Source organism: Schistosoma mansoni, chromosome 4 (assembly GCF_000237925.1).
Source record: "Schistosoma mansoni strain Puerto Rico chromosome 4, complete genome".
Classification (NCBI taxonomy): Eukaryota; Metazoa; Platyhelminthes; class Trematoda; order Strigeidida; family Schistosomatidae; genus Schistosoma; species Schistosoma mansoni.
Window position 1 is genome coordinate 3,507,267 of NC_031498.1, and position 72,089 is coordinate 3,579,355.

At 33.4% G+C, this 72,089-nt stretch overlaps 3 protein-coding genes and 1 non-coding gene across 4 annotated transcripts in view; all 4 read left to right on the top strand.

The window, feature by feature from the left end:
- Positions 1-16,720, top strand: part of Smp_149930 (putative na/ca exchanger) — a gene marked incomplete at both ends in the record, with an annotated part of 70,082 nt that extends 53,362 nt beyond the window's left edge. The window contains 7 exons of the mRNA XM_018796565.1: positions 160-277; positions 2,535-2,918; positions 5,410-5,826; positions 11,467-11,907; positions 12,800-13,099; positions 14,810-14,958; positions 16,502-16,720. Of these exons, the coding sequence (XP_018651694.1) occupies positions 160-277; positions 2,535-2,918; positions 5,410-5,826; positions 11,467-11,907; positions 12,800-13,099; positions 14,810-14,958; positions 16,502-16,720 (2,028 nt within the window). The remainder of the gene's footprint in view (positions 1-159; positions 278-2,534; positions 2,919-5,409; positions 5,827-11,466; positions 11,908-12,799; positions 13,100-14,809; positions 14,959-16,501) is intronic.
- On the top strand, positions 4,416-4,487 carry Smp_tRNA_00841_Pseudo_CGA.1.1. Its single transcript has one exon. It is a non-coding gene (tRNA).
- A 5,483-nt stretch (positions 16,721-22,203) lies between the features above and the next one.
- Smp_211030 (protein phosphatase methylesterase 1 (S33 family)) lies at positions 22,204-50,461 on the top strand (the record flags this gene model as incomplete). The annotated part of the gene is made up of 11 exons (XM_018796566.1): positions 22,204-22,262; positions 22,336-22,417; positions 22,452-22,544; positions 22,578-22,687; positions 22,722-22,790; positions 24,902-24,987; positions 25,926-26,016; positions 28,603-28,679; positions 31,621-31,917; positions 33,592-33,656; positions 49,808-50,461. The coding sequence occupies 11 exons, from the start codon at positions 22,204-22,206 to the stop codon at positions 50,459-50,461; spliced, it is 1,683 nt and encodes a 560-aa protein (XP_018651695.1).
- Positions 50,462-62,383: 11,922 nt separating this feature from the next.
- On the top strand, positions 62,384-67,424 carry Smp_211040 (protein phosphatase methylesterase 1 (S33 family); the record flags this gene model as incomplete). Its single annotated transcript, XM_018796567.1, is given in 4 exon segments — positions 62,384-62,390; positions 62,392-62,800; positions 64,066-64,302; positions 67,079-67,424. Coding segments are annotated over 4 exon segments (999 nt in total).
- Between the last annotated feature and the right edge of the window lie 4,665 nt (positions 67,425-72,089).

The window sequence follows — 72,089 nt, forward strand, 5'->3', positions numbered from 1 at the left end:
TTATATTCCAAAATAGAGTCCTTTTCACTTTTAAGATCATATAATTCATGTCGTTTGATTGCGTCAGAAATGATCGATTTATGTACTACTCATTTTAGACTATTTGTCAAAAATTATGGAAATACACTTTTAAACCTTTTTTATTTAACGGAATTTTAGGGAGTTACACTCTTGGCATTTGGCAACGGGGCTCCAGATGTTTTTAGTGCAGTCACAGCCATTACAACTGGGGATCCTGACGCACCAGATGAAGGACTTGGATTAGGGTTTTTATTAGGTAAGTACATTTTCATAAATACATAAAACATGTTTATTTATTATTGTCTGTTACAAATATTACGTTTTATCATAATTAGCTTTTTAAATTTGTCAAAAATATAGGATTCCATTTTATATCGTATGATTTTCGTTACGTTATGATCCTCATTCTACGATTCAAATTACGAAACCTTCACCACTAAAAATTTAAAATATTTCTATTGAAAACAATGAACAAAAATAAATCTGAATGGGGTTTTGTGGAGATTTTAGTAATTTTATATAGTCGAGATCATGAGTCAATTGAACGACCGTCCAGTGCTTCCAGGTTTCCCGTGGTGGTCTAGCTTCAATTGACTAATGATCTCAACTATATAAAAATAAATCTGTTGAAATGATTTCGTTTAACATTTACAAATATTTTACTAAGTACTCAATACTATACACAGAAGTCTTCAATAAAATGAATTAATTCTATATCTAGGTTTCACATTAGCTGCAAATGGCCTCAAGTTACAAACAGTAATTTGATTTAGAAACAAATACCGGGCATACTTTATTTAGTCAAGTTAAAGTTGGTACATGAAGCAGGACTGAAGATCAGAATAAGTGAAATTAAATTTAAAACATGATATTAAAAAATAGTAAAGACTGCTGCCCATTTATACGTTGGAAAAAACACCATAATACTACTAGTAATGTATAGTAAACATCACCGTCATTATCATCATCATGAATATTGATTTTATTTATTTATTTTAATTTAGGATCTGGTCTTCTGGTAAATACAGTTACAGCTGGATTGGTTATATTTTTAAAGCCGTTTAAAATCAGTCGTAGACCATTTTTAAAAGATACCATATTTTATATGATTGCTGTCAGTTGGGCTGCATCAATTTTGATCCGTCGGAAAATTTATTTCGCAGATGCTATTGGTCAGTTGATTGTGTTTATTCATCTTTATTTAAAAATAATAAAAACACTAGTTTGGAATTTCTCTAACCAAATAAAATGAATAAGTTTCCGAACAAATTAATGAAAATTATGTTTTAATTCTCTTGATTGACAGAAAATAAAAGAGATATTTTGTCGTCAATATACATATATGTAAAGCATATCTGTAAATTGAAGATCTAGACAATCAGTCAGTCAGCTACAACATAGGAACAGGCACACATATGCATCGGTCCAAGTTGCCATAACCTCATTAGCACAAGATGAACACCAAATTCATAGTAGTGAATTTAGTGGTGGTAATATATAAAAGAAAGGTTGTATATAAGGATATAGTACTGGAAGGAAGACAGATATGAAGCAATTTTAATCTCAAGGGTTAAGGGAAGATAAAGAGTGTATACACCTGCACCATTGTGATCGATTCTGAGCCACCTAATATCTATCATGAATAGTCTAGAATTTTCTAATGTTAATGTAAAAAATGTGATAGAGTGTGACTTATTGATATTAAGTTAATCTTTGGAAATATATAGATGACATTAAACTCAATAGTTTGTCATTAGTATCGCCAAAAGTGAATAATTTATCAGATGCATTTTGGAAAACACTGCACATTAATAAAAGTCATTGACATCAGTTACTAGGCTGTAGAATCAATTTACTTATTTTTTGTAAAAATGGTTAAGAATAAAATATGGTCTTATCGCATATTTCCTTGCATAAATCATTTAACATTCTAGTTTTTTTCAGTCAGATAATTATGAGGAACGAGCAGAGGCAAATGGGAGCGTTAATTCAAGACAATTTAGCTATCAAAATCTAAAATAATTCATAGAGTAAAGTTTTAAATATATAACAACATTTATTCCGAAGTGAGAAATTGGCTTCTAAATTTTTGGTTACTTATTCGATACTAAATGAATAATTTAGTTGTACACAACGACTTTAACCACATATAAACATAATAACTTGTTTTCAATCATCACCATACTACTGCAATTCTGTTTCTTATCCGATGGATAAATGATACAATAATTATTCTTTTTTATCACAAACAGATAACAACTATAATGGTATTGAAAACTAGGAATTATCAAACAACTGTTCTAGCAGTGCATACTCACAACCGCACTAGGGATCAAATTTATGACTACAAAATCTACAGAGGAACATAATACCTTTGTACTACTGATTTAGAATAATTCATTTATTTGCTCTCATTCAATGTTAATGATTATTAATTCTTATATTTTCTTTAAAAGGAACATTTCCGATCTTAATATTTATTTTTTGAAAAAATAATTACTTTTCTTGTGTAGGATTTTTAGTATTCTACTTAGTCTATGTATTAACTACATGGGTTAGTAGTACTTACATGCATCGTCAAAGAAGAAATGGAACACATAGTATCCTGCCATTGTTTTTACAAAATACTCTTTCAAAGCCGTTAAACATGTTAAGTCGTAAACGACAAAATTTATCACAAATGTGTGGACGCATTTGTCCTCAATTTATGTTTTTGACAAGAATTCGAAAAAAAATAAACCTTTATCAGTTTAAGAAATCTAAATCATCGCAAAATCATGTAATTATTGAAGATGGAATGAAAAATCTTTATTCGAATGTTGTTTTCGAGCAAGTTTTACCTGAAAAGACAGTTTTGTCAGCAACTGCTAAAGTAAATGGAAATGTTGAATTGAGAGGTAAGTGAAAAAATGCATTTTGTATTGTTGTAACAATGGAACAATGATACAGTTTATTAAGATAAGTCAATTAGTGATTAAAACTTTTGTTTTCAGATGTATTTTGAGTGACAAGGTTTTTGTTTCTAATGGTTTTTATCATGTCAAACAGATAAAATTTTATATGGAAGTGAAATGGATTTATGACGTTATGCAAATTACTCATGAATATAACGTTCCTCTCAACAATCAGGTACTGTAATGGTGACAGAATTTTGGGGAGTTAGTATGTTATATAGTTGATTACTGATCTGTTATAAAATAGATGACAACAATTAACCCATGTTAGGATGATAATTTGATCTATTTTTTAATGGTGGTTGCTTCATTTCTAACGTAAGAATTATTTACATTGTTGGGTACATATTTGGATAACACAGACGATTATTTTGTTTGTATAAAAAGTATATAGAAGGTGTTGAATTCTTTAAGCTTATTAATTTGAGCATAAAGCTGTCATTATCTTTCTAGACACTATCGCTAACTCGAAATACAAAAAGATTGAAATTGATGCCTCTTAGTTCATTGGTGGTGCACGACAGGAAACGTGGGCTTATATTACAAGGTATTCGGGATTTGACGTTCAGAGGATTTGTAATATTGAGGAAGCTGATCTTTTCCACGATACTCGAAGTTGCGCTACACTGTCAGATGTACCATCCAACTCAAGATTGTAGATACCTCTTGTTCATGAGTTTCAAGTAACAGAAAGATCTAGGTACAGAGGTTCTTGACTGTTACCTTTAATCATAGAACATACGTATATAGTGAGCATAGTGTCCAGTTTCATGGATGGATAACCACTGTTCAACTTGATAGCTAGAGTTTGATTATGTTTATAGATCATACTAGGGGTAGCCAGACTATTCTTGGAATTGGATTCCATAGGGTATTCGATATCATGGAGAGGTGTACATAAAACAGACCAGATTCGGTAACCTGAAATTATCTCAGGGAATCATAACACAGAAAAATCTTACAAAGGATTTCATGGAAGATGCTATGCAGTGGTTTGAGTTGTTTCTTATTGGCACTCAGGAATGATTTTTACTACTTTTTTCAATGTCGAATGTTTCCGATAATCTCTGGTTAAGCCATGCTTCAATAAGAAACACTTTTTTTCTAATATTTTATGATATCACTCGACTCGTCCTTTAATGCTTTACATAATACGACTTAAAAGTCATGGGTTTGTCATTAGACCATCGAACTATTATTTTATGCCATAAAGTAATGTGTGCAGGTGATTCAGCTGTTGTAAAACACTCGAAGTTTGGCTAATGAGTCACAGGTTAGAATCCTGCTCTATCTACTTCTGTTTAGAAAACCACTAAAATCTGTATAAAAAGGTACGGTTTCAAGTTGAGTCCATAAACCTGTACTAGATGGATAAATTATCTAGCTAAATTTTTATGATAATAAATTTGTTGAAGTTAGACATTAACACCGTCGAATGCCAGCTCAGTGGTCTATCGGTTAAGAGCTTCGGCTCGAGACTGGTAGGTCCTGGGTTCGAATCTCGCGGGAGCGGGTTCGTGGATGCGCACTGCTGAGGAGTCCCATAATAGGACGAAACGGTCGTCCAGTGTTTCCAGGTTTTCCATGGTGGTCTAGCTTCAATTGACTCACGCTTTCAACTATGAAAATACTAAATCTCCACAAAACCCCTTCTGATAATTAATAAATTTGTAAACTGTTTTATTTTAGAAATAAAAATAATATATTTGTAATATCCCAATAAGTAGAAAAATTAGATTTTCTGACGTTTCGTGACTCAGTGTAAGCCACTTCTTCAAGAAATAAATAACAAAATTGAAGTAAACCCAAGTTTAAGTTTGTTACTTATCCCTTGAAGAAGTGGTTTATATTGAGTCACAAAACGTCGGAAAATCTAATTTTTCTACTCATTAGGACATTATAAATATTTTATTTTTATTTATAACAATTGACCCAATGCTCAATTTATTTGGAATTTTCAAGTCAAACTTTGGTAATGATGCTTGTTTTATTTCATCTCATTTACATTTAAGTTAGATAGTTGTATGCTCACTAATGACCTGTTTAATGGTGCATTCGTCAAACATTTAGTTGGAAACAATAACATACCGAACGAAGCAGGTCGGGTGTAAGATAATTTCTCTGTAATATTAAATATGGGTCACTCAATGTAGTTAACCGATTGATATTAAAAATCTGGATTATTCGGATTTCTAATTATCGATCTGAAACTAACGTACACACTGCAAGACTCGATAGATTTAAGTTTTCTTCCTTATGAGGTTTTGGGTAAGCACTTATGAAGAGCTCATATTCTTAAGTTTTCATGCATTCACCATCTGGTTTGTACTCTTGGGGAATATCACATTGAAAAAATAAAAAGTACATTTCTTTCATAAAAATTCACTAAATTTATTATCCCAACAATACTTTTTGTTGACTACAAAAAATATAGATCGAGAGAAAGTTACAATTCCTAATATTCACGTCAGTGATAAACGAATAAATAATCGACAAATAAATGCACCGAAGATTGAAATCACGTCACCAAAAGATATCGACGACCTCAATTCACATTTAGATCATTCATCATATTTACATGGCGATGAAAATGTTAGCACTGTTAATAATGGAAGTTTACGTTTGTCATCTGATTTTAAAAATTATTTAAATCCACCTGATGGAGTTAAAAAACGAGCATCTTCATTAGTTTCAACTGAGCCAATGTCAAGCGATAGACGATTATCAACTGAACATTCTGGTTTAAGTCGTGGACGTTGTCGCAGAGCACAATCAGTATTTAGACGAAGACCTAGTTCTAGAATGAGTTCAACAGGGTATGAGTTATCTTATATGGTACGATGGATTATAGGTAAATTGATGTTGGTTTTTTTTCCAATTATTTGTATGAAAAAAATTTGTAATAGGTTAGTTTTTTTTTGTACGAGAAAGCATAAACTACGTTTTTCTGTGATCTTGTACAAATTTGAATTGTCCTTGGAACTGATGATTTCATAGGGCAATACTGTATAGTAACAGATTGGAGGTCACGGATAAAATCAATTCACAAAACTGGTGATCTTTTTAAATGACTATTTTGTATACATCTTGACTAAAAGCATAAATTGGTAGGTTTAGATTAATCTTGTAACGATAGGCTGTCAGCAAATAAACCAACTAATTGCCTAAGAAATAAAAAGAGTTCTCAAAGAATATTCAAATAACTATAATTAAAATAGTCATTTTTACCAACCTTCAGGAATAAAAGACTTTATAAGCTCATAACACAGAATGAATTCATTTAATATATATTTAGGTTTATCGTCACTATGCATAAAATTTGGTACAGGTAATTTAATTGGATTACTTTTCGTCAGTATTTTTCTATCATCTGATTGAGTTGTTACTCACTTTTTTATTATTTTTTATAGCACAGTAACAAAGAGTGTATTGTTCAAAGAAACTTGTGATAAACAATATACTTTTTATAACAAATAATATTTGTGAATAAAGCAGAACTTGAAGACATTTAATCTGTATTTGGGACCCCTCAGCAGTTCATAGCCACTACTTTATATAGGATCAAACCCATAACCCTTAGGTAGCGAACTAAGCAAAATACAATTGGTTCATATTTTTAATTTAGATCTGTTGATAATATGCCGCTGTATCCATTTAGTGTCACTTGTGAGTGTCTGGCCAACTTCTAGCATAACTTATGTCTTTGATAATAGATACACATTAGAATATGAGAAAATTCTTTTCCGTAGTTCTCCAGAGAACTTTGTTCTCTGATAGTTGTTTTTTTAAATTAAATAGATTTTCACGAGCTTGACATACATACATACTTTAATACCTAATAATATTTTATAGGAAATTTCACAAGAAATCTCTCTTACATGTTCCTATTTTCTCAGAAATAAAAAAGTCGGGACATAAGTAACTACAAAAATATAACTTGTAGTTAGATCTTCAAAGGTTACGTAAAACCTGATGCAGAAATTTATCTATATTTAGTTTAAATAAAAAGGCGCTAATGTTTGTGAGAATTTACTGAAAAATTCATTTAACAGTGAAGTAAAAAATGATGAAGTTCTAACTTTATAATTCTCTGAACTGATAGAATATAACAATAGTTCAAAACGTTTTCTAGTAAAACTATACTTCAAAGATAAACCTGAGTGGCTGTAATAATGTTTGTGGAAAAGTTTACTACCTCTCTTATTTATCAATCAGGATTTGAGTAAATTTGATGAGTAACTTACAACAGAAACGGAAAAATTTAGAACTTACAAGTATGTGTAAAACAATGAATAAACTCGTCAAGGTCGCCAAATGGTTCTTCCATTTTAAAATCATTACTTTGACATAAAACATCGTTTCGTGTGACCACAAGTCATTTTCCCTTTGTAGCTATTATGCAGAAGTAGACAATTTTTTTGATCATTACCGTATATATTGTTGGTGTATGCACTCGTTGGAGGGTTAACAAAATTACGCTTGTGAATACTAATAAGAATTAATATGGAAGACGTTAGAATGGAAATGTATTGGCAATGTAATTTTGTAGACATTTGCCCCATATACTAAAAACCTATTAGTTCGATGGAAAGAACTTCTTACACATTCTGTTTACACATTTCTTTACTCATTATACTTTAGATTCATAAGTGTACTATAACTATGAAGCCGTTATCTCTAAACTGATTTGTTCGTCGCCGAAGTATGGTTTTATCAACTTTTCTGAACTTACTAAGATTGTAAATAAAGCTATCTCGAAAGCGATAACGAAGAAAACCTCGGTTAACCAATTCTTGACGATCGCCTGACAATCGCATAAAATTAGAGCCATTTTAATTTCCTAAATAGCTGTACGTATATTTGTGACGTATCTTTATCAGAAAAAATGCTCAACATTCAATGGTAAGTGGAATATTTAATTTTATAACTGAACATCTTTTTATATCTCTTTTCAATTGTTCAATTTTCTTTGTAGCAAATCGGGAATTAAAGGAGAAATCTATGGGTTCACGTAAGTTGCATTACTAAGATGTTTATTTATAATTACATAATATGTTTTCTATTGATAAAGTGTATACAATTCATCGAGGATATTAACCCAATGATGGATTAACGGATACTAAATAACCTCAAAATCGAAAGATGTTTATTTGGAAGTATTTTAGGAATTACACTAAATAATCAGGAATTGAAAACTAGATTTGCGTGGGGTTTAAATCTTAATTATATCTTCAGAAGCTTAGTTAATTTCTATCATTAAATAAATTAAAATAAATTCGTATGAAAAAGAAAACAGTACACAACTTGAGCAATGGCAGGTATTAAATACAAGTTACTTGATATTAGTTGGGTTTTCGGAGGTGGTCTTCAAGAAACACTGGATCTGGGTTTTGGGTTAGTAGAGGCTCGTCTACAAGGCGTACCTGTAAAGATAGGGGAATTGATACTAGCTGTAAGATCCGTACACGGGTCACCCAGTTTCGCGATTTTAAAATTTACTATTGAGTTACTCAAGCAGCTACTAACCTGTTGTACGACTAAGATATTTACGATTGATTAGTCTTTAAGTAGTGACTGGTATTATGTTTGTCTATTCCTTTTAGTAATTACCAAATCCTGTCCATCAGGTTGCCGTGTAGCACACCTTTCTGACGAGTGTAAATGGTGCTAAACTTAGGCTCAGAGTTTCCTATCGACAACCTGTAACCATCTAACATCTCAACATTGAACACACGATTTCGAGTTATCCAACGTAGTGACCAGATATCAACTTGATCAGTCGAATTTAGTCGGCATTAAAATGACTAGACAAACATGACATTAGTCACTACTTAGTGATAAATTAATTGTACTTCGTATTATTGGGAATTTTGGAAACGTTCCTTACGAAAACGTTTTAGAATTGACAAATAATTGAAAATAAGCAAGATTTCAATAAATAGCCTAAGCAGATAACCTAAATGATTTAAAGAGTGAGAGTAACAACCATATGTACTTGAAATTAAATTGATATACTAGAATATAATACATTCGTTGAACCAGGGTGAAAAAACTTATCACGGAACGTGAAATTGCCTAAAATTTAGCAAAACGTGGAAGGGTGAATAGAGAACAAATGAATTGTACAAATAATCAACAAATGTAACAATAAAGTATTTGCAGGAATTTTAAAATAAAGGTGATAACAGTAATGAGAAAACATGTTTAATTATGGATTAATTTAATATCATCTTTGATAAAAGAACAGTATTGCTTACCATGTTTACAGCAAATGGTACATACTTCATGCGACCGATTACATTATACATTCTCTTACCTATTTTATCTATCCTTACATAAATTAGAATTTTATTATCATTGAAAGTATTTGTGGAGAATGACAGAATTGAAATGGATTGTTTCATATATATTTATCGTAAATTGTATTTCTATCAGTTTAAATAACCAGTATTAGATACAGTGCTCTGTTTATTTAACAAAAATGACTACAAATAGACTAGTTGGCAATTTTTCTTATTTTATGAACAACGTAGTTTATTACTTTTTATTATCCTTAATGGATATGCTTCAATACAGAAGGAAAAATGTAGTGTTAAAAATTAAAATAAGAATTCAAGAGAAAGCAAAAAGTTTCAGAAATTGATTAAATAAATCAACATGACACAATATCTTGTGATCTATCCGTAATCATAAATGTTTAAGGACGAGATCATTTTCAAAGGATATGTTGCGTTTGCTTATTTTAGTTCTCAGATTACTTATGAATATTGATTTGAAAGACTATAAACAAATAAATTTTCTCTGTATTCTAGGAGATGGAGAAACACGAAGATCACAGAAATCTCCATATGATCCTGAAGAACAAACTAATGAGAATGTAACTTCTGGGAATAGTTAGTTAATTACATGAATATATATATATACTTATTATTAGAACCTTTTTACTGTTCATTTAACTAGTTCATGATGAATAAGTATATCGCTATTGAATATTTTGTATCATACAATAATATTGAAAACAGCCTAAACCTATAGATCCTCTGTGTTTGATAATATGTGTTAGGGAATGTTTCATTCTAAAATGATTTCAACGGCAAATAAATAGTTATTCAATGCTACTTAGTTTTGACAAATCTTCAGTAGATGCCAGTTTGTGTGAAAAGTTATCTTGTAAATTGAATAATTTACCATAACCCAAGTAGATAAATTTATGAACTACTTCTGAGTACTATAAATAGAATTATAAAAATATTGAACGATCGTGTATTTCAAGTTTTATTTGGTGTACAGTCAATAAATAAATTCTACTTTGTTTAAACTAAATTTTTATTTATTATGTTAGTTTGTCAAGGACCAGTATTTGTAGTACTTTGGATGGATTTAAAATAGAGCTCTCCATTTCATAGACTTTGTTCATGAGTTTGAAAGTTGAAATAAATAGATGATCTATTAAATGTTACAAGTCTTTAGATGATTTATGCCATGTTTTAACAAAAATCCAGATTAAAGTTGTTTTTTTGTGACTGAGGAATAAATGTCTACTTGTTCAACGGGATATGACTGATATGGTTTGGTGAGAAGAACAATCCGATGTTGTAGATGAAGATTTATTGATACACCAAACACGGATTTAAACATTGAACCACAACTGAACAATACGATATCAAAATGTACAATGAAAAATATATATCGTTTTAAATATCTGTTTAATAGATAAATCTGGAAATATTGGACTGGTAATAGTTAACAGTAATTAATCAATAGTTCAATGTATGTATATAATCTGTATCAGTAGATTAACTGTTTTAACTAACAAATATAACTAAATTACTGTATTACATATTTTGCTTCTATTCCCTTTTGTTTGAATGTACATGAATAAGCTTATCTGTAGAGAAGGGGTAACTTGAAAATTATTTAACCTTCTTCATTCCTTTTCTGTTTTGTAAGACAAAACGGTCCTTGATCATGTTCACTTGAGCCTCTGACGTTTTCAAATCTCACGTTAATAGAATGAATTAATCAACAGGAGACTGATCTGGGTTTTTTATAGTTGTGCAAAAAAACATATTTAGGGTCTTCGCAATAATTTATTATTGTCTGTTCCAATTCTTCCCTACTATTTTCCTAAGATTTATTTGGTCGTAAAGGATCACATCGCACATCGAATCTAACAAATATGCCAAGTTATATGCAGTCACCGACATTATCTGACTATTCAATTGAAGAGGATACACTGCCTAAATCATCTCTTTCATTAAAAAAGATAAAATTAAATGTTCTACCTTCTGATTGGAAACAGGTAAACAACAAATACCAGGTTTGGGTGAAAATGACATCAAATTTTCGAGTACCTCACCAAAGTTCAATCATCAAGAAGAAAGTTTTAAAGAACATGAAGATGAAAGAGAGACAACATTCAGAGGTGAAGGAGAAGAGGAGAAAGATGAGGGAGATGAAGAGATAGAGGAAGAGGAAATGTCTTGGTTAGAAAAATGGGCGATGAAAGGTGTATGGCATCATTTCGCTTATTATATGATACCAATTGATGTAGAATCATGGCCTCAACAGTCAGTTTTTAGTCGATTCTTACAGATTTTACAAACACCAATTTTTCTGGTCTTTCGATTAACAATACCGACTGTAATAGAAGAACTGGCAGACGATACAGAAACGCAGGGTTTTGCTCAAGAATCAAATATTGAACAGAAAATCAATGAACCATCTCGAGAAATAAGTACAATTCCGGAAGAGAACAAATTTACTTTGAATTCTAGCCAACCTGAATTGAATCATAGTAATGACTTTGTTCCAGAGAACACTGATCGTGAACCTGTCGCAGTAAATTTAGAGTTAATGCATGGATGGTGTAAACCATTAAATGTTTTTCAATGTCTATTAGTGCCAGCTTTATGGCCTATGTTATTGACAGGTAAAGTAAAATAAAGAATCTAGATTTTTGTCACAATTATAATTAACTGAAATAAGCAGATAATCTAAAATGATACTATCAGATTTCAAACTCTACAAAGAATGGATAAACTTAATGCCTAATTTATTAAGCCATCCTGATCAATTTAGTTCAAAGATTATAGTTTAGTCATTTTTCCTATCATTCAGTAAACTTTATTTCCAATAAATAGTTTTTGACTAGTACGTCCGAATCCTCTTATCGCTTAATAATATGTATTTATTTTGTTTTTACCTTAACTGATGGTGAACAACATCTTGACTGTTCACGAGCGTTGACCAGTGTGACTTCCTTCGCATGAGTAGTAGAATTGGTAAATACGAAATGCCTTTGTTACTCTTTATAATTCCTTCTTTAATATATTTGTCACCACCAACGTCTAGAATACATAATTTATAATATTCCAAATAACCTGTACTTTGGTTAGCTTAGCGCTATTGTTAAAATTGACCATATAATTCATGGAGTGACTGAGTTCACGATTGATTCATTGATCTTTTCGTTTTGACTCATCTTCGTGATACTAGTGAGCACGGTCACCAAACGGTTTGAGTACCAGCTGTCCTGAGATTGACTGTCATAATGTCTTATTGGTTGTATTAGAAGAGTAGACAAACGAAAAGTGACCATGAATTTAGTTCGATTTGTTTAAAAATTATTTATTTCAATCAATATATGGGTAATATACATGTGAATGTCTGATCTTTGCTAGTCTAACTATCCAATTAAATTATTGAGACATATGTGTATGATCTGTTAACTATGATTTTCTCAGATTTTTAATTTCATTTTCTTATTCTGTTTCTCATTGTATTTCACCTATTCCTTTACCTTTTTTTTATAAAATATCCAGCTAATGGCAAATGTATTGGATTATCACCGATTGGAAAAACTCCAATACCAATATTTTGTCCATTTCTAGCTAGTGGATTCATTATTGCACTGACGGTGTTTTTCACCTCAAAATGGAACCAACCACCTCGACATTATCATAGACCATTCTTTGCTACACTTGGTTTTATCACATCAATTATATGGATATATGCATTAGCTCATGAATTAGTGAATTCATTAGAAACTTTGGGTATCGTCTGGGAAATCAGTGAAGCTATTCTAGGACTTAGTGTTATGGCATTGGCTAGTTCAATTGGAGGTCAGTAGTATAATTTAATTTTAAGTTGATGGATATAATGAGAAAATAGTTTCTTCCTTGTGCGAGATTAAATGAAACCTTTCGTGATGTTGCTGTGTTTAGTGATGTTTGGTTTTGAATGTCTGTAAAATACTGATTGATTGATATGATAAGGTGGAGAGAATTTATCTCAGTTAATCACTTTTTACAAATGATAGACTTTCAACAGATTTGATATGAAGCTCATCAAAGTTGTATCGAAGATGGATTTAAATCAGATATGTTAAGCATTCAGATCACTTAATTGTGATTAGTACTTTTGGAAGTCTGAAAGCACTTATAATCAGCTTTTGGATGCACAAGTCGAAGCTTTGAATTTTACAAACAAGTATTTCTCTTTTGCTAGTTAATTCTACTAATTATTTAGAATTCTCTTTAACTACAACAATATGTTAGCGTCCTTGATGTTAACTATGTGACATATTGTTGTCTGAACTTTTGGTGTGGTAAAATAAACCTCATAGAAATTTTCATTCAAGATCAAATTACTTATTAGATTTTCATCTTGAACAGGAATCTTTAAAACAGTTAGTGCTATTTGCTCAATTCAAATCATTCTGTTAAGAATAATAGTTTTTTTTAGTTTTCAGTTGTCATGTAGCTATATCTGACGTTAATATTGTCACCAGTCTCTTAAGACAGGAAAACTAAGTATGTTCACTGATCTCCGTGAATTACATTTTGAGAAAGAAAATCTCTGAAAGACATTCTTTGTAATGAAGAACATTTTATGTACAAATTAGTTTATGCCAAAAGAAAGTAAATGTGAAAGAATGTCTGTTTTCGAAAATATATGTGAAATAGATATGGAAGTATTTTATAAAGGATTAAATTTTTTCTAGAGTTCCTAGAGTAAAGCTAAATCTTTTGCAATTGTATGATATTAGCACTGCTCCATATTAAACAGATTCAGACCAGGAGTTAAGGTTTGTTCGATAACTACTCCCTGGTTTACCACTGCTTTTCAATTAATGGAGATTTCTATTGAAAGGTGATAAATAAACTTACAAAGTCCTAATAATATTATTATGAATAAAGTATATAAGAGTTGTTATGAGCTGAAACCGGTAACTGAAAAAGTGTAGTCGTTATATCCGGTAAATACGAGAAGAATGGTAACTGTCAGGATTAATTTATGGATTATTATTGTATATATTCTAATTGTATAATCACCAGGTAGCTAGATTATATATATATACTCACAGACACTTTTTGGCTCAATGATGTATAATTGTTATTTTTCATTTTATGGTGTAATGTGGTTGGATGTATCTGGATATAAACTAGGTATGTTTGAAATATAATATTCGTATTTTGGATGCTGATTATTATGTTCTGAATTCGACAGGCAGGGGAGAAGCTACTGGGTCGAAGATTAATAAGAACTTAGCAATCAATCAAGGCTATTAGTGCTGGCAGGTATATCATTGGTTGGCTCAGGGGCTAAGTCATACAAATCAATATTCCGATTAGTGGTTTTGTCATGTGCTATTAGTCAGTGGTCCCAATTCATAACGGTATTGAAAACTCTTGTGAAATTGACTATCATACGATAGATGAGCTATAGTTTGTTATAGTTGAGTAATACTAAATTCTATGCTTTTTTACACAAGTTACTAAGTACTTTTAAATTATTATTATATTCGTATTATTGAAATAATGATGAATTAGACATAATGTCGAATTGTTTATTGGCTCGAAATGGCTATCCTAGAATTGCATATGCAGCTTGTTTAGGTTCACCATTGTTTAATTTGCTACTTGGTGCTGGTCTATCATATACTGTCAAAATTGGTAGAGCTGATGTTGGATATGCATATGTAAGTATTAGTATTATGGTAAATATTTTATATCGATAAATAATTCAGGTAAATGTTTGTTTTTGTCAAAGTGGTAGGTTATATTTTTAAAAAAAGCAGTCAAATAATATAATACTCTAGTTTATAGTTTTTATAGAAAACTTTCAATTAGAAACTGGAATCAGATAGTTACATTGAGTATTATGATAGAACAATAGGTTTCACTTGATGTTGGTCATTTACAAGCAGCAGACAGCTATCTTGTACTTGATGATATGTTTCAATGCATCGATTATTCCTGGATGTAATAGCCCACCTATAGAGTTTCACATGTATGTAATGTAGTGAAGTGATTGTATGGATTTGCATTTTCCAGTAGCCATTATTCAGTCTATGTTGATTTACAGGTTAACTGAACGAATGCCTCGATCTTATGCACTTTTACAGGTTGGTATTTAATGAGTAACCACCAGCTAAAGCCGCTTTGCCGCTTGTGTTCTTTTCTGAGGCCTATCAATTAAATATACATGGATTCTCGGATTACTGTCAAAAGTGTGACTTGAGTTTAGTAGTTTTGACTTCAAGTATCAAAGCATTACCATGAATACCAACTAACTGAAAGTACAAACCTTTCCGGTTAATAACATTATATCTTTTGAGCAAACTGGTAACTATTATTACTCAGTGACCTAGTGGTTAACGTTTCGTCTTTTAAAACGACGAGGATAGGGCTCAGGTATCACTGAAATACGACCTACTCAGCTGACAAGTGTCAAATAGGAAGAGGTGTAGGCCTTGCATTCAAAAACTAAATACTATCCAAGTTATAATTTGTATACAGTGGAGTCAACTTTGAGAAAGAGATGAGTTTTGTGGTTTTTCAGGCAATGTACACATGTATGAAAAATAATTTCAGAGTTATCTGTTAAATGCACTGAAAAAATAAACTGATATTAATTTCTACAATTTTTAACGGGATTTACAGCCAGTACATTTTGTATTACGTTAATCAAATATTTTATAAATTAGAAATAATCGATATTTTAAGAAATCTATAAATATATGAAAATGGTTTTTGTTGTGAACAAGCGTTACATAGAATTTAAACCGAAATGTTTAGCAAAATTGATCGAAGTAACCGCCTAACCTGATTCTATGTACAGTAGTTGATAAGGCAATACTGAGTTCATTACTAATTTGGAACAACTATACGATTCCCAGTGATTTTTATTCGTCCTCTGGCTGATATTCATCATGATAAAGTTTATTCTCATAAATAACTTGGTAGAATTAGCAAACTTTCAATAAGTCTATAGATGATTTAAATTAGTTATGCTTTCTCGAAAATGAATACTATCCTGTCATATATCTGGCATGTACTTCAATTAATGTTATGATACAACAAACTTTCACATTTAAAATAAATTCCCAATAGATGTATTAGTTGGGAAACTATTGGTAACTTATACACTTTTTTTTCTTTTACCTTCTTCATGTATGGGTATAAACGAAAACAATTAACTTTGGGAATATTTGAAAAAAAATGTTATCAATTTTGTTACAGTTGTCATTTACACTTACTCAAGCTTTACTATTCTCTTGTCTTCTAGCAGTACTTACATTAAACATTTTAACAGCTTTAATAGGAAGATTTCAGTTTTATCGTTATTATGGTATTGTTTTAATAATTATCTATTTAGTATTTGTAACAACTGCTATTCTTATTGAAGTTGATGTAATTGTTTCACCAGTTAATTGGAATTTGGCTACTGGAACAGAATAAGTATCAATACTACTACTATTACTATTATTCCTTTTATTATTAATAATACTAACAATAAAATGATTCTAATAAGTATCACTGTGAAAGATATAAAACTCACGATATATATATATAAAGTCAATGCTGATTTTTAAAAATAAAGAAATCGACTTATATGGAAATTGAATAAGCATTACAATGAATTAATTAATGTAATAAGTAACTATATATAACACTTTATTTTTCTTCTGTATTCCTATCACACACACACAATCTATTTCTTTTCTATTTTGTGATATTTTGTAATATTAAAAAAAATCTTTTCACTTGTTTCATAATCATTTCTGAAGTAGTGAAAATAGAAATGATTAAAGATTAAAGGAAAATAATTGAAGAGATTAGGAGAATAGTTTGAGACAATTGAAAAGTTTACCGTTAATTTGTTTATTCGCATCTTCCTCATTATGGATATCTTCAATAAAAATTTTGGGAGAAATGTTTTTTTTCTAAAAATTCTTCGGTATATTTATTGATTTTTGATTTTTGCTGGGAGTCGAGAGAATTTATGGGGTATGTAGGAAACGAACAACTACAGTTGCATTATAGTCTATCAGTCAATTTTTCAAACACTTAAATACAAATAACTATTTTGTATACATAATAAATTAATCAGTTTTTTAAATAGAAAAGGGGAAAATTTTATACCAAATTTAAAATAAATGGTGTACAATGTTTTCCTTGTCTCCTTTGTATTCATTATTATTGTTATTATTATTAATGAAATGTACAAAACATCTGAAAAATGTATTTTTACGATGTTATTTTGATGTTTGGTCGTCATATGAAGCTCTATAACCTGATATCCAGTTTCGATTTTGTCATAATTGTTTTGAATGAACTGAACTTTTAGGTCCACCTTGACGTTTGAATTCTTGTTATTTTCTAGATGGATAAGTGACTTACATTGTAGGTGTTTGAATAGTTTAAGTTGTAATGAGAACAACAACCTAATCTGTTTTAAACAAAATGAGCCATAAATCCTGAATTTTATAACCGTTGATCATTAAGTAAACTTAAGTTGAGTGTATACAGTCATTTTACTGTGCTAAAGATATGCGTTCTTTTTCAGAATAAGTTATTTAAGGAATTTTTCCAAATTATTTGATGACAAAATTAACTAATATGCTTCTTTTCAAAGCTATTAAGTGTCAAGATTCATGGGGACATATATCATTCATAACTAAATTTAAGTCGACGAAATTATTCGATACAACAGGGAATCAAAAATGAGTCACACCTTTAAAGCGATAACAAATAAATTATTTAGCAAAATATTAGTTATAGCGTTCATTTCTTGTGATGGTTGTGTAAGCAGGATGCATTACACCCTTTAGCATCATCGTTGCAATACCAATGGCTTGTATGGGTATTACAATACTGGTCAGCCATCGAAGCAGAATAATGTCGTATTTAAAAGGTATAGCTATTCGGTCTTCGGGGTATGGATTTATTCCACTTTCAACGTATAAATACTGTTCAATCTTTAATATTATTTTAAATATTTATATAGCCTGTTTTCATGATGTTGTTTCCCGTGTCGAGAGTGACTTCATTAAGGTATGTAAAACCGAGTTAATAATATTGATAGTTATTACTTTGGGGAGATTTTAACTGAAGGTAAGTATCGAAACAGAATAAATCCATTGTTTTCTAAATCTTGTGGTTCTTGTTTTGACGAAAACCGTAGATGACTTAAGATACACTTGTAACAACAAATCAACAAAATAAGTAGCATCGTTTATAAAACTGCAATAGTAAAGATGCTTATTTCTAAGTAGGATTATAGCATGAGATAATTAAATGAAGAAATGAACGTTAATCAGATGTTTACCAGCTGATCTGGAATACATATGTCATGATATGGTAATCTATTTCTAATTGGTCAAAAATACAGAATAATTTAATCACCCTGTCAAGATAATAAAAGACTTTATTTGAATGAATGTTAGAAGATAAGAAAATTATCTGTTGATGTCGAATCTAGTGAATAAAAACCTACAGAGATTAATGTATAATAATTTGTTTGTTACAAGGAAGACAATTAAAGCTGAGGGACATGGTTTATAGCAGAATTAAAACCGCCTAAATTCAGTTTACCTTATTCTAACAAGGCAATAAAACGATTTGGATAAAAATAGTGGAAAAAAGTGTTTTGATGAATAATAATTTTCTGTTAGTTGATTACATTTGTTTGAATATAAGCCGAATTGTTGGTTAATTCAGTAAATGATTCTGTGAATAAATGTAACTTTTAAACAAATTAGTATTAGTTGATTAAGTTACAGAGTCATTAATTTAAGTAAAATCGTTTAATCAGATAAACAGCTTTCTTATAAATACGGAATCTTATTATGTACACGTGAGTGATCGGGAAATCTTGAGAGCTGAAGGTTCAAAATCATGCTTTGGTCTTTAGAATAAATTGTAAAGATCTCTTATACGTAGCTATTTCTCAAGTCACAATGGCTTGTTACTACCAACACGATTCCTTTGGACTATTACTAACCCATATCTGCTCACCCTACCTCTTGTTACATACGTCTATTTGTTATTGTTAGACTTTTTCTAATTGACATTATTAGCGTAAACTGTTCCTTCTCTAATTCTAGCTGTTATCTTCTCTTCGTTCCTCTACATTTCAAATTATGATTCGGCGTATTGCAACAAACCAGTCATTCCTAGCAACTTTGCTGCCCAGTAATAAACGTATTCGCTTAAACTCAAGATGTATTAACCCCCAATTAACTGACAAGGCACTAGAATAGTTGCAGGCAAGTGGATAGACTCATCGCACTGAAAAAAACCGAAGACTTGCAAATTTGATGGAACTGCATCGTAGCCTTAATAATAGAACACAAAGAAATCAATCGGTTTATACAAGCTCATCACAAAAATATCTGAAAGGGTTTCAACGATAAATATCTGTTATCTTTATGACAAACTTGTATAAACCGATGGATTTCTTTGCGTTCATTTCTTGTTGTTTTGGTAAGGTTACATATATTTGGTAATGTCAAACGGGTGGTCGTTTAGCCAATCAATTGCACTAATTCTACGTAGTTTTGCAGCTATTTGTGGATTTGGATATCTTATACTTTGAGGGAGTGCGTTTGTCTCAGGTTGGTAAGGATCCTAGATACCAGAAGCTACTACATCACTAGGCAGGAGGTTGACCAGTTGCAATGGGAAAATAATAAGGTGATAAATTGATAAGCGAGTTACTTGATTTGTAATGTCTAAGAAGATACAATCTGGAGAATAATACGGGAAATGGGGATGACGATAAGAAACATAGTAAGCAGTTACTAGTGTGAGGTAGTGGTAACCATAGTAATTTATGAGATATGCATCAGACACAGTTAGTCCAAGAGGGAGATGGTAATACATAGGTGAGTACGTGTTTGTAAAGTATTCTCTATCCACTGATAGGGCTATGGTTACTTCTACTAGATGAGGATTCCAAATGGAGACAAATGCTAATGAGAAAAAGCGAGGGCATACATGGCTGTTTGCTCTTTGATGTACAATCTTCCGGGGATTAACTCGAGGAGCATGGTGATGATGTCCTCGTAACATGTTTGTGCTGGGTTGGCTTGGTGTACTTAATGTGTTATATGCCATTATTAGATCACCTCTTATTCTCCTGTAGCTCAACGAGAATAATCTTAGGTGTTGGGGTCTCTCCTCGTAGGATTTGTGTTTTAGCCCTATCACCCATTTGATTGCCCATCTCTGTACATGGTCTAAGAGATTTATATCTCTTTTAGACAAGAAGGCGCAACAGCACCGTTCAAGTGGCCCATTATCTGGCTCCAATTAGATTGTATGATGATGTTATTGACGGGTTTAACACTGTTGTGGCTCGTTATCCGGCTCCATTTCGATCGTATGAATGATTGTCATTTAAATATACAGGCTGCCAACCCTCGTATATTTTCATAGACTTAAATCGCTTTGGTGAATAATGGAATAAAATTAGTCAAATACGAGAATAGATTTTGAATACATATATTTAATACAATCGTTGATCCAGAAAGGCGATCAGACAAACGAAGCGTATTAGAGGAGGCATGTGGGCCAACTCCCTTTAGTCACGCGTGACTCGATGTTCATGGCCAAATGACAATAAGTTACAGACAGATGATGATTAGAGTAAGTAATTAACACACATAGGACCATATAAAAAGCAGTCAGGGTTAATAAGCGAATAAGTGACAAGGTCAAAATATGGCTTAAGGAGAATAGATAAATTGTTTGTTCAGAAGTTAGAATAGACCATTTGAGGTTGACATAGTACCAGCCACCACACCATGGACTTCATGTTAGGGCTGTGAGTACGTTTTAGGGTTGGTTGGATACTACATAATGTCATAGGAATACAGAATCTTCATGAGCTTCACTCTGCTGTAGTAAGTGAAAACGTATACTCTTCAAAAACATAACTTTATAATTGAGATCCTCTTTGATGTGTTTAGGACTTGCTTTTATAATTCAGTGGTTAGTGTACTGGTCTGGTGAAACAGGGGTTGAAAGTTCACCGATTTGAGTATGCAGGTCTCAAAAGTGACCTTATTATGACTTAAAGTACCCTAAACACTCCTGAGGGCCCTCTTAAATACCCAGTTAAGTTCAGTCCCAACACAAGCATCAGGTGTAAGACTCAAAAGTTAGAAACACAACATAGCAGAATGAACTGCAAGCACACCTTCTGCTCTCTACAAGTAGTTAAACTCTGGGATTCGCTCCCGGTTGGGATGGTCAAAGTGGATCCTCATAGGTCCTTCAGGAGAAAACTTGTCATATTTTTTAAAGAGTCAGGACAGAACTTCACTATGATTCAATGATAGTTCCATTTTAATCGCTAAAAGTACTGAGTCTCTGCCTGGACTCATCGTTGAAGCATTGCAACTAGCTACGAGATCCCGTTAAACGAAAGCTTATTCTATTCTGTCCAAAGCCATTTGAATCATTGGAAAAGTTACATTCACAAAAGAATATTTTTTCCACAGCAAACTATCCCTGTAACGAAAGAGTGATGCTGCGAGCCTTAGGGTTATTTCGATCTTCATTGAAATCAAACAGTATGATGCAGTTTTATCCCGAATAAATTTAAAAAAAGGTCTATGTCGGTTATGTTGTGCGCGCATGTCAAGCATTTTAAAATTAATACACACAACAGAGCGAACATTAGAAATACAACTGCTTACTGTAAAGTTCGAGCACACTAAGCTTAGTTTTACGAATTGTAAAATACACTGTAACCTAACGCTTTGCGCGATAACGAGTATGATGTTTGTTCTTTTGCGTTAGCTTAACGATTTAAACAAAAATTAAGAACAATAAAATGAGTCACTTTTGAAAATACTTTGAAAAAGCATCTAAAATAAGGGTGGATAGATTTGAAGATGTTTCGTGGTGTATGATAGAGTTGTGGGAAATACAAAATGTCAAGTGTTTCTTCTGTCCTCCCTTCTGATGGGAAATGTAAAGAACAACTTAATAGGTGATTCCTGATTGCCATTATTATTTTTATAAATTGCATAAGCGCAAATATGACCCATAATTTTTCATTGTAGTGAACGGAATGGTGAAAGCTATGATCCTGTGAAGTGGAGTGAATATTTTAACATTCGTGATGATATAGAACTCGAAGGGGGAGTAAGGCTATGTATTGTAATTTTCGCCATTCCAGACATTTAGAATCTATCGTCGAGGTGTTGAGGGGCCTCTCCTTTTCTTTTTACATGGTGGTGGTTTCTCAGCTTTAACATGGGCGGTTCTAAGTGTATGTATTCTTGCTACTACGTTACTTGCTTAGAGTCTTATTACTGATCAAGTTAAGTGCCAATGCTTGGCAGTAGATATGAGGGGCCACGGCGATACAAAGTGCACCAATGATGATGACCTATCTATCGACACTCTCTCGAAGTACGCTCGTTTCTAGAATCATAATTTACTTAAGGGATATAATAAAAATAATATTCGCTATGTATCCAATGGAGGCTCCGCCAATTATCCTTGTGGGCCATAGGTGAGTGACTCGAAAACTTGTGTTGATGTTTGAGATTTGCGAAATATTTTGATTTTTTTGATTAGTTCTTGTCACATTATATTAGGTTTACCTCTTGAAGGTGCTTTTACTATTTAGTAACTGAAGATTATAACAATGTGTCCTTAGTTACTTATGAGTTGTGTGCATCGTTTTTAGAGGCTAAAAATTTGTTAGCAATGTTGTGTATTGTCATTGCTACTAATCCAGTTTATACTTGTGGCTTATGGTGCTATTCATTTGTTGCACACATTTTCGAAATATTCCGGCAAATTTCTTGAAATTTAATCAATGTTTATGAATACAGTGCTAGTCAATCACTACTAATTCCAAACAAACTTTTTTATATTAGGATGAACCGTAGTATGTTATGTTCTCTTCCACGTAAAATTGTCTCATTTTTAAGCTGTCCTTGGATGAAAAAAACTAATGCATGTTTATTCACATAATACTTAGTAGCTTTTGCTCAGAAGTGCGGTTATTTTTAATCGCGACCATTTGTGCGAGTGATCAGCAATAAACTTCTTTATATCACCTGGTTCCAGTTTTACTGTTCGTTTATCAAGCCATTTGAATCGAAGTCAACTAAAAATTCTCTCACGATAACTAATTTACACCACTTTTAACAGAAAAGGCGTTTTGGTCGTGATCTGCACCACGTATGTCTGTTAGTTTGGCTATTAAATAATTTTATATGAAATTATGGGAAAAGTTTGTGTTGCTTCCGCTTTTCTTGCCATACTCATTTCCCGTATGTCTTTTAATATCTTGAAGTTGTTATAATCATACCAACGTAGAAATCATTCAGCCAATATAAGGTGGGAGATTAGTTGAACTTATAGGGTTTATTTTGGAACATCTTCAACTAATAAGCTTAATTAAATGTTTGTGGGTCCATTAGCTTAAAATACTGATCTTTTCGAACTTAGTCATTTATGTGCTGTTTCACACCATAGTCGTATGCTGAGGCCTTAGTGTTACAGTCTTTTGTAATCTGAAGGGAGTATTCGGCTCCACCGACATGAAATGTGGGAGTGTTTTTTACTAAAGGCCTCACGAAAAATTCTGTGACCGATTGTTTAGGTGTAAGTGGAGACTTTAGTTCAGTATACCCTTCAGTATGTGGAATTCGTCAGGTATTCTGGCTTTCAAGTTTGCTGAAATTTAGAAATACAGTGTATATTTAAGTATATTGTACATTTTATTAACGTAGTGTTAAGGGACACGACATTGTTTTCGTGCCGCAGTGTTTTGTCGTTGGGAACCTGTAGGATTACACTCGGATTAATTGTACTCATTCGATTACTCACATTAAAGTAATTCTATATTTTTTACAGAAGCAATGCTCGGTGATTTAGATTGTCTCCGCTACGTATGGTTGTGACTCTGAATTTCGTCTTCTGAATTTGTTCTTTGTTCACAGGATAATAGATTTGTATATTACATCGAACTTTATTGTCTAAAAGCACATGGGTGCTTTTTTGCAAACATTTTCAGCGTTAATCACTTTTATTTTGTTTTTTATGGTTTACTCGGTACATATAGTTGTAAAACATACTAATACAGTATTATAAATCCTTGTAATATTCGTTACCTCAGCATGTAAGGATTAGGATTGTTCTTAGTTTCACCCTATCAGTCTTTAGATATTCACAAATCATTCCTGTTTTTGATTAATTAATTAACTCATTCACCAGGTAGGGGCTAAGTATACTGCACAGTTACACTAACAGTAGTAGGTGGAGCGGTGTTCGGACTAGAGATTTAGTGGCCAAATGACGAACGTCTGAATCATTAAGCCACGTCTTCTAGTTATCAAACACTGGAAGTTTTCTGCTGGATCCGTTTTACATAGATCTTTTTCCAAACATTAGTAAAATAATCGATGTGTTTGAACTGTTCATTTTTTAATTTTGAAATTTGTTACCTATTTGACCAATTTTTATTGTTTACTACATAGTAATCGAGGCAGACAATATTTCTACAAAAGTAAATAGCTTTCGATGTACATAATTCACGGTCGGTATATATTTTTCAGATCTTCGGTGGTACTGGTTACCAAGCTAAAAAAACATTGTTTTTCCTTATTTTAGTATGGGTGGAGCTGTAGCAGTACATGTGGCATGCAAGCGAACTATCCCTTCCTTGGCTGGTCTTGTTGTTATTGATGTAGTTGAAGGTAATAAAAATTTTCCTTATACATGGTTATTGTACAATTAATTCTCTACTTTTACTTTGAGTCTGATTGTCTAAACATGTGGGACTGTTTAGTCACGAATGTAACATACATTTTCAAACAACAGGGGATTTACTTTCCTCACTTACAAGGACTATATTATTTAGGTTTTATAAGTTTGGAGTCAACTCTTAAAAACTTGATGCCATGTTGATATCCACGCCTTGATCCCGAGTCAGGATCAGCATGTCAAATGCTGGGTAAATCCAACTGAACTGATCAAGAAGTTAATTAAACTTAATATAATTATATTTTATTAATAAACAATAGTTTTTAAAGCTCGCATCCAGTTATAAGCCTTTTTTAAAAATTACTGAATCATCTATGATTTCACTACACGACAGAAACCTATAGCTAACAACGAAGTCTAATTTTTTTGTTTAAAAATGACTTGATCTCATCAACAATTCTTGCATATCTAAACTCCGTGATATTTTTAGTTACCTGAGTGTTATTTAAATTATTAGGTTTAACAAGCGAAGCAAGTTATAAAAGGATATTTTGGGAGGTTAGCCGAAATATTGCCTTTAGGTCAAAAACCATAATTATTATGGAATACTAGCAAGTGTGCGTACCTTCGAATTCTGGTGAAAGAGACAGACAAACGGTACTTGTACCACCATTTCTTTAACGCAGGTGGTCCTCTTAGATTCTCTGTTGCTGCGCTTCAATTGCTTGCCGTATTGTTATCAATATTAAAAATCTTGGAACTGTCGGTTAACCTGATTTCTTTCTGATTGTATACCGCGTAACAGTAAACATAGCATCCACCTAAATGTATTTAACATCAGTTTTGCAACTAATGCATATGGGTTACATGTATCCTTAGTATATATATTCTTGGTTTTAATCATGAAAATCAATTTTCTAAAATTTTTTAGGATCTGCTTTGAGCTCATTACGTGGCATGACAGCCTTCTTACGTTCTCGTCCTCAAAGTTTTTTTTCTTTACCTCAAGCAATTGAGTGGAGGTTAGTTTAACATTGTTACAGAAGAGAACACTGGTGGTAAAGTTCTACAGAATAATGTTCATAATTTACTTATATTTATTTATGTTTTGATTTTTATAATTTATAATGGTGATACGTTTTTGCGTTAAAAAGCATTTTTCTTCATAACGTAAAGTACATCTTCATGTAAGGATGTACTTTTAAGCTTTAAATATCCGATTGATTGCATACACTATCAGTTGGTATACCCATGTGATCAAGTGACATAAACGTGTACTTCTAATCATTTTTCTAAGTTCGTGCTCTTTACTGTCGTAAAATTGCTTTGATGATAAGATGATTGATTGAGTTCCACCTTCACAGGTTTCCAACATACGTTCAGCTGAAGTAGTAATGTCACTGTTGACTTAGGAATTGAATTTTTGTATCTCAAGAGCTGGATGTTCATATTGAACTGTTGTTGAAACTTAAGGCTCCAGTTAATTGCTTATTCAGTATCAAGTAACATATTTCGCAATTAAATCCTCTGCACAGTTTTTAATCCCTTAATATTGACTTTCTGATTGGAGTTCATTCTTGTCAATGTTAAATTTCATCTTTGTTTACTGTTGTTTGTTGGTATATTTCATGTTCATTTAGCCTTTTATTTGTGATTTATTCTGATATACTATTCGGTAACTATTATTATTAGTGAGAATATAAACAATTTTCACTTAGATACATTATGTTAATTCAGTATGATAATCACTTAAGATGGGGATTCGTGTACATTTGATTAAAGATTTAGTACTTTTAACATTTTTGTTGCAAATGCCATTAAAGCACATAGTCTACTTTCACACTATATCAATTATATGTCGTATTAATTTGTATAAAATCGAATCCTATGTGATATCATTACATTTTGTTGATGATCTTTGTTTTGATACATTTGAAGGGATTTATTTTAAATAAGTTGGTAATATTCATGATTTTAATTATATTCCACATACCTGTTGACCCCTCTTCAGTATATGAACATTTATTCTTACTGCTTACCATCGTCATTACAGGGAAAGTTATATCTGTTTGTTGCGAATAAAAGTCGGTAGAAGTATAGTAAGAAAATAAGCTAATCAGGATCGAGAATTCGACGAGCGGTAGAAATAAATTTCAAGACTCTTCAAAATATTTAAAGTGATAGCCGAAAATTGATTTTTGTCACCATAGAGTAAAAATGATGGCCTTGAATGAATTAAAAATTCAGTTTTTTCTCTGTAAATTGTATGCAATACACAAATCGACACTATGTCTATATTCCAACCTTAAACATTCAATACTGAAATAAGTGTTAAACTGGTAACACTACATTTCATGAACAAACTAGTCAGACAGTACCTCATATTTTTGCATGAAATTTATTCACCCATATAACTGTAGAACACTTTCGTGTTGTGCCTGATGTCAGCTTGTGTTGGGAAAACTAACCCTAAATACCCAATCCATACCCTAAATACTTAATCCTAACCAGGAACGATGTGTGGATTCTTAACAATCTGTTTGGATCCCTATAAGTGTTCGAAAAGAAGTTTAATCTACATTCGTATGAACGAGCTTTTATGTATTAGTTTTCTTCAATTTACAGACAGAGTAACCTATCTGTAGTAGATGTTAATAAATTCATAAATGATATCAAATCTGTTTGCGCTTAGTTATATTATTGTTTTCTTTTCCACAAACTATCCATTTACAAAACAATTTCCTTGATGGTTGAAAACTGACTGGAAACTCATCACAGTTATTTTAAGTTTGTCTCCGTTCTTTTCTCTTCCTGAAAAGTCTAGTTTATCAACTAATTATAATTTTCTTTTCAATTTTGTTCATAAGTCTTAATTAGCGTTCGTAGCCCTTTGCTACAGAACAACCTTTAACACAGTTATCGTAAAATTTATTTTTCTATACAATATAGATGACTGAATAAAATGTGATATAGTAGTGCTCTTGGTTCGGTTTTTACGCTAAAATAAGGAAGCAAAATATAACTATTTTCAGGTATAAAATATTTCGAAGAAGGACATAAACCGGACAAATATTATTGGATAGAATTTTTTACGAACAATTAAATTGGGATCGAAAGTGTTTGTATTGATACCAAATTGAGAGATTCTCATCTAATATACTTGTATTGTTTGACCACTTATCAAAACTATGAGACGTACTGGTTTGCATATGATTCGTTGTTATGTCTCAACCTAATCACTATATGGCCTCCGAAATAGATGAAATCGAGACGGATGATATCGACTTATTTTTTTACTGTGTGCTTCTAATTATCACCAAGAGAAAGTGTATATTCGGTGTTTATACAGTCTTCTTACCTTACAGTTTTAAAATATGGTCATTGTAGTTAAGTAGTGTTCATGAATACGGTTTTCCAACCAATCGAGTTTTTGATGTCATATCTTCATATACTTACTGAGTAATATTTAATCTCATCTTATTAAGTTAGTTTTCCTGATGAAGTAAACCTCCAGGTGATCATGTCATCGATTGGATAACCTTCACAAATTTAAAGCTGCTAACATTTATTACTTTAATCACATTAATTACTTTCCATTTATTTTCTAGCGTTCGGAGTTCGCAAATACGTAATGTAAATTCAGCTCGTGTATCTTTCCCTGGTCAGTTAAAGCGTATCACAACTGGTCAGACTGCAACAAACGAACTAGATTCAGGGATTGCAGTTCTTTCTAAAGCTGTTCCGTCTATTCCTTCTCTAACTTCAACGTTAGATGGTGGAGTCTGCTCTGTAAGTCGATTATCAAGTCAGCCATTGGTTGAAGATTCAGAAATAGATAACTCTAGAAGTTCGCAAATCAATTCTCAAAATAATTTAGAAGTTGATCAAAATTCAACAAGTGTGAGTTATCTTTAATTCCTACTTTTATGTACTTCACCATTTCATTTATCGAGTTATATAACTGGGAATGTTTTCGTTCCTAAGAGATATTTATTGGTAAAGTATACGTTCAATCGTCTTTTGTATTTTCAGTCAGAATAAATTTGTTGCTCTTGTGGTTGTGAGTGTGTTGAGTTTACTTCGGTTGTCGTGTTTTGCTCCTTGTGTATAGCTCTCTTATTGATAATTAATTTTTTTTGCTTTCATCTTGAATGCTTCCTTGCTTTTACTCATCAACTGGTTGATTTTAGTTAATAAGAAATGTTATCCAGCAATTTATGTGTATTCCTCCCTTTTGATAATTCACATCTATCCTTGGCTAAAGTTGTACAAACATTGTATTCTGTTTTTTTGCTTATTTTGTGTCAGCCAGTCATCGACGTCGTGTGGGACTTGACATGAATATGTCGCGGTTCACGCTGTTACATTCCACGTCTACACAGCGAGTGAGTGAAGAAATTAATAAAATAAGGGAGGGAAAATAATTAGGAATGAAATAAAAAGTATAACATAAAAGGAATTGAATGTGATCGAAGGATGAAAAGTATGAAATCTTACATTGAATTCTGTGCTCAAAAGAGGATAGGTGATTACTACAACTGTATTAATGTTGACAGAATTCTCGACACTTACCTTGATTCTGGGGTTATGATGGGAATATCGGCGTCATTAATCACTCTCTCTTTTGTTTGTTACACGCACATTGGGGTGAAGATTTTCGAAATTGCGTTTGAATTTACGTCTTCGGCGAAAATAAACATGCATTTCCCGGTTTAATATTTCGTAGGGCTAGAATAAGAAATGTGGAATTAGAGACCTCTATTTGCGAATATTGTTTTATCATAGAAAGGAGGGTTCTGTTCTATTTACCTCTAAATGATTTAAAAATATTTTTTATTGTTGTTTAAACATATACACATCTGGAATTGTATGATCGAAACGCACTAATCAACATGCTCTGGGTGACATGGCTCAGAATCGATCACAATGGCGTAGGTGTATACACTCTTTATCTTCCCTTTAACCTTGAGATTAAAATTGCTTCATAACTTTCTTCCTTCCTGTACTATATCCTTATATACAACCTATAATTTATATACTACCACCACCACTAAATTAACCACTATGAATCCGGTGTTGATCTTGTTGTGCTAACGAGGTATGGCAACTTGGACCGATGCATATATGTGCCTGGTCCTACGTTGTAGCTGACTGACTGACATGCTCCTACCTGATAACGACGCAAGCATTCATTAATCAAAGGAATTATCCTCCTAACAGGTTTGTATCAGCAAGAACAAATGATATCAGCATTTTGATCGAGTTTCCGATGGTTAAAATGGAGTTGAGACCTAAAGAGGAGTTATCCTTATAATCATCAGGAGCATCTGACCCTTGCTGTACAGATTATATACGAGATAATAAAAAATAGTACACCTTGAAAACGTTTGGCTTCTATTCGTTTTCAGTGGAAAGATTTGCGTTAACTCCTGCGTTGAGATTTCGAGTTTATTTGTCATCATTTGTGTTGAAACAGTTTGTTTGTTATTGGGTATAACAAGTTCGCTAATTGGTTAAAACTTACTTCATTGCTGCTCACATCTTTCTAACAGCTGTAATTGATTGCCTGATCAATAAATATTATGGGAAACAAATAATTCATGGTTTTCCTGTTTAGAGGCCTACAGTGGCTGGGGCTTATTTTTAGTAACGATTGAATAGCTTTAGGAAAGATGGATCTAGATTACCTTTATGTTTATAGTTATAAGAAAAGCACCGTTTCAGAACTGATGAGAAATCATCTTTTATATATACAGCATCGATATTATAGTTTAACTCAGTCACAATGACAAGCTAAATAATCTATGGAGGATTCTGCTGTAATACTGTTATTCAACTAATTAACCGGGTTTTTTCTATCCTTACTAAATAAAGCGGTAACATATTCTAATTTATGTGATTCACGGCGTACTTAATATCCATCAATTCAGACAAAGAAATCAATGAATCTACAGGTTAGTATCAAAACATTGTACTGGTAACTTTACCTTAAATGGTATGAATCATAAAATTCTATCATGAACATATTGGACCAAATAAGTTATTTATCTTTGCCTGTTGTCTTTAAGATATCAGGAAACAGCGATACTCACAAAAACTACTTACATTTGGTTCATTTTTACCTAGATCGATCCGTGAGTTTAAGGTGCATATCAATGTTAAATATTTTAATACAATTTAATCTTTGATGTACAATAGGACTATGATTTGGTAAGTTAAATTATATCATAGACGTACAATAAAAGTCTTGCATCGGTTATTAGTTTATTGGAAATGTTGCTGAGACACTACCTATAATGCCATGGAATTGATCGAAACTTTGTCACAATCTTGGTTGTTTATTTTAGAAACTTCTTTGTAAGTTAGAAGGCATGATGCCATTCTGTTCGTACAACTGATATCATGGTTTTTGAATTTCATTATTGTTCTTAGTTGGTTAATTGAACTAGTTGAAGACTTAACTCTATACGATTGATTTCATTAAACGTTTCTTAGATTTTTCTGTGTTGTTCATTATGTTTTGTCACATTCTGTTTAGACCGTGTTTTGTTCAAACATACTTTTATAGCTTCCTATCTGTTGTAATGATGCTGGCAGTTTACAACACAATACAGAAAATGTATCAGTGAATTCGTCTAAATTTTCTAGCCAATCTACTGGAGAATCTATTCATTCAATAAGTGGTAGTACACTTCCTTCTTTTACTACTTCTTCTACTATTTCAAAACATTCTGATTTAGTAACATGTCAATCAAATTGTCCACAGTATACTTGGCGAATAGATTTAATTAAAACACAACCATTTTGGAAAGAATGGTTTTCTGGTTTGTCTAAACTATTTCTATCAATACCTGAACCAAAATTACTTCTATTAGCTGATGCTGATCGATTGGATAAAGATTTAACCATTGGGCAAATGCAAGGTTTGTATTAAATGTTTTATCCTATTATTGTCGTTATTTTAGCAAAATAAACCAGTGAATTACCATGATCATTATGATTTAAATACAGTACAGACAAGATATATAGATTGTTATTCTAGCTTCAAGTCATGTGTAGTGCTTCAGGTTTGGAGATTAGCTGGGGCAGGTAATAAAATTAATATACTTAATAGCACTAACGTTAATATCACTTTGTATCATTTCGTCCTACACGGTTCTTTCATTTATTCTGTTCATATTGATTAAACATTATATATGCGTATGTTAATGAGTTAACGCATGAAGCATATTGTATAAAAAGTGACAAGATTTATGTCTTGTGTCATGAATTTCTTTTGACTGTATCATGTATATTTGTAAAGCTAAGGATCATGAATAATATTTTTTTCTAGAAATCAACCTCATTAATTATCATGCCAGTTTTAATAATTTTCTTAGTGATAAACAAGTTTACGTTCATCTGAGTTAAAACATTTTAGTTAAAAGAAACCAAAATCAGAGACTTCTGTGTCATCTGAAAAACAAAGCTCAAGGGAAGAGTTATTCTCTGAAGTTTGTGGATAAGTTTATAACTGAAATACAAAAATAAGCATAAATCTCTTTTTTTATGATCAATCGTATGGTAAACAGTGCAAGTCGAAGAATAAGCACCATACTAAAAACCAGCATCCCTTATGGTAAATTAATCCCACTGTATAAAACATATATCTGAAATCAGATGTTTACATATTTTTATCAAACCTATTTTTGTTAGTTTACATGTATATGTTGTAGTATATGTTTTTCGGAAGGATATAGAGACAAAATGCTCCTCGATTTCTTGGACATATACCTAGGCAACGATTTAACTTTTAAGACTAGACAGCCTTAAAAGTTCTTAATTCTGTTATTTAATGACGGACACAAGATAGAATAGTAATAGATCTCAAATCGTTTCAAGTATTTAGCGGCAATAGCTATTTATAAAAAAAGGTTTAAGCGAATCTCCTTTCCTGAACATCTATTTTTTATTAGTGTTTGAGTGATAAATGATCAATTAGTAAGTACATGAATATTTACTTCGTAATATTAGTGATATGTATTATTGTCATCAATATTGATATTCAGGTTGTATGAGCTGTGTAGGTAGGTACTGACTACTACCTGGTTAGTACTCAGGCGATTATCCTAGTCTATAGTTGAAGATATTGGATGATATGGCTCCAAATCGATTTCAATGGAGCAGATGCATTCACTTCCCATAAATCATCAGTCCCGAAATCTTCTGCAGTTATATGGGTGAATGAATTTCATGCAAAAATACGAGGTGCTGTCTGACTAGTTTGTTCATGAAATGTAGTGTTACCAGTTTAACACTTATTTCAGTATTGAATGTTTAAGGTTGGAATATAGACATAGTGTCGATTTGTGTATTGCATACAATTTACAGAGAAAAAACTGAATTTTTAATTCATTCAAGGCCATCATTTTTACTCTATGGTGACAAAAATCAATTTTCGGCTATCACTTTAAATATTTTGAAGAGTCTTGAAATTTATTTCTACTACTCGTTATATTCGGACTTTAAAAAGGTGAAGTCTAATTCTCAATTCTGTTTGGTTCATCTCTCAAGTACATATTTTACAATTTATATTCATACAATACAGTTTTTTTTAGGTAAATTTCAGGTTCAACTGTTCCCTCGCGCTGGTCATGCTGTTCAAGAGGATACTCCAGATAGAGTAAGTTATAGTTTTTTTTCTTGTTGTCTTCCTCAGTAGGTGCCTGTTGATGTATTGAAAAGTATTTGACAGTTGTTGTGTCGCTTTTTCGTTTTTTATTGCTGTATGTCGACATAATGATGTATATGGTCTATTGACCGGTTACATTTGTGTTGTGACAATAAGTGTCTGTATATCTAGTAGTCAATACATCTGACATTTTTTTCTCATGGTCACAAATTCTATCTATACTGCGGCTGCTCGGGTTTAACCAACCGTAAAGTATTATTGTCTGTTACACAACCGTAGGTACATTGATCCGTATTACGTAGATTTTTTACAGCACTAAGTTTTTAAAATGAAATTTGAAGCGAACTTTATATCTGGATCATTACATTACACCGCAAACAAATTGACTTGTTAGTTTGCCTCAGTTTTCAACTTAAAACCCACTATCGTTCACTTTTTGTTTCGTATGACCAAACATGTGTCATTTTGACATATGTTTTCCAAATCTATGGATGTAATATCAGTGTCACTCTTATATTCTATTTTAATTTCTTATCATTTAGTCAATAGTTATACTTATAAACTTATATGTGTATCGTTTTATTGATTTGTATGGTTTTTTTGTATTCTTTTATATAAAAGTATGTATCTAGAAACCTTAAAGTATAAGAGTAAGGTTGTTTTCTCTGGAAAAATATTGCATGTACACTTAACACAACAAAAAGTATGCAGCTTAATATCCTAGTGAGCGTTGTTCATATTAAATGCTGAAAGGCCTTTTTAAAAGTGGAAAGAGATTCTTGTTTCGTCTCGGTTGAAAACTTTAAAATGAAATACGCAAACATAGTCCAGTCATTCGTATCTGTATCGAACGTATTATCCTTGAAGCAAATAAATCGGAATACTATAGTCATAGTTCTTAGAATACTATAACTAGGTAAAATTGTTTGATCACTGGGTAGTTACCAATATTGTGTTTGTCTAGTCTTTTAGCTCTGATCGAATTCGATTGATCATGGTAAAATATAACCAACAGTTTAAGGGACTCCATACGATGTCCACTATGATTTGATATTTTTGGGTTGGAGGTGGCGAACAAGAAATTCCGTACTTCGATTTCGTGCTAGCTGGCATTAGTTAATAAGGCGTTCCTATAATACTAATGAAACTGACACCCCCTGTCGTACTTAAACCCCGAGTCATCCAGTTTTACGGTCTAGAACGTTACTAATAAGCTGTCCGGGTCGTGACTGACCTCCTTTAGGACATTGTTTTATCACTGACTCGTGGTCAATGTTGTGTTTGCCTAATCTTTTAGTTCTCATGGATTTCTATAGGCCATAACTAGGTCGTTTTTGTTGGATTTAGGAATTCACAATTATATTTTTTAAAAAGGGATTTCGTTCGTTACATTAACAAAAGCCTCTCACGAAAAAAATGTATGTTCGTTTTTTTAAAAATCCAGCCATATCGTCTATAGGTTACTTATTGTTTTAAAGTTGAGTTAGTTTAAGGCTCGCATTCGTTGCATTGTATTAAATTACACGGAAAAAGACGTCACCAAACTCTCTTGGCTTCTTCACCTAGCGTCGAAATTCATTTAAGTTAATGGGGACGGCTTCCAACCAATTATTTTTAGTTTGGGGTTGTGAAGATTATTGAATTTCATTTAAATCATGATATAATCAATGTTAGACCACCATTAAAAACCTGGAAGCGCTGGACGGCCGTTTTTTCCTTGTATGGGACTGGTGAGCAGTGCGCATTCATGATCCCGCATGCAGGACTCGAAACAAGGACTTTCAGTCTTGTATGAACGCCTAACCTCTAGACCACTGAGCCGGCAATGTTAGTGTCTTACTTCAATCAATTCACGATATTGTGCAAGCCAGTGCCTCTAGGTTTCCAATGGTGGTCTAACATTGATCGGTTCATGATTTCAATGAAAACAATTGTTTATTTTTTGTCTCGTCTGAGTCTTTATATATATATATATATATATATATATATATCGTACCACATTGAAATGCTTTAGTTTCATATATCTTTGTATTTGGTTGACAGTATAATTAGTTGTGTTTTATATCTTGTCTAATCTATTAAAACAATTATTTCACCATAATTTATGGTTTTCTTAAAAAAATAATTTCCATTTTATTTAGGTTGCGGAATGCCTGGCTAGATTTCTAGTACGCAATCGATTCACTGAAGCTCGGTCAGATTCTTGAACAATCAATATAGGTATTTTAATAATGATAATAATAATACTGTTATTCAACTTGTAAATTTATTTGTTCGTTTTTTTTATCTTCTATGATAGTTATGATACTGGAACATCAAATGATACCATGTTAGCAGATTTCTTAGAGATTTTTAAAAAAATGTAGTTCTACACTGATTTAACACTAAGTTATAGTAGTAGTAACCATACTCATGTTTGTGTAGTTCTTTGATATTGATTGGATTTTGTTGAATAAGATACATGAGTATGGGTTATTGAAGAGTGACATTTAACAAGAAACATAGCTTCAGAACTTTTTTCCAATCCTCTAACTACCTAAAATTTTTTAAACAGGTAAGAATCGGTGTTCATGGTAAAAATTCATTTATTTTTTATCTTCCTCTGAAACTTAGTGTTATTCTGTTTGTTTTCTTTTAAAATATATTTTTATATCCTATTTTCTACTATTATTGGTTTTATCACTTTGTCTACTTTGTTTTCTAACACTTTATCTTTCTCTTGCTATAATATGGCATGCTCCTTTTTATATTGTTTATAATTGATTGATTGGTCTTTCATTGTACGTTTTATTCTGAATACGTTGTTTTCCTGCTGTATGTAAGTAGTTCAATTTGTTCCTGGGAATTATTATTAATAAAGTGGGAATTATTTTGTTATTATTGACATCTAAATATTGATCAGTGTTTGTTGATATACGTAAATTTTGTTCACCGAATAGTTTAAACCGCATAAGTTATAGTGAGAAAGCTTTCATTATTTGGTGAGCAAATTTTTAACATGTCCCCTATTGGATTGGAATCAAAAATAAAACCACTAGCTAAAAGACTAAGTTTTTTTTTAGGTGGTAAAATGATATACTTACTTACAAAACATTAACACGAAATCAACATGATAAAATGACTTGGGAGAAAATTAGGTTTTCAGTTACTCAATTTCTAATCAATTAAGACCTCTTATTTGTACCCGTCATATTTAAGTTGTCTCTGGATGATTTTTACTTTTTTAACCTATTTAAAAAAATATATGTATGATTATATACATAAATATTAGGGATGTCCCCTTCTTTCTTCTGTTATCTACGTTGCATCCTTTTTGTTTTCTGGTTTATATTTTTCATTTTCCCTATATTCCTTTTTCATATTAGTGATCGTCAGGTGATATTACATAATGTATGGACGATATCATATTCTTCGTTCTTTTTTTAACGGGAAAGAATATACCTCAAAGATTTGACGGTAAAAGCATAATATATTGATGCCCTTGGTTTACCCAATCAGAATAAGGATAAAGACTCATGTATTTTGAGGGAAATTTAAATTGCAGTGAGGAAAAACTTATAGTTTATTATAAACTAAGTGAAATTTGACAATATTTGATTCCTAAAATGCTTGAAATTTATAAGAATATCTATTATGCAACTAGTAATGGTGGTGCTCGAGCTAAATTACATAACATACTCGGTACTAAGGCAGATTGTATGATAAAGTACTTGATTCCGTTCATTGCGTAATCAAGAGTGTTGAATAATTTTCTTACTCTTACTTCGAATCTCAACATAAAGTTTCTGAAGTTTGTAAATAGAAAGGTTGCAAAGCAGTGCATTATAGCTGATGTCAGTTCGTGTTAAAAACCCTGACCCTAGTTCATAAGCCTCAATCAAAACTCCAGTTTGACTTTCAGTACCTAACCCTAACCTTTTTGCGTCATAACTGGTGTCAGTTGGTGACCAAAAATCCATAAGGTGACAACACTTGCACAACTCCTAATATGTATATAGATTCGTAAGCATGACTGTTTTTCTTTACTACATGGGATAATTTGACATATGGAGGTTAATCATTCGACCACAGCAATTATTCTGTAGTGCACGAAGACTTGGTGAGGATAACCGATCTATTGTTTAGTGCAAAATTACACAGTGGTTTAGTAAAATATGAAAACCATACATTATTCTCACATCTTCTTACAGTTATCCTTCACATACTTCATGATTCTTTCAATTCTGTCGTTATTACAATTGTTCTGTTTCCCTTTCTGTTCTCTTTAATTCACTTTTCTGCTGTCAGGCATTTCGCATCCGATTGCCGCTACATACTACTTATATCTATCAGTATAATTAGGATGCACCCTAATCCCACTGTTATTTCATTGCTTTGTGTTGTTACTTGTTTTATAACTAGGGAGCGTTTTCTGATTGGCTGACACGTCACCCAATGTCGTCAGTATGTTATACTTTTACCGACTTGACAATAAAAGCGTATCTGTTTTTTGTTTTTACTGCATCCTTTTTTGTATTCATACATAGTCATGTTTGGCTTATTTGACTTCTCTCCATTTATTAATTACGTAGCCTGTCTTTATTTGATGCTGTGCATGTGATGATGGTTTGTCTGTCTTTTCTTTTCGTTCTTCCTGTTTTAGTTCGTTTAAAGTAAGGGGTATTTCTATATCTGGATGGGTTTATTTTTTCCTCATGTTTATTATTATCATTATTATGCTTGCTTAGTCACTGTTCTTCTTTGCATTCTAGTGACTGTCGACCACATATCGAAATCGTTTTGAATGTTTATTGTTTTTATTCACATAATTTGGAGGTTGGTAGTAGTATTAGTAGTATGAATGTTTAAATTCAAAACACTAAATTATGGGTTTGTCATGACAAAAGATATAGTTGTGGTTTCATATCATCCAATCAGAATATAGAGAGTATATATCTAGGAAGACCTGTAATCATACTGTTTTGAACGGAGTCTTAGTGGGGGAAACCAATTTATTGTTTAATGCAAAATACAGTGTCTCTGTAAAATATGAAAATCATGCATTAAATACATCATTTTCACATCTTCCATCACTTCCCTCTTACAAACTTCATCGTTCCCTAATACCTGTTGTCATTACAATTTTTCTCTGTTTACATCTCTGTTGGCTTCAATTCGATCTTTTCAATCTTCTGCTGCCAGGCATTCCACTTCTGAATAGTGTTACATACTACTTATACCTGTCAACATGAGTGGCATGCATTAGAATACCACTAATTTATGTTGCAGGTTTTTGTAAGCCTACACTAGAACTTGTATAGAAAACAAGGCATTCATTAGTAAAAAAGTGAAGGAGATTAATTCTAGTACTAAGTATTGAATCATAACTGTAACATTCTTGGTAATATTTCTATGTACTTTTATATAAATTCAATTTGCTTATTAGTTTCAGTTCCTTTTTTAACCATTTTCTTTGTTTATTGCGTATAACCCTACTCTGGACTAAATCCACATTTTGCTTCTTTAAATTGTGGATCCTCTTCATCAGTGTTAGTACTTGCATTAGCTAACTGTCCTTTTCATTATGAACATTCCGGTAGTATCATTAGTCTATATACAAAAAAATTAAGCTGAATAACGATTGCTTAAAATTATACTTTGCCATTGAATTCTTTGATAGTCATTCGGAAAAGCGACAAATATTAGTACACTTTATACTAGATAGTATATATCGTTAATGTGTATTAGTCTCCAAAGACTAACAGGGATCATATAATGTAGAGTAAGATTCAGGTGAATCAGGTTTTCTTGTTTGTATTGTCTCTTCTAAATAGGTTTCTCATCGATGAATATATGCTTTCATCATATAAGGAAATTTTAATGTTATGTTTTGCATTCAAACTGTATTCAGTATAGATGCATACTTGGTATACTAATGCTACTAAAATAATCGTTTAAATATACATACCCAATGTATTTTGCGCTTACTCCAGGGAAAAAAGTAAATGCAATAAAGTGGTTTACTATGAAAATAACATTACTGATGACAAAAGAATTTTTCTATACCGAATAATGGCAAATTACTCAAGAATCTCAATAGAGTGTAATCGATGCGCTACCATATGCCATTTCATTATATTATTTATTGCTGCTTTCGAGTAATTCTAACACCTTCCGCTTCGTTCTATTGAATACTCAACTGAATAAAACTGAATATTGGTATATTTTTGTGTTATCATTATTAGTGTTTGAACTATTGATCTTTTTATTCAGTTATCAGTTTGTTCTATGTTACGTTGCATTGGTTACTTTTAGTATAAATTCCTATTCATCAATTGTATAGCTGGTAAACTTTCATCGATTTTTTTGTTACTGAATTTATTGAATCTGCTATCTGTTAGTATGTAAATTACTCTTCCAAACCACAATCTCTTTATCCCACTGCAGGGACTGTATATATACATTTAAGAAAGAAAATTTTCAACGACAATTAATAATAAACTTCATGGTTTTTCTTCATTGTTCGTTGTCAGGTGAATATGACTGACATAAAAGTTTAAGAAAACAATAGTTCCATAAATGTTTACGAATGTTATGTTGAGGAGGTTGTGTTATGTTGTATGGCACTGTGCTATGTTGTAACAAACGTAGTAGCGTAAACCTGCCGACGTTTTTTTTATTCGACGTACTACATTTTTTCCGGTTTTCTTATCATACATGCAAAAGTAACATGTGTGTGTGTTGTCTGATTAAATTAACAGAGGTTGTTCATGACATTATGTATATACCACAGCATTCCTACGTACATAACTAGACAAACAAACACACAAATACATAAGAGAAAACGAGAGACTATTAGAAAAATAACGATCGAAATGAAAATCATAACTATTGTGTTTTCCTAAATGAATTTTTGGTATGAATGGTTCTGCAAAATACTAGAACATTGACAAACAGCGGTGAAAAAGATACTGGATTGTTAATAACACTGTAATCTAACGCCTAGAAATCATAGTTAAATAATTAGCTAACCAATTTCGGACACATGCAAACAGCAAGTCAAAAAGATATATATATATATATGACGAAATAGAAAGAAACATATTTTCATTTATTATTTAATTTTATTCCCAATAAAAATGTGGGCAGACTTCAGTCATACTATTTTGGGTTCAATAATATTACATTGAACTACTATTTCCATACTCTATTATTTTCTAATATTTCCATATAGACGTGCAATTGTATCGATCTTATTATCTTGTTTAATGATGTTTTCTCATTTTTTTTATATACTGTGTATCATCTTTCTATCTTGAATAAAATACTCTGCCAGGGAAGTCCTACTCACTGCCTTCTCGTGGCATTACTGTTGTTTACGAAATTGAGTGGACGAAAAGCGAATGTCCAGCGCTCTAACCGGGTTGGTGGACACGAAAAATTCACCTAGGGGAGTTGGAAAACTGATTCCAAACCAATGGTGCACATGGGCTCTAGTATCATGAGGGAACAAATAGCGTATGAATTAATCGTTGGTCACCGGCTACCATGGGACTGCATCTCCTCACGATGCTCCACTGCCTTATGGATCAGACCTTTAGGTCAAAGGCTCGGGGTGTGGCCCCCTAAGAAAACCACCTGCTTGTACCTATATTTATGTGTTTAAATAAATAAATAAATAAACTCGATTTCTTTACTTCAAGTAGAACAAAATACTACATTCTGTATGTCATTATTTACAATGATATTCACAAAAGCTAATGGTAATCGTCATTGTACACAACTACATATAATTACTTATCATTAATTAAAAATTTGTCACGTTACATGTAAATCATAGTTATACCATTTCGGTTAAATAGTTTATTTATAAATTATAATCCTAATTTATTGTTTTATGCATTCACAACCTCACTAGGCTAGCGGTTCTGTTTTTCAATATCTATTTATTTGCGTGGAATTTGAGGTCAGTCCTGCGCACTTAGTAGTACTTACTTACGCCTGTTACTCCCAATGGAGCATAGGCCGCCGACCAGCATTCTCCAACCCACTCTGTCCTGGGCCTTCTTTTCTAGTTCTATCCAGTTCTTGTTCATTCTTCTCATGTCTGTCTCAATTTCTCGGCGTAATGTGTTCTTTGGTCTTCCTCTTCTCCTTTGACCTTCAGGATTCCATGTGAGGGCTTGTCTTGTGACACAATTGGGTGATTTCCTCAAAGTGTACCCAATCCACTTCCAGCACTTCTTCCTGATTTCTTCCGCCGCTGGAATCTGGTTTGTTGTCTCCCACAGTAACTTGTTGCTGATAATGTCTGGCCATCGGATCCGAAGTATCTTGCGTAGACAGCTGTTGATAAACACTTGTATCTTCTGGATAATGGCTTTCGTAGTTCTCCACGTCTCCGCCCCATACAGTAGAACTGTCTTGACATTTGTATTGAAAATTCTAACCTTGGTGTTGGTTGACAATTGTTTTGAGTTCCAGATGTTCTTCAGTTGCAGATATACTGCTCTTGCTTTGCCGATCCTCGCCCTCACATCTGCATCTGATCCACCGTGTTCATCAATGATGCTGCCCAGATATATAAAGGTTTCCACATCCTCCAAAGCTTCTCCGTCAAGTGTAATTTGATTGGTGCATATTGTATTGTATCGAAGAGTCTTGCTTTTCCCTTTGTTTATATTGAGGCCTACTGCTGCTGAGGCTGCTGCTACACTGGTCGTTTTCTCCTGCATTTGTTGTTGCGTTTGTGATAGAAGAGCCAGATCATCCGCGAAGTCTAGATCGTCCAGCTGCATCCTGCCTGTCCACTGTATCCCGTGATTTCCTCCAGTTGTTGACGTCTTCATGATCCAGTCGATCACCAGGAGAAAGAGAAAGGGTGAGAGTAAGCAACCTTGTCTAACACCGGTCTTTACCTCGAATGAGTCGGTGAGTTGTCCTCCGTGGACGATTTGTCAGTTTAGTCCATCATAGGAGTTCCGTATGATATTGACTATCTTCTCAGGCACGCCGTAGTGTCGAAGAAGCCTCTATAGTGTTGTCCTGTTCACGCTATCGAATGCCTTCTCGTAGTCAATGAAGTTGATGTACAGTGATGAATTCCATTCGATTGATTGTTCCACAATGATACGTAGAGTTGCGATTTGGTCTGTACACGATCTATTCTTACGAAATCCAGCTTGTTGATCTCGAAGTTGGGCGTCTACGGAATCCTTCATCCTGTTTAACAATACTCTGTTGAAGACTTTTCCTGGTATTGAGAGAAGAGTGATGCCTCTGTAGTTATCGCACTTGCTGAGATCGCCTTTCTTTGGTATCTTGATCAGAAGTCCTTTTTTCCAGTCTATTGGTACTTGTTCTTCGTCCCAAATCTTACTGAAGAGGATGTGGAGTATCTTGGCAGTTGCTGTTACATTTGCTTTCAGTGCCTCTGCCGGGATGTTGTCTGGTCCCGCTGCTTTGCCGCTCTTGATTTGTCTAATGGCCATGCTGGTCTCAATTGTTGGTGGGCCAACATCGATTGGGAGGTCTGTGGGTGCTGCTTCGATTTTGGGTGGGTTCAGTGGAGCTGGTCGATTCAAGAGTTCTTTGAAGTGTTCTACCCACCTGTTTCGTTGTTCTTCAATGTCGGTGATTACTTTGCCTTCCTTGCTTTTCACTGGTCTTTCTGGCTTACGGTAATTTCCAGCAAGTTTCTTTGTTATATCATACAGTTGTCTCATGTTTCCCTCTCTTGCAGCCTTTTCCGCTGTCAGTGCTATATCTTCCACATATTTACGTTTGTCGGTTCTGATGCTCCTCTTCACTTGCTTGTTCGCCTCTGTGTATTCGGCTTGTGCCTTGGCTTTTTCTGCTCTTGTTCGGCTGATATTGATTGCTGCCTTCTTGTTCCTCCTGTCTTCAATTTTATCCAGTGTACCAACAGTGATCCATTCCTTGTGATGGTGCTTCTTTTGGCCCAGAACCTCTTGACATGTTGAAACGATTGCCTCCTTGATAACTTTCCAGTTGCTCTCCACGGTAGTTCCCTCTCCATTGAGTAGATCATGAAAGGCCTGGAACCTGTTGCTGAGGGCTATGTTGAATTTGTTGAGTTTGTCAGCATCTCGAAGAAAGGCCGTATTAAACTTTTGTGATGTTGTCCGCACCGTTGTCCAGTGCTTCTTGAGTTTTAGTTTCATCTTGGCGACCAGCAAATGATGATCGGATGCTATATCAGCTCCTCTTCTGGTTCTCACATCCTCCATCGTCCTCCTGAACTTTTTGTTGATGCAGATATGGTCGATTTGATTCTGTGTAGTGTGGTCCGGTGAAATCCAAGTGGCTTTGTGTATGTTTTTGTGTGGGAATATGGTGCCACCTATGACCAGTTTATTGAAGGCATATAAGTTTGCAAATCTCTCACCATTTTCGTTCCTTTCTCCCAGTCCATGTCGTCCCATGAAGTCTTCGTATCCAGTGTTGTCCTTTCCAACCTTGGCATTGAAATCTCCCATCAGAATGGTCAGGTCCTTAGTTGAGCACTTCTCGAAGATCGACTGCAGCCTATCGTAGAATTGGTCTTTAGTGTCTTCATTGTAGTCGTTGGTAGGCGCATAGCATTGAATGACGTTCATTGTAATGCCCTCTCTCTTTGTTTTGAAGGAGGCTTTGATGATCCTTGGTCCATGAGATTCCCTTCCAATAAGTGCATTTTGTGCTTTTCTGGACAGCATCAATGCAACTATTTGTGTATGTGGGGCATTTTCTTCTTCATGACCGGAGTATAACAGAAGTTCCCCTGAAGATAGTCGTTGATGTCCGACCTGCGTCCAATGTGTTTCACTGATTCCAAGCACCTCCATGTTGTATTTTCTCATTTCTGCAGCAATTTGGAAGACTCTTCCGGTTTCCCACATTGTCCGAACATTCCATGTACCTATAAAAATTGTCGCTCTGGTTGTAAGAAGGTGCATCGGCCTCATGACTTCCGAAGGAACTCGGCTTTCATCATGAGACGTCATAATTATTCCTTCTACTCCCAGGGCAGAGTTTAAATGGTTTGAATAATTTTTTCTGGTTAGCGTTTTTTTAGCGAGTTGGTTTTTCTACGGGATGGGGTCGCTAACTCCATGCCCAACCCTCCTCCTTTACCCGGGCTTGGGACCGGCAGTAACCCCCGGAGGAGCTACAGGCGGAGTTCACTTAGTAGTAGGTAATTTAATTAATTCACTGATTTTAGTTTTTTTTTCTCTGTCGAATTAAAAACCAGGAAGCATTGGACAGCCGTTTCGTCCTGGTATGAAATTTCTTAGCACTGTTCATCCATGACTTTACTAAGAATCAATCCCTCATCGTTATACTTATAAAATTCATGTTAGTGTAATGATAAATCATTTCTTTTCAATAAATAATTTGTTATAAATTTCAAAATTTCTTTTGTTTCTAATCTGAATAATACCTACTAAATTTTTTCTTTAAATTTTTTAGTATCTCACATCAAGATTATTGCTGAATTCAATTATTCAGTTTTCATATAACGTCGACTACACTTTCTTCACGACTGGACAATCGCTAGTTAGACATAGTTTGTGTATGTGTATACATAAAAGCTTTAATCATAGTATTTGTATAATTTCTTTTATAGAACCCTATATTCCATTGTTTCTCTCTTTCTCTCTCCTTATAGTATGACTATTCGAATTCAGTTTATTTCTGAAAATTAATTACTCAAAACGGCACTACAAAATTTCATGCCAAAATTAATTAATTGAACAAGAGAATAGATAGTTAATGCTCATTGTTTTTTTTGTTTAATTCTCCTCGTTATTAGTATCTATGTGTGTATATTTCCTTATGCATGGCATATATTTCAACTTTAATAATATTTTATTGTATGTGTAAAAGATTTCGTTTTATTCTGCTGTCAATTTTTTTTAAAATCCAAAAATGTAACTGACTATTTTTATTTGCTTGTTGATAACTTTTGTTTTCTCGTTTCTCCTTTTTCATTTGATATGATGATTCTTGTAGATTTTCGAGAGGTGTCATTATCACCAACTCTTCATTCATTCATGTATAGGTATGTAGCTTCTTCTTTCTTTTTTTTTTTCTTCGAAAAAAAGAGGACATTCAACTTTATCTTATTTTTCTCTTCTTTTGATTTTGTTTTCTCTAATAATTGACCGCGTCAATGTCATCGTGGAATCATATTGAATATTTTGGATTTTTCCTTTATTGAGCTAAAAAAACATCTTGAATGTGTACTCTAAGCTGAGGATAATGTTGAATTGCACATATTCAGTTATTGTCGTTATCGTATTCCCTGTACAAAATTGTCTCTTTTTGGGATTTTTCCTCGGTTTTGGTAAATTAGAGATCTTCACAAGATAAAAGTGTGTTCATCAGTTTGCCACTAACTGTTTTTTAATTCATAGTTATTGTTGTCATGTAGTTCTTTTTTAACATAGTTGTTTCCCTTTTTTAATGCTGGTGCCAACAACTTATATTATCGAGTCTATTGTTATTTGTTTCTGTGTGGTAATCAGTCACTTTAACTTTTTCTTTCTTGTTTACTTTGTGTTCTTACGTGTATGTGGTTGTTAATAAGATTCAGTGCGCCTATCTACTTTTTTATCCGATTTTTTTTCACACTGTTATTCTTCTTGTCTCTCTCTCTTGCTCTTATCTTTTCGATTCATGTATTTTTACAAAGAATATTTCTCACTGACAATCAAGATGAAGTGTTAATAAAACTAAAAATGCTAATTATTATCATCTTGTACTATTAAAATCCGTGTTTTTTTCTTTCTCATGTTGGTGGTTAACAAATAAAATTATGCCATTGTTAGTTTATTTCTGATAATCAATAATTTCATAATGTGTTTGGTTGCTACTGCTCTAATTTCTTCATTCGATTGTCAAATGTGAGTTGATGTTATGCTTTACGATCACCTACGCTAATTCTAGATTATTAACGATTAAGATATTTTCCCAATATAATACACTGAATCTATGTAAACTTGATAGATTAGATAACTAACATGCACAACAACAATAATTCTCAATGCAATAGAAAGCAGAGGGAAGTTTGGCAGTCAAAAAAGGAAGCTTATTGTTCAAGAAATCAAATTTGAAATGCAGTTAGCATATTTAATAACTTGCAATGACCTTGGAGTACAGTAAAATTAACAAGTTAAATACAAGAACTGTTGGTAAGACCCAGCAAATTCCTCGAAAAAAAGCCCAAAGGGGCCCTAAAAACGCTGAGAAACATTTTATTCAATCAGCATTGAATGGAAGTTTCTCGAAAACATCTAGAAAGTGCAGAGTTACGCGTTACGCTTTCCGATTGGATGATTATTTTCCCTGCTACTATGTTTAGTAGGGTTCCAGAACTTCGCAGTAGCTCAAGACCATCTGATATGCTATAAATACCCTCTATTTTCTGTACATAAACTAACCTTGGAGTAAAGCGTTCTTTCTGTATTACACGCCTTTTCTCTTGTGTTCAAGTTGCCATGTGAAGTTAGCCTGGAGTTATTAAAAGAACTTAGAAAACCTATTCAAGCATTCAGTCGGAAGATTTATCAAGAACAACCAGTCAAATAACAACAGTGTCTTCGCGAAAATATCGAGTAGAAAAATATCATTGTGGCTGCCTTTATCTGTAAAAATTATAATTTATCAATGAAAAATTAGATCATTTAAAGACTTCATAGCAGCCTACTTATACATGTCAATACATAGTTTTGTACTGAGCAATTCATTTTATGTAAAAAATTAAACTAATTTGATCAGGTACCACAAAGTATTTGATAGGATCTAAGAAAACATATCTAGTTTCATTCACATACAATAAATCATCGAAGGACTGTAGTACACTGTCCAATAAGTGCACAAACCTAGGTCGTACAATTACTTTTTTAAAGTTTAGGGTGTGGCAATCTTTTTTTCTCAATACTTCCTTTTTGTAATAATGGACTTATTTAAATTCCCATCGTCCGAAAAATCTCCGTTACTTCTCGGATGTTAAACTTATTGGGGATCTTATCATTCCTGAACTTCAAGTATCCTACTGGTATAGCGTGGATAGACTTCTCCAAGATTTGCTTCATCGGTAATGATCTGAAATGCACGAAAGACTTCATTGCATTCGTTTTTGCAAACAAAGGATGTCGATAGTTGTTTCGGTATTGGATGATTCTCGTATTTGTCATAGCCCTCACCGAATTGCTTGATCTGATTAGCGGGCACAATATTATCTCCAAAGACAGTCCAAAATATTCATGAATTTTATGAGCTTTCCTCAGCGTTATTTTTCTGAGGGGCCACATTTGTTTTTTCTGTATGTAGGTAACGTAGGAGTGTTAAAATATTCAATCTAACATAGTAGAGCATGTGTATCAATATTTACAGTTTCCCACATGTATCTGAACGGCACCCTAATTTGGTCAGGTTGAATAGCTATGCACTGAATGCATTTCACGAAAAATAATTTCACAAAGCGATTATCATGATAAGTTGACCATAAGTTATACATAAAGCGTCAGGTGCATACTGAATTTGTCAACTTTCCTATGAAAGTGATTCACTATTAAGAGGTGATATTTCAAATGTTTTAATCGGACTAATAAAACAGACTTGTAAAGAAGAATTATGCTTAGACTGATTGCTGTATGCTCGATACTTTCCAACTGTGTTACAAACAAACTATACTTCATTTGTCTCCGTCAACTATTCTAAGAAAATTAGATATATTGAGATATGATGAACAGTGAAAAAATTGAGTTTACTTCTCGAGAGTCTTTATCCATGTTGATCGTGATGTGAAAATATCACGAAATTATAAAATCATAATTATGATTCATAATAATATTGAAAGAAGCAACTTGTAGGAAAGATTCAGTTCTCGTCCAGTCCAAGGATTTAATACGATGTTGGTTTATACGGGTTTTTGCTACGAATGCTAACCATGAAATACAGCTTTGTAATAACTTTGCATTTATAATTTCTCACATTTATGAGTAATTAGAACAATGTCACTAAGACAAAGGATAACATATATGGAGTTTGGTGGGTTGATTTCATGCAATATCGTGAAAGTTGATGCAGACAAAATAGATATAGCTAAACCCAATAGTACCATTCTCTGTTTTTTTATATATTTATCGCAGTAAAGGTGTATTAACACAAGGTAAACTATCATTTTCAGTTCTAGGTGCACTCAAAAACAGTTTTATTTATGATCCAAAAACTTCAGTATTGCTTTCTAATTATAGATTGGCTTTTTCATGAGTTGCTTTAAATGTTATCTATGGTGTTTAGAGTCTTTCTTTCATATGATAAATTTAGTTTACGTAGATAGGTATATAGATCAACTTCAGTAGTTGAGTCATTTGTTCCATAACATGGTATCGTTTCTTTTGACAATTATTATTGGCTGAATTCAAAGCGAAGTGGTGTAATCCACATAATGTATACATCACACTATGTCATTGGTTTGAATAGTGTTGGTTATTTGGTAGGTGATTTTTTTAAAAAAAGTTAGTGAAATACTAAAGAACAGAACTGGTGTATATAAAGTTAACATTAATATTATTTCGGTGGCTTTATATCTTATCCAAGTTCTGCATTTTATCATTGCTCATATATGATTATATCACAGAATAAATAATATGAAATTGCAGAGTACTTTTGATGAGATTATGAATCTTCTCCAACTGTTTTCGTGATCCTATTACGTCTACTGATTACACCAGCCGTTGAAAATCGTAGAAAATATAGATTGATTCATTCAGTATACAAAATCCATAGATTCGTTGATGTCACCGAATTATTCTTCGAGTAATGCGTTTGTAAATATTCACATAGTATACTTCTCATATTTTCACTATACAACTTAATAGACCTAAATAGTTTTGTTCACATGTTTTTTTGCTACTTTTTATTTTATTATCCTATTATATAATGACTATTATTCAATCCAACACTTTATTGTTCTGTTAACAATCTCTTTAAATACTGAAGATGTGTGCTATCCATAATCTATTTCTCATACAATACAATACACTTATGTTATAATAAACTTATTTTTTCTTGATCAATTGTTATATATTTAGCTTCTGGCAATTTCATTGAATAGTTATACATTATAACCGTGACTACTTTATTTCTTTTAGGTATTACTGTTACTTTACAAAATGAAAAATTTGTTAACTACACGATCAACTAATCTTTCGATTTTCTTAACAGCCAAACATGGTATTTCACTACATACACAGTCAAATGCATTATATGCTAATAAATCTGGTCATTTATTTAGGCGTTTAATGAATGTTCAATATGTGGAACAATTGGAACCTAAATTGCCAGGTCCTATATATGCATTAGTAAAATTGTGGTTTAAAATAAGACCTTTAAAAGCAGAACTAGCAGATCTTCGTCGTCGTATTCAACGTAATAAAGAAGGATTTGAGGTACGTCCATATATTTTTGTAATAAATATTATTCAGAGGGGGTTTTGTGGAGAATTTAGTATTTTCACAGTTGAAATCATGAGTCAATTGAAGCTAGACCACCATCGAAAACCTGGAAGCACTGGACGGCCGTTTCGTCCTATTATGGGACTCCTCAGCAGTGCGCATCCACGAACCCGCTCTCGCGAGCGAGATTCGAACCCAGGACCTACCAGTCTCGAGCCGAAGCCCTTAACCGATAGACCACTGAGCTGGCATCCAACGGTGTTAATGTCTAACTTCAACCAATCCACGATTTTGAGCGACCGTTCACCAGTTGTCTTCAGTGAGATGATATCTCTACAACAGACTTGGTAGAACTCCACTGGCCACTGCTTCCCACTAGAACTCAAGGAAATATCTCTTGAAGTCAGTCAGGTTTTCGATGGTGGTCTAGCTTCAATTGACTCATGATTTAAACTGTGAAAATAAATATTAATGTTAAGGAATGTTACATAATTATTAAAAAGTAATTTAATAATAGTTTTATTGCAAAATGTTCATTTTTATTGTGAATTACATTATCAGCGTTTATTTTGAACAAAAGTCAACATCTAAATAGTATCTTACGTGTTAATTAATCTGTTGTTGCCATTCATGCATCATTACATTTTCGTCGACTTTTATAAGTTTAAGTTTTTACCGTATTATTGATTGATATTTTGTCCGCTGATACTGATAGATAAGGTTGATGCTGACATATCTATTGATAGTGTGGTGAACGAGAACACCATTGTGTACAACCAAATGTATTTGAATACAAAATTACAGAATCTCTTAGCAAAATCCGAGAACCACACAATAAATATTTTGTTTGCAAAATGTCAATCAATTGTCTCAGACCTGATTGTTCCTTCGTTTCCACACCAATTATTATCTGTTCTCGTCCTCTTCGGTCTTCTTAGCCTTCTGCCGCCACCAGTAGCACACACCACAATAACCGGCTAACTTAAATACCTTGTTGCTTAAGTTACTTTGATCTAGAATTTCAGTATTATGTTACTTCTCTAATTCATATCCGTTCCAGACAGTATCACGTAATCTATGCTGTCATTATTTATTGTGTGTTTTTTAACGATGATGATGATGACATTTTTGTCATTAATTCTTACTATTATTTCAAAATATCAGTAATGTATGAATTTATGTATTTTGTTTATCCTATGGAAAGAAAACGCAACCTAAATAGATGTATTCAAAATGTCAATATGTAATTTATACCCTTTTATCAATCCTATGCAACTGAAAAGACGTACTGGAATAAAAATGAAATAGATTGATATCATGAATGGATCAATGTTAGACCATCATTAAAAACCTGGAAACACTGGACGGCCGTTTCGTCTCAGTATGGGACTGGTGAGCAGTGCGCGCGCAGGACTTTCGGTCTCGCATGCGAACGCTTAACCTCTAGACCACTGAAACGGCATCCACTCATCAATTTAAACTCAACAATCTCCACAACCCTATACTGATAAAAATGAAATAACTTTTATTTTCTACTAATACTGTTCTATTGAGAGAATTAATTGAGTTCAATAACTAACTCTGAATTGTTAGTTGTAAATAATTTTCAATACGATAATTCTCAAGTATTATGATAAATATAGTCTATTTATCAATATTTTACAAATTTATGTGTATCTAACACAAGCAAACCGTATATATTTTCTGTTTAATCATGAACATTTATATCTCATATTAATATGGTCGTTGATTCAAGTCATATTAGTAAGTACAGAACTATTTGGTAATGATCTATATGGTAAGTGAAAGTTGTAAACGATTGGGAAAATTAGGTGATATTGATCTTAATCGGTTACTGTGGTACAAATACATTTACTCCTTATCTTCCTCCATGTCTCAAATTCAAGTATTCCTTCGTATATGCATTTTCATCTGTTCATTTCGAAGCAAATTTTCAATGTTTTTTTGTCGATGTCATTACTACTACAATTATTTTGACCTCTTTACCACTCATCTTTTTAACTTCATCTTGTTGTATTGCCGAGGTATAGCGACTTGAAATGATGAATACAGTTGTATCAGATTCTATCTTGAAAATGTTTGACTGACTGAATGAATGATATAGATATGTATAGAGCGCTGGCAAATTAATTTTTGATAAATACACTGAAAAAAAAATAGAGGAACTTAAGTTTAACACTTGTTTAGTTTATTTCCATCTAAATAATATGTTGTTATACTCATTAATACTTTCGCTTGATGTCAAAATTTTAATAAGCGTAATTGTACATTTATTTATAGGCATGTGAATATTTATGCTTTGACAAGTTTTATTCTTTTTTCGGGAGTTGGGCATGTCACATTAAAATAAACGTATGAAGTTATTTTTAAGTTTGAATATATAGTTGAGTACTAAAACAGTTTGTATTTATCCGGTAATTATTACTTTGATCTTTTTTTTCCACTTATTCGGATAATAAAGATGTTAGGAGAGAAGTAATCAGGAACTTTATTTTTCAGTATCGATTTTTAAAATACTTTGTATTTTTAGCTTTCTATTTCATTCAAACAATATGATAGCACGATTAGAAGCAGTTATCTAAATCAAGCTTAATAAATATAACATAGAATACTATAACTCAGTGATCAAACAGTGGGTAGTTATTGTTTATTTATTATTTCATTGTTGGGAAGGATTTATTGCTCAGGTAGATGGTCTAGGTTCAGTTCTATCCTCTGAGCTGGGTGGTTTGATCGTGAAGCTTTCTACCTGAAGTTTGTGCTGATGTTGTTCAGAAGAACAATGAAAGCTGCATGACCAAACCATTTAGCTTGAAAAACAAAATTCCGACCAAATTATTTCAGTGCATTATAGGATTGTTGCTTTCTATTATTGTGCTTACCAACATTGACTATTGGATCATTTGTGTTTACTTTACTGTCATCATTGCCACTGTTATTGTTCCAATTTGTAATCGTGTATTGTACAACAAGCAATAATTAGGCGTAGTTGGTGGAATAGTTTGTTTATTAGTCATAAATATATTTATGTTAGAATAGTAGTACTTGAAGATTTCATTGATTAGATTTGCATGTTTTCAAAGGTTGTCTGACTTAAATCGGTTCATAATTTCAATGAAACTCAACAATCTCTAAAACTCCATACTGACAGTTGTCACGTGCTCACTAGTAACTAACTTCGAGAGGAAATTTCTAGAGTTCTAGTGAGTATTTGTGACCAGTGGAGTTAAACTGTGTCGGTCGTGAGGCATTTACCCACTGAAGACAATAAAAGATGGTCGCTCAATGTCGTAGATTGATCGAAGTTAGACATTAACACCATTGGATGCTGTCTCAGTGGTCTAGAGGTTAAGCGTTCGCGTGTAACGCCGTAGGTCCTGGGTTTGATTCTTGTGGATGCTCACTACTGAAGAGGCCCCTACTAGAATGAAGTGGCCATCTATTATTTCCCGGTCTTCAAAAGTGATCTAACATTCTTCAGTTTCTGATTTCAACGAAATTTGTATGTATTGCAGAAATTAATTTTGAGTAAATAGTTAATTAGAGGTATGATGAAATAATTTGTTATGATGCGGAAACCAAAGGATTAACTTTTAATCAAATGAAATTCATCACATCTCTCTATAAAATAATATCATCAGTTTGATGAATATCTGTTCAAATAAATAGTTTATTCTACATATCCAGTTCTGAGTTTTCTAGTTTATATGGTAATTATTGAATCTAGAATTTTGTATATCATTCGGTAAACTAATTTTTTTTTTAAATTTATGTTATTAACAACATGTTTCATTGATCAATCAAAACTAGTTTGATAGAATTACATGTAATCGAAATCAGGCGAATAATTTAAAAGTGCAACCAGCTATAAGAAAAAAAGAAGGCAATCTGTGAATGCTCATTAGAGTGCATTTTCTGATTATATTTAAATGAAAACAGTTGTCAGTAATTGTAACTGTTTCATTTTATAAGAACATATTGTCCTTATTCTGTCTATCAAACTATACTTAATACTTAATTGTTTTTTTAATTATTCAACAATCAATTCTTAATCTTAAAATTCAATAAATATCTATAATTATCAGAAGGGGTTTTTGTGGAGATTTAGTATTTCCATACTCCTCAGCGCACTCCTGAGGAGGCTCACAATAGGACGAAACGGCCGTCCAGTGCTTCCAGGTTTTCCATGGTGGTCTAGCTTCAATTGACTCATGATTTCAACTATTAAAATATCAATCAATCATCCAGTTGAACAATAATCGCGTAGTCACTAGTGTAATTAGCTTTGAAGCATATTAAGTTCTGCTGAAAAAATTTTTGTGAATAGTAGACTTAATACTTGTGTTATGTAAGATAGATAAATATTACCAGTGGTATTGTATGATCATGTTGGTGTGCATGTCAACATGATTAAAGTTGGAAATGTAGATGATTGAATTGTAATTCATTATTCTAAATTCATCTTTTTTTTTAAAAAAAAAAAATCAAATTTGAATGTCTTTAGTCCATTGATATCATAGGTGAAATTGTGAGTTAACACCATTAATAATTTTGAAAGTAGAATACAACAGATGATTTCTAGTGTATATCCAGTAAATATTAGCTTGTGAAGTATACTACTACTACTACTGTGGTGTGGGCTACTTATGTCCACATAAGTAGTATATGGTGATGGTAAGACATAGAATGTATTTTGGCAGAAGATCGATAAGGAACGAACAGGAATAAAGCGCAATCGGTACGAAAATGCATGAACAATGAAATTAGAAAAGATGGACTGATATTTACAGAAGTAACAGTGAAGATTGAGATAATTGATTGTTATTTTACAAATTAACTGTTGACTGTATGGTTATCAGAATTTAGTGAGATAGTCTGTAATTTGTGCTTAAGTACATTCGATTGTCGAAAATTGTCTTTATAGCCTTGAGAAATGCTTCGTTAATGCATTGATGTTGCTAAAAAAAATTTTTAAAACAGTATTCAGTCTTTCATAATATATTATTCATTGTATAAAAATAATGTTTTTACAAAAGATTTGATGCATTATTAAGAGAAATACCATGGGAATTATATATATAAGTATATACATTGTAAATTGTTTATACCCCTTACGTTAGGGTATGATGAAAACTCTTTTGTTACAGAAACTATCTAGTAATTCATTATACACATTAATTTTTCATAAATTTGATATATTCATTAAGTAAATATTTTGAAAATCATAACAAAAATACAAAAAAAGAGTTATAAATTAAATTTAGATAGCAAAAACAAGTGCTAGATTAGAATGATAAATTAATCTATTAGTTTATGAATATTTATCAATTGATATGAATAATTCATGGCTGTATATGTATAGCCCCCAAATGCCCTGGTACGGCTGAGAGTGGAGAGAGTCTGCTCTCCCTCTCGAAATGCTCTCACACGGCCACGCGTATATAGCCTCTGCCAGGGAAGTCCTACTCACTGCCTTCTCGTGGCGGGGGTGTTGTTTACGAAATTGAGAGGACGAAAAGCAAATATCCGGCGCTTTAACCGGGTTGGTGGACACGGAGGGTCCACCTAGGGTAGTTGGAAAACCCTGGTTCCAAACCAATGGTGTACATGGGCTCCAGTATCCTGAAGGAACAAATGAAGTATGAATCAATCGTTGGTCACCGGCTACCATTGGACTGCACCTCCTCACGATGCTCCACTGCCTTGTGGATCAGATCTTTAGGTCAAATGCTCGGGATGTAACCCCCTATGAAAACCACTTGCTTCAGTTTTGGCACCTGGGCAGTAACATAGCCCTCACACAGATCAAATGAGATTTGTGCGGCGCATATATATCTGGTGCTTGCTTGTACCAATATTTATGTGTTTAAATAAATAATAATAATACACAAGCTTCATGTATTTTTCATTCAAAAATTTGTGATGTAATTTCAACTCTTTATTAGGATAATTCAGGTGAAATTTTCTCCAGATCTTATAGAGATTATGATTTACTAAAATTTCAATCATTACTTATTAACGTTGTAGTAGTGAAGAGATTTATTCTTCGGAAAAAAAATATATATATTCTTCCGGCGTATTCCTACACCAGACAACATCGCCCATCGAGGTAGACGGTGGTTGGACATGCGTAACACATGCCTGAACCACCTCAGCTGATGAAAATTTGCTACTTCATCAATCAGCTTTCCATTTTCACCTGGTATCCTATTACTAGGGTTATTTATTTTCATTATTGACTTCCTAACACCTTAGTAATATCAATTCGCGCATATTTTTTAGAGTTTTGCTTTACCTTCGTCTATTAACAGTTTTATCATTACCATTATTATCATGATTATTACCGTTATTACTTAAGTTACCATTGTTTTGAAGAGGTGAATAAAGAAACTATAGAACATTAGTACTTATATGCTTAGTGAATTAAGTGATGTATTATGAAAGTGAAATCCAGGATACAATAGTTTTATGGTACTTTTCTCCTCATAATCCCAATTGTAGACTCTTTCTGAAATTATCAGTTATCATAAAAACTCGGGGAACTCAACACTACCAAAAGCATCCAGCTGAGCTACAAATTTTCTTCATATTTGTGTTTACTATTCTGTACTAGTTAGAGTTTAAAAAAGGGAGAATTCCCAAAGTTCACTAACCATATGAGAAAAATACTGTTGTGGGGCTAGTAGATATATTGTTTTTAGTGCACAAATTGGTTGGGGAGTTGTCGTTTCACTTTATTCAATCACAATCACTTTACTGAGTATTTTAGATGAAAATACATACATATGTGTATTCCATCAAAAAAGAAATAACTAGTTGTATGATATGTACTATCTTTACTCTCATCCTGTAAGTTTTGTCATGACAGTTTGCGTTATTCACATTTCTGTCTTCAATTTATTGACCAAACAAGGGTGCTTGTATTGATGTGAATATCCAGATTACAATGGGGATAAAATGAGGATATACTTCATTATTCCATCTGCATAACGAATTGAAAATGTTCCTTGAAGATGATTATGTTAAAAAATTTCACTTATTATTTTCTGATATAACTCATATTTGTATTATTATCAACAGTGTTTATGATTGTGAAATACTGGTGAAAATTTGTCCTTCAGCTAGATTCCTTTGATGATGTTGCATAGCTTATTTGCAAAGCTTTCATTGTCATTCCGGATGATGTTATCGTCACATACTTCAGATAGGAATATTTATAGTTGGTTATCATTATTAAATGAATGTACATGTTGCTTATTTCAGTACATTCTATAAAATAATATCTTATCTATAAATTTGTTACATTTACGATAGAATTCAATGGATATGAAATGCATCTTAATGATTTACCTTGATACTTACAGTGTTTGTTTTGTTTAGCTCAAGAATAAGCTTATTAAAACAACTTATCGTATATTAACCTCAATCAATCTGTCAATCAGTAGTAAGTATTCACTTTATATTATACTTAAATTAACTATTTTCTTGATATTGTTAGATATTAAGAAAAACAGGTTGTAGAGTTAAGCGTAACCACTGCCTTCCACAACGGGTGATATTTGCTATTGCAGAAGTAGGTTGAAAGGAAGCTAGTAGTAGTCAAATCAAGACATGATATCGGTGCATAAAGTCAATGACTGTTGAACTGAGCTATGTAGATGGATAAAGACTGCCTGGTTGAGGTCCATAAACAGTGGCTTTAAGCTCTAGTTTAAATGGTCTAAAATCGTTTACAATGGCTCAGATGCATTCACTCTTTATATTCCTCTCGATCTTCGATTCCGGTATTCCTTCATACAATATCTTTTGTATTTGTTCTCTCGGACTATATTCTCAATATTCAATCTTTCAGATTATCACTGCTACTACATTATTTAAACTCCTATATTATACATCCTGTTATTTTCACCTCGTTCTAATGTGGTATGATCATTTGGGCCAATACACGTTGGTACCAGGCTCTACGTTGATAATGAACAACTTCTACTGCTAAGTGAATCATTCGTGCTTAATCATCTGTTGCTGTTTTTCACTTGCCTTAATTAGTTATCACATTACTTAGATCATTGCTTATATTTCCTCATTTGTTTTGATATGCTTATCTCTTTCTTTGTGTCTCTCCAACTCTCTCCATGTTGAGTATGTCTGTGTGTTTTGATTTTTCTTGCTTAGAATAAAGTGATTCCAAATAGAAGAAATCTACATCATTGAAGAGAGAAGTATATCCATAGAAGGGTTGTTTTTTATTTGTCTCTCTTTTTCTCTATTCCATTCCTCTCTTAGGCTTCTTCTTCCTACTGATCATTAAGTGAACAATCAATATTGAAAAAAAGTAGGGCTAACAAACAAAATTCGAATATGAGCCAGTTTTCGCAGCTGTTCGTTATTTCTGGTTATTGTTATTATTATTGTAATATAATTATGATCAAGTGAGTAACAATAAAGAAACGATGGAAAGAAAGCAAGAAAGGAAGAGTTGGAGGAACAATATTAAGCTTATACAATACAATGAAAACATAAAAAAATAAAGTGATTTTGTATTTTCATCGTACTAGAGATCAATAGTGACTATTCCTAGGGTACTTACTATATGTGAGATTTGTGTATTTATAATGACTAGAATTGGTTTTTGGAGGATTTAATCATATAAATGTATATACATATATGCATGATCGATTTTTATTGGTTATTTGAACCTTCCCATTGATGTTTAGTACTGTTATCGATCTTTGTCTTCAGGAATATGTGCATTCTGTGCGGATTGTCTTGATGTTACCGTTAAGTCACAAGCATTGTAAGCAAATTTAGATAGTGAGTAGCAGTGGAATACAGTATGCGTATTATTTCCTATTTGGTACTTGTCATCTGGATACACTTGTGCTCCGGTGTGGAGTTCAACACTGTAGTGTAGATACATTCAGGTGACGAGTACCAAAGACGAAGTGTGCGTCCTGAATTCCACTGATAGCCACTATTCATTTCTGCTTAATATGTGGAAGCTTGGATTATGCTTAAAGTCTTCTATGGTAGGATTTATGCGGTTACTGAGTTACATTTAGTTATTGTCTAGTAAAACGTCTTGTTTGTATGAATACTAACTGCTCGTTCTTTTATCTAGTCTGAATCGTTTTGTCGTACATAAATTCTACTATTTTTAATAGTTGTGTTAAATTGTAGCTTAATATGATATCAAGGTCTAGTTTTAACTTTTCAAACAAACGGTTGTTATGATAAAATAGTAGTGACGTGTGCAAGCAGAACATCAAGGTTTTTGACTATGCAAACGAAATACTGGAATTAAAATGTAACAGTCCTAAAATCTTTGTGGATATTTTCGAAGATAATTGGGAACTAGTGAATACTAACAAAGTACACACTGATGATTCCACCAAGGGTCGAAACTTTGACTTTCAGATCTTGTGGCATTAGTTTACTTTCATAGTTTTGTGGGTGGGACCTAGTGATTTACGTCTTAAACTTCTTACTTACTTACGCCTGTTATCCCTCTTGGAGGATCATGGGCCACCCACCAGCATTTTCAATCCAACCCTGTCCTAGGCAATCCTTTCCAGTTGTTTTTCATCCTTTTTATGTCTGCTTCTAATTCCCAGCGCAGTGTGTTCTTTGGTCTTCCCCTTTCTCGTTTCTCTTCAGGATTCCAAATTAGGGCTTGCCTCGTGATGCACTTTGATGGTTTCCGAAATGTTTGTCCTACCCATCTGCAACGTCTTTTCCTAGTATCCCCTTCAGCAGGAACCTGGTTCTTTTCTCTCCACGTATTTCTGCTTGTCGGCTCTAATGCTCCTTTTGACTTCTTTGTATGCTTCAGTTTTTTTCTTCGTGCCTCGACTTTCTCTCCCCTTTTTCGGCCGTTGTTAGTTGCTGTCTTTTTATTTTTCCTTTCTTGAATCTTGTCTAGGGTTTCGATGGAGATCCACTCCTTAGGATGATGCTTCTTGAGACCCAGAACCGCCTGACACGTTGAAGTTAATGCTTCTTTGACCCCTTTCTAGTTTTCCTCCATAGCGGATTCCTCTTCTTCCAGTAGATCCTGTAAGGCTTGGAACCTGTTGTTGACAGTTATTTTGAATTCATTGAGTTCGTTAGTATTTCGAAAAAATCGCTGTATTGAACCTTTGTAATGCAATTTCTCCACTTGTTCATTGTTTCTCTAATTTCAGCTTCGTCTTGGCAACCACCAGGTTGTGATCTGAAGCTATATCATCTCCTCTCTTTATTCTCACGTCTTCCATTGACCTTCTGAATTTTTTACTGATCCAAATATGATCGATCTGATTCTGTGTAATGTGATCCGATGAGACCCATGTGGCTTTGTGTATGCTTTTGTGGGGTAATATAGTGACGCCTATAAGCATTTTGTTGATTGCACATCAATTTACGGATCTCTCATCATTCCTGTTCCTTTCTTCTAGCCCATATCGTCTCATGATATCTTCATATCCGGTGTTGTGCATTCCAACTTTGGCATTAAGGTCTCCCATCAGGATGGTCAAGTCCTTTCCTAAGCATTTCACTATGATCGATTTCAGCCTCTCATAAAGGTGGTCTTAATCACTACCATTGGTGGGTGCGTAACGCTGGATAATATTCATTGTGATCTCTTTCTTTGTTTTGAAGGATGTTTTGATGATTCTGGATGCATGAGATTCCCATCTTATAAGTGCATTACGTGCTTCTTTGGACAGCATTAGAGCAACTCCCTTCTTTATGACCACAGTACGGCAACATCTCTTCCAAATCCATCCTTTTCTGTTCAGCTTGGGTCCAATGGGTTTCACCGATCCTGAGCACCGTCAAGTTGTGTCTCCTCATTTTCGAAACTATTTGACTGGTCCTCCCTACCTCCCACATTGTCCGGACATTCCATGTACCTGTCATAATTGTTGCTCTGGTAATAGAAGGGGCATTAGCTTCGTGAATTCCTAAAAATCTCGTCCTTCACCATGAGGCGTCATAATTCTTCCTTCAACTCCCAGATTTAATTTACTTATTCTGGTTAGCGTATTTTTAGCAAGGTTGTTTTCTACTGGATTGGGGGTGCTGACCCCATGCCCCGCCCTCCTTTACCCGGACTTGAGACCGGCAGTTAACCTGGAAGAGCTATAGGCAGACTTAAATCCAATCCATAATCGTCAATTTTTTTGAAATCTCTAATAATCTATGGAAATTGTGGATTAGATACGAAGCAATCTTTGGGATTCACTACCTATTTAGTATAAGTTATTATTGGGAAGTTTTGATTATGTTGTCAACAGTTTTTTAAAAGGCCATAGGTATTATCACTAAATATGGCTTTAAATAAAAATTTTAACGGCAACATTCAGCACTTGGATAAACCATATGTCCCAGATACCACTGCTAAGTACATCCTCACTTTACTAATAACCTTTTCTCCTTTCAAATAGTTCCCCATTGTTCATATTGAACTTTTTTTCTGTGCGTACTTGTATGAGGTGTTCTTTTAAAGTTATTGATTTCAGCTCTATTTTCATCCTTCTTTTCAGCACAGTTTATTTTCTGTTTTACTGAAACACGTTTTAGATTTTGTATTTAGGAACTTTATCGTCATCTTTTCACAATCTCGTAACGGTTTTTCTTTTCAAATTTTTTTTCGACTAATAATTTGTACTACTAATAAATACTCATATGTGCTGTTTATGTTTTATTATTAGTTGTATTTTTTTCTCAAGTAGCTCATTTAATTTTAGTACGTTTTTTGTAAGGTCAAATATTCCTTTTTGTCGTTCTTAAAAACAAGAAGGACCTAACACGCTTTTTTCCTTTAAAATTTAGTCATATGGTGCTTTTATGCATTAATCTTTGAACAAATGTTACATTCTTTATGATACGGGATATATGTATAAGAAAATGACATGAACTTAGTGTTATGCTACTAGATTGATTGATTGTTTCCCACATAATAAATCATCAGGGGATTCAGGTCAATATACGATCAATAGGCTTCTCACTGTTGACACAATTTACCAATATATACGGAAGACATCAGTAAATCAGTTATGTGCTCACAGGTCAGTTGAACAAAATATACAACGAGACTTCAAAGATCCGTAAATATAACCAAATCAGGTTATCAAAACAGGATGATTTAGCGCTTGTGAAGTGATTGAAGAAACTTGTGTCTACATTAATTAGTAGGCTCTGATATTGTTGTTCAGAATGACAATGAAAAATTTGCATTTTAAGGGTCTAGCTCAGAGAACCTAACTCACCATGCATAGTCTCTATTCTTATTAATTGGTTTCGAATTATTTATTATTTCTTTTCTGAATTCCTAACTCACTGTAATCTCGGACCTTTTTCCCTCTTTTTACATCAGACAAAAATTCACTCAAGAACACGTTATTTTGTTAGATTCCCGTTTTTAACAGATGAAGAGTTTTCAAACTGGTTAGTTACTACTGACAGTAGCCATGGTGAAGGTTATTCATGGGCTGAATTTGTGCGATCGCCTAGATCAGCTGCGGGTTGTGCTAATGCATTTGGTTTAAATGAAAGTATTTATCCAGAAAGTGCAACAACATCAGAAAACAGTGATGAAACAGGGGAAAAAATAAAAACATCGATAATATCATCATTTGATGACCCAAACAAAGACCATGAATTTGGTTATACCCACCCAGTTTCATAGTGAGTTTTGTTTCACCCAAATTTTCATGTGTAAACGTTTTTATTCTGGTGTAGGGTAACAAATATAGTTATTTGGCAAGTTCTATTATACTGCCAAGGTAATTCCGTCCATAGTTAATTATACAATCAGATACCTGACCGTTGCTGCTACCTTGACATGGTGGTCGGGTTTGCCTATCGTAATGAACTAATCTAGCTATACTGACTGGAACAATCATTCCTCAAGGTCCTACCATACCAAATAGGTCGATTGAAGAGCAGAAAGACTAAAAGCAGCAAATCCAAGGTCTGAGGCCATAGTCGTACTGCTGACTGTACTGAGGTGTGACGGCAGTAAGGTGTTTCCCTCATACAATCAGCATGACACGGTGCTGCCTTCTCACAAGGGGAAGGGTGGGGTTAGAAAAGGTCGACCCTAAAAATGCATATCACGCCTTATCCCACGGATTCCGTCTCCGTCAGTAAGGTCTCAACATGTACAGCGCTAACACAAAAATTACTCACAAAAAGGTCGCGTGTGACTGGCCTCAAGCAGTTGTCCCTTTGGTAGTGCGGTCACTCTATCAGGCCACTAAGACCACCTCTAACCCGATTTCCTTTTCAGGTACCTCTGAAAAACCTTCCCACGATTTGAGCAACCGGGAAGTGATAACTGTCCTCATACCTCTAGTAGCACTCAAGACCACTGTATTCGTAATCAATTAATCTCTTCAATTCCTATTATTCCTCCTGCCTTGACTATCAACTTGAAACTTCCTTCTTGGAATTCCTCCTCGAGTGTCATCGTGGCCAATGATTCTAGTACGTGAAATACTGTCACAGGTCTACTGAAACCTCGCTCCTAACTACACATTGGAAGCTTCAACGTACGTACCCTATTCCAAATCAGTCAGCAGGCCTTCTTGGCTAAGACCCTAGAATCTCGTACACTTCTTTAAATTAGTGAAAGCTTCAAGCTGTCGTATGGAACATTTTCTTTTGAATTATGAATATGATTTATTGATAAATTTCAATTGATAGGTTTAATTGATTCTACGAACCAATTTGCCCAAATTATCTACAAGTGTCCTAAATATATACACCAAATACAACAACGATTCATCTTGTATTACAAAAAGTCTTATAGTTTAATGATTATATTTTTCGATTCTGTTCTGATTAATACTGAAAACTAAAATTACTGTTTTTAATCATAGAACACAGAAAATTTAGTAAAAGAAGACTAATTCTAATATATATATATTGGTAATACCATTTACTTTCAGTCCAAAATTCTTATATCGACCTGGTGGTAAACAGGCAAGTTCGGCAGCTATTGTCATGACATCGTCTGATCCAAAGTTTAAAGGCTACGGTCATTTTCGCGGTTTCATTAGTACACGTGTGCCTAAACGAGGCGATCTAGTTCATGCAGGTTTTGCAAATCTCCGCAGTCCAGAAAGCAAATTATTTGGATGTGTTATGCCATATGGTTGTGAAGCTTACTCACATTTAATTATCAGGTAGGTGTTCATATATATTTCAGTATGTATGCACGTCCAGTAATATAACAGAATAATCCAAACAGTTTTTGTCACAAATTGTGACGTAAGATGGGTTATCAACAAAAACCAAGGGAGGTATACTCTATACAGTTAAAACGTTTTGTGGTAGGACTGAAGATAGCTTTTCATTTCATTTTTTTATTATACTTCAACTTTTGTTAATTCATTATAAAGAAACCACCTATAAATTAAACCAAACGGTTAATGCATAGTACATAGCCGAACTTCAGATTTCCTGGAAATGAGCATTTGATTTCTTTCCAAGTCCCTTTTCAGTCATTCAACAGGGAGTCCGTAGAAATCAAAAGTGTTACGAAGTTCATTGGTTTTCGAGGCTTATTAACAGCTTCCCGATCTTAATATTGTTCAGAAATATAGCTATATGTAGCTATATAAGGATATTTGTTTGAGTAGGAATTTGTTCATATCAGTGGTTTTTTTGAATCTCTCACATAGCCATAAAAAATTCATAATTGTCTACAAAATCTTTATTGATGAATTGACCGAGAAGGAAACGGGATGGGATCATTGTCACCACATTGATATGGAGAATTCAATTACGAAAATCATTATTTGATGTAACATCCTAAGTGTGTTGTTCAAAAGTTTGAATAATAAAACTGGACGAAAAAATTGATTTTTATTAGTTTGAATTATCTCTTTGTTGATATTCTTGGTTTTAACTTTTTATCAGTCATATTTAGCATAGATGTTTGCGTACAGAGTCGTGGTTTTGCACTGATAAACAGTCCTTCACTAGGACAAAACGGCCGTTCAATTCTTCCAAGTTTTCAGCATGGGGTTCTGGAGATTGTGACCAAGAATCGATTGAAGTTAGACTACCATTGAAGACCTGGAAGCACTGGACGGCCGTTTCGTCCCATTGCGGGACTCCTCGGCAGCGCCCCCCTTTGGGATTCGAACCCAGGGCTTTCGGTATCGCGCGCGAACGCCTAACCTCTAGACCACTGTGCTGGCATCCAACGTTGTGAATGTCTAACCTCAACCAATCCACGAAATTGGGTGACCATCTTCCATTGTACTGAGGTAAATACCTGTCTCTACCTGACATGGATTAGCTCCACTGGTCACGTCTTCTTCCAAGTTTTCAGTGGTGGTCATGCTAAGATTTGTTCTTCATTTAAACTATGTTTCACAATCTCCCCAAATTCTTCTATGCTAATTATATTTGATTAAAAATAATCCTAAATTTACATTCTGTAGTCTTAAACGATGTAATTGCCTTAAAATTAATCATTTTTGGATTATGAATTTACGTATCTAACTGTAGAACATAAAAATATTATTATCAGTACGGGTTGATGGAGATTGTTGAGTTTTTGATTGAGAACATGACTCGATCAATGTTAGGCCACCATTGAAAACTTGAAAGCACTGGACGACCTTTTCTTCTTAGTATGGGACTGGTAAATAATACGCATCCACAATGCACGTGTAATTTGAACTCAGGACCTTCTTCGTTCATATATCAGTATTTCACCGATTTCATTTTATTCGAGGAAATTGATCGAAAGAAAATTGTTCCTACGGTTTAGTCACGTTTTTGTTGTAGATTCACTAATCGCATAGTAATAATAATAATAATGTAGCGGCCATGATTCGAAATCATCGAAATGAACAGATGTTCTGATGCGATGATTAACATCGACAAGTGTTTTGAACGGTAGTACAAATGTATATATATAGAAAGATTGTAAGTCAAATAAAAAGAAGTAATTTTTATTTTATTTACTAATATCTTATATGAATCGTGTTTGTATAATAAATTCCTCGAAGTCTCTTGTTTTTGGCCAAATCAATTCGGTTGTTTTTTATATGAATATTATTTGAAGTTTTCATAAAGGATACTAAGGCGTAAATCTACCAGAAGTTATGTAACTGTTTGTGAATATTACAATGCGATCACATATATAGTATGACGTGTATTATGTCTATGTATTTGTACTTAAACAAATTCTGTCGTAAAACGAATATAATTAAAAGTATGTTAATTTGTGTACAGTTTTTTCAATGGTATAAGTAGTTGTGAATAGGATTACTGATGAGACTATAGTTTGTGGATGACCTTTGAAGGACACTACAATGACCTTGAGAATGTCCACTTAATAGGATTAGATGTGGATTGGTGTGAGGGTATTAGGACTAGAATTTACAGTTGGACGTTGGGATTAGGAATTAGACTTGAGGTTTTAAGCCGTAATGCTGAAATGCTATTTAACCAAATGGATGAATGGATTTTACACCGAAATCTAAGATCTGTTTTGTTAAATCCAATTGGTCCGTCCATAAATTATAGTCTCTTCCTTAGATATTTTAACTGTAGTATTGTCTACATAAACGTTTGTACTCAGTAAAAGATGAAGAAAGGAACTGTCACTTAACAATAACAAAAGTACTATACAAAACTCATGTATTCAACGGTAGTAAAAGTTGTGATGAACGAATTATAAGTAACACTTAGGCTTATTATTATGTTCATTGACTGAAAATCAAGTAGGTACAAGAAGTATCAAGATCATGTTAAGTTAGACTGACAGGTGTTAAAGTACTGTTGATCGGTCAGTTGTTTAATTACAGAGAAAACTAGCAATGTTTTCACGAATGGGATAGTTTCTTGATTCTTATATTATCATCATTACATTGGATTTTTTTTCTTCTTTTCATACATTTTAAAGTAGAATACCTTGCAGCTTTTTCAAACATTCTATTTTAGATATCGTGGAGATGGTCGAAAATACCAAATTGTTGTGCTACCTCGTGCAGAATGGGATTTTTACCGTTTTAATACACATCAGTTTACATTGTACACTCGAGGTGGACCATATTGGCAAATAGCTAAAATCCCATTATCCAAATTTTATCATACGAGTTCAAGTATTATGCATTATAGACAATTTCCTGTGGATCTAGGACGTATGCGCCTTCTTTCATTTACTATAATGGATGATATTGAGGGGCCATTTAGTTTGGAGTTGGACTATATCGGTTTATATTTTGATGAACAACAGAGTGAGGTCTTTGATTATGAACAATATAGCAAATCAGGAACAGTACTCTAAATTATACTTTATGCTTGAATCATTTGCATATTGCAAATGAATTGTCTTATTAATAAACATATTTTTGACAGGAGATACTTAATCTTTCAATTTTGTATCATATATATTGTTGTAAATTAATCTTTTATGTGATCTTTTTATCTTAGGTCTTGTTTTTCTAGCTAAAAATCAATACTACTATGTCGGAAAAGAAATCTACTAGTAATGCGATTCAAAAGTAGTTTTGTAAGCCTGACTTACAGCTGATATCACTCAGAGAAATTTTGCAAAACAAACAGTTAGTCTTTGGTACCATATATCAATCGTTAGTATGACTGGGGAGGATTCCGATACTGAGTTATGGAATGTAGGCTTCTCCATAAATGTTTATCATACTTCTTGTCGTTTGTTGTATACGTAGAAGTTGTGGTTGAACTGAAGTGAACCCCAGTTATTCACCGCTTATAATCGTTATGAAAAGGTCAAATAAATTAATGGAATGAAGTTCATTAGTTCGGTTTCGCCGTTATAAGAGCCGGTAGTAAGTTATGTTCAAAGAATGACAGTGATGGGGATCACAGAGAGGGAATAAACTTATAACATGGGATGGTATTATGTTCGAAGAAGAAGCATTTGACTAAGTGTTTGAAATGTTCCCAGAATCGATATTGAAAGCTAAGAATTAGGTCGTTGAATAATTGTCATTTACTATATATTGTATATAGGACGAAATGGCGGGAAATCCATAGGTGAAAATCAATTATATTTTATGGTAAAACCCAAAAATTAGTCTTGAAGCTTTGACGTGTGGAAGTTAAGTATGTTAATAGACTTCTCAATGAATAGTCTACTGACATTAGGAAGATGTGTTTTTCTTTGTATTGTATTGATTTATTTCAGACGAGTTCAGTGATAAATATCCATATAATTTACCATACTCCCCAATATTGTTCGTTTCGAATATCAGATGACGTGGTTTAAATCACCTCCCTTTTCCCCAGCCTTCAGAGGCGGAAACGCAGGCGAGTATTCTGTATTTTAACATGTTTTGTAAGTCGCTTCGGCGCGTTTCCGTGGATTTCACGTAATACCCTGATATTTGTTGAAACCAATGAGAATAAGCAACTAGCGTTTACACATAGTTGTTCAGTTTCTTAAACGAGTAGAGCTGAAATAAAAGGGTGAGCTTTAGCGAATCTGTAGATGACCACAATGCAGCAAATATGGATGAACGACTTATTATGTAATTATTAGGATTTATGCTTATTATTTAGGTTTAGGATGTAGGAATAACGATTTATGGTTTGGTTTCAGAGTCAGGATTTGCAGCTTATAATTGACGGTCCAGAATTTAAAGTTTTTTTAAATCATAGATTCCACATTCTAATCCTGACCAAAACCTGGCTGCACTGACTTGCTGGGCAACAGCACTACCATAGAGATGATCTCTTGGGAAATAGCATCCAGAATCTAGTCTAGGTACGAACGTTCGTTAATTTTAAAGTCTTCTAACACGATGTGATCGAGCCATATCCGTCTTAGTAATATACCGTCATACGTATGTGCTGTTTGACGCCTTGTTTGTCGGTGTGATTCTCAGAATAATTCAGAAACCCGATAGTGACATAGAGTCTTTAGTGAAGACAATTGTATTTTTACTGTTATTACCATTAGTTGCTATGCTAGTACCAGGCTTGCTAATTTCACAGTTTTTTCGATGAACAGACATAAATGATAGAGCTAGTAGTTCGGCCGGCCTGTGAAACTCCATGAAGCAAGTATTCTTATGAAGGTGCAATGACGAATTTATTTGAGTTATCTATCGAATCTATTTTTACGAGCGGCTGATTAGTTTGATTTGAAATTGTTGTTACTTTGCTGAATTACCGCAGGGAGATTATCTCGTATGACGATGATATAAGTGAAAAGTGTCTATTGTTCTCATTACATGGAAATAGCCGATCGAAACCATGAAATAATTTGAGAATGAAAATGTAAATTGTCAACTAGTTTTCTAGAACCGCTAAATTGTTAGGAGTTAGAAACCAGAATACTTCAAGCCAGCATGTGAACCACCTCACACCGTTCAATTAACGTGTTTGCAGGCTGCTTTTTTAGTGGACAAGCTTTTACTACCGATTAGACGAAAATGTTTCACAGTATGTAACAAAATACTGTCTTTTTCCAAAGCACTATTATGTGATATGCCTGAACTAAACAGACTGAAGGATTCGGTGTGGATTGTTTTAAAGCCATCGAATTCCATTACCTTACTGTTCGGCTGTGTCTACCGTCAACCTAACGCATCTATAGGTGAAATAGCAGTATAATTAGAGGTATTCACGCTCGCATCATTCCTCCCATTCACAGGTAAGCTCATTTGTGTTGGCTTCAACATGCCTGAAATTTCTTGGTTTCCAGTCAAGACGCCGAAACGTTATTAATCATTTATTGAATGTCTGAAACTAGGGCAGTGGACTCAGTATGTCGGTAGCCCTACCAGACATCAAAATATCTTGGACTTAGTCTTTACCAGTGGCCTCACCCCCAATATTGTGTATATTGGAAAAACGTTTCCAGTTAGTGATCATAACATTGTGATATGTAGCCTCAGTCAGTCACAACGTAGAACTTCGTACGTACGTACACCACGTCCAGTTGCCATACCACATTAGCACAGAGATGCAGTTGTCGATTCAAATCCCATAGTGGTAGAAGTAGTAAGAGTTTCAGCAGTAATCCGAAAGACTATAGTTTGAAGATGTTATTGAAGGAGTATAATCCAGTGAAATAAATTTGACAATAGAAAAAAGATAGTGATTTGGAAAATTCAGAAGATTAGAATTTGGTAGAACACAGAGTGGATACACCTTCGCCATTGCAGACGATTTTGAGCCATATCATTCAAGGTCTCTAACCATCGATTGCTATCATCTCGCTAGGCCCAACCAGGTAGTCTACACCTACCAACATGGATCAGTCTACTTGTTAGTGACTTCATGGATTTGTGCCACGTTTTGGTCTGACCGCCCCTAGCTTTCTTCCAACCTACTCCTACACCATAAAATATTGCACGTTGGGGCAGTCGGTGGTTGGGCATACGTAACACATGTCCCAGCCATCTCAACTGATGAAGTTTCACTACTTCATCAATCGATTTGCCATCCTTACCTAGTACTCGTTTCCTAACAACTGCATTACTTAACCGGTGGTCCCAGGATATACGAGCAATGCTTCGAAGACACCTACGATCGAATATTAGCAGCCTACGAATATCCTCTACTCTTATCGACCATGTTTCACAGACATAAAGTAGGACGGAACGAACTGCTGCACAGTAAACCTGTCCTTTGGTTGGTAGATGGATATCTCGCCTACGCCATAAATGGCGCAAGTTGGCGAAAGCTAGACGAGCCTTCTGTATCCGTGCTGAGATTTCGTCACACACCAGACCACAAGGGCTGATGAGACTCCCGAGATAAGTGAAGCAGTCAACACGCTCAACTACTTCACTCCCTATCATTAGTTCAGGTGTCGATGAAACCCAATCCTGAAGTAACATTTTACACTTCGAGGGAGAGAATCGCATCCCAAACATGCCTGCATAGTTGCTTACAGTGGTCAGAAGACTCTGCATTTTGTCAGCGTGTTCACCGAATAAAACTATGTCGTCGGCGTATTCTACGTCATCAAGTGAGTAAATGTTCAACTCCAGGAGATTCAGATGATGAAAGTGTTTTGTCATGAATAAAAACCCCAGGCAGGCTCTTTCATATGAATCAACCAAAATTGTTTGTTAAATAATAAAAGACAGCATTCAACTCTGGTCATTTTGAACTAAACTAAGTCGCTAATGGTTGCGGTGTGTACTTCCGTAAGTTCGCGTTATGACAAAGAGTCACTACCATCTATATCAGAAAACTCACTACGTGAAACGCACCAATATTAGTGGAAAGACGCAGTATAGCAATTTTAATTTGCTAAAATAGGTTGAATCCAGTTTTCAAAAGCAAACGTCGCATGACGAATCGCTGGAAAGAACTGATATTTATAAATAGGCATAGAACTGTAGTGACCTACTTTTATGAATAGAACGCCGTTGTCGTAATCGAAACAATTATTATTATGACCAATTGTACCAGTGGTTGTTTTGCTGCACCCTTTTGTTTAGGTGTGCCAAATACACTATCCCTTCCTTTGCCTGTGATCCTGCGCGGACTCGAATACGCTCAGTAGTTCAGCTTGTAAACTTTGGCACGATTCCGGTATTCTTTGGATACTACGAGGTCGCCAAGAAATAAATCTTATTGCATCCGTCAACTGCCTTCTGCCTTTTTGCCCATGGAGGGATCCAACTGGATATATGGCACGTAATCTTCCTGTAGTGGTGATCACTGCCAATCGAGATTCAACTCCAACTACAGGACCAACTGATGAAGAGGAGTTGGGTAACATCAGGTGCCAGAACTTTCTGAGAGTAAAAGAAATCGTAACTTGTCTGCTCTTCTTTATTTCTGGGTGCACGTTTTTCTATTTATCTCTGTAAGATTATAAGGAGGTTATGCAACTGTCTATCTAGATCAGTCTACTGCCCTTGGCCATCAAATACTCTTTTTTCAACCAAGTGACTATTTTCAAACTCACTTGACTGATGTACAGCTTCCTCACTACACACACTTGTAGAAG